We start from the raw sequence: 60,948 nt of genomic DNA, 5'->3' as shown, positions 1-60,948 counted from the left end.
CATATACTTTTTCTCACTAACGAAACTCCATCACTATCATACTCACTACAAATCCCTCAAATCACAGCAACCTAAATAACTTTAAAATAATGAATCAATAAAAGCATACGAAGATTGACTATATAAAACCTATCAAATGTGAAAACGAGAATTTAGGCGTAAACTTGAGCGAATATCAAAGTGTATGTGTTTAAAATATAAATAACACAAACATAGTAGGTGTACTCATCAATTTCTATAACTCTTAGATTGATCTTTTGTACTTATTAGAGAAATACATTAACTAGTTGCAATTGAAAATAATTGCCATTGATGCTGTGAGTCTTAACATGATGTTTGAAGACACATCCAACAAGTGGAAAGTGAGGTAAAATTTAGCATGTTACAATGTGCAAAGCATGAGAAATAACAAATGCATTGTCGTGGTAACTGCAATTCTTATTGAAAAAAGAAATTAAACAAGTTCAAAAGGAAACCAGATTGAACTTACCACTTTCTAAGTTCCTCCACCCCCACCCAATCAATATTGAAGTCATAAAAATTTTATAAACTTTTTATTTAGATGATAAACTGCACAAATTAACAAGGCATCATGAATTGAAAGATTTTATTAAAAAAAAAAAAAAATAAAGATAAGAAAAGACGTACTGACGGTTAAGGCAAGAGATGAACGATCAGGGAACGCATGGCTGCAGTGTTCAGGGGCTTGTTTGAGAGATGGGCACGTGTCTCTGCTATTGGGGTAGACCAAGTTGAAGAATGCTTCGACATGATGTTGTCTGAGTCAATGGCTAACTTGCACAAAACCATCGTACTTTTCCGACAATAGCGACTGGACTGAATACTACATTTAAATGAATTATTAAGAACGAAAAATAATACCAAAACTGATATAATATTATAGTTGTGCAGTTTACTTTCTGCATATTTTCTGCTCTCTTGACTTCCTTTGTTGGAAGGGTGACGAGAAAGAAGGTTTATTTATTATCCATAGTTAAAAATAAATATTCTTACGTGTGCGGGGTACCTCCCCTTGGAGTTTGGCTTCTTAAGCTCCTTATCGATTCCAATTTCTGCATGTGCGGAGGATTACCTCCCCTCGGATATTGGCTCCTTTAAGTTTTGGTTATGTTTATTTCTCTGTTTAATAAGTTATGTTTGTTTATGTTTAATATTGGGTCCTGCGCTATCCTTTCATTTGAGGTGATATTACACATCCAAGAGGTTGAACTTACGCATATGGAATCCTCTCAGCTTTATCTACGTTTACTGCTCCCATAAATACTAGCTTATCTAGATTTCTTCTAAGGTAGACAGTTTGTATGAAATATCTTATATCCTAGAAAATCAAAAAATCCAAGCATTATCTCCCATTGTAATCCTTAACAGCCTTTTCCAAGTCTTCGTCTTTTGTCTAAAACCTTTAAAACTCTTGTCAGACCTTCCAGAAAGCAGTCAAAGAGTATGTCCAGACTAGTACTTTTGATAAGTGTCAAATTCCAACCACAACCCAAGAACTATGTCACTTTGGAAATCCCTCAGAATCCATACTCAATGGATCCGTGACGGATACTCTCATGTAACTTTGGCGCTATCCGGCTTGCCCTATCTTATCATGGCAAAAAAGGACTCCCAGTCTCTGTTCGAATTGCTTTATTGAACACTAGATTTGTCAAATCAACATGCTTGTATAAGGACAGCACAGACAACTTTGAAGTTGGGACAGTCATTATGACATTGTTTCCTAATTTTAACATGTCCCTCTGATGTTCATTACCAAAGGCTCTTAAAGTTCAATTACAGATCGTGGTGCAAATTTAAATCAAGGTGTATTGCAGCTACTTTGCATTACCAAATGGTTTGGCGAATCCAAGACATGCTCTTGATCTCGCTATCCCTACAACTAATGAGCACTGCTCTTACTATTGACTCTCAGAATACTCCTCACTGCATCAATATTCACAGGCAAATTTCCAGAGATGATTTGATTAAATTGTTACCCGACTCTTGGGTGAAGAGTTACGAGTCTCTTATAAAAAAGAACTCCGGTGATTTTACAGAATCTACCATGCATGATACAGTGACAGAACAACAACTATCAGATTTAAGTCTCCAGCAACTCCAGGTCCACCTTTGAGTTTCGACAACTCAATTCATGATTACTCCGGTTATACCCACTGCAGCAATACGGGAACCTGGACTTCCATTCATCATTTCAACAATCTGTGTGCTCCTGTTTATCATCAATATGATCCATCACTAGTCATACTCCATTTGATCTTGACTGCCAATGCTCGGAATGCATGATGATCCTATTTGGGAAATAGTGAAACTTCCAAGATGAAACTATTTCAAACAGAAAAAACAGACAGCTCGCTGCAGTTAAACAGATCTTCATTCCCGATTTGAAGACCATGATCTGAAGTTGGTCTTCTGGTTAACCGTCTAGTAAATTTGACTATTATGTCAAATATTCTCTACCAGCAAGAAAGATTCACCATCCATTAATCCCTCATGGGACATCCCTCAGAACCTAAACCCAAATGCCTTACAAACTATCCAACCTGCTAAATCACCTTACTTCAAACAACCTTTATCAGTGTTATCAACAGTCTCTCAAATGGTGCCAAAGAAAATAAACCAATCCATTCACCCCTTGCTCATACCACCTGTTCAGTCCGTTATGATGATCCAATTCCCGAGCCCACAAAGACATGACAACATTTCCATTATGACACAGATTCTTCCTTTCAAGAAACTGCTACTCAATAACAAAAGTGGTTCCTTCCAAAGGTATATAGTCTGATGGATCTACACCCAAACTCTCTCAAGCTGGAGCAGTTCTCAATTAGCTGATGAAAATGCTTTAGCCTAAAACAAAACCATTACAATGTCAGCACCTCTCATGGTACTCAACTCAGTTTCTCCAGAAGAAAGCAGAAATGAAGTCATTAAAAACCAAATGGCCTCGCTTCAGTAGAATATCTTAAGCAAAACTCAGACAACCAAGCTTTCCCTGAAATGTCATTGGTACCAAACCTTTTGACTCCACAACAGCATGGGCACAACCCTCTTTTTCCCTTTCCCAAAAATTAGCCAACCTTTGGCTCTCCTCATATATTTTAGTGTTGTTCAGCTTTGGCAACACTGAACAGTTATATGCCAAGCTCTGTAAAGAATGTGAGAAAAGCTCAAGCTGGAATGGGAACAAAAGAAGCGAGAAAAGTATTCTGCTAGACCGCAGACCCCATCCCTGATATTCCTGACTCTTTCTCTTCTAGTCACTCAGATCCTCCATCTCCTAAACCGCATCGTCCTTATCTAAGGATAAGGCTCCAATGCACATAATGATGATGGAAGAACGCCAACCTTCTACTAATCTAACTCTTCAGAAAATCCCGTCTCTTCCAATTTTATGAGCTCTTTTTTTAGAGACATGGCAAAAAGGCAACGTCTTGCCGTTTCGGGTATTTACAAGTTTCTATCTACCTTCCAATAGAATCAGAAGCAGAAGCTGATATACCTTCGACTGATGAATCATTTGAAAATGGCTTTGACTCTAACAGTAATACTTCTGATCAACATCCTAATGTTTATCCCCAACTGAAGACCCATAACCTAAATCGTCAAGACCACCTGTTGTTTCTGAGGTCGATGATGAGATACCTGAAGGGGAGATTTCATTCCGACTCTCCGCCTCTGTATCGACAACCTCGTCATACTACGGCTGAACGTGACTCTTATACAACTTCGGCAAAGCTCCACACTTTTACCGTTGATGATCTTCCTCCCACAAAATGGAGAACTTGGATGTATGAATTTCAGGCTTTGTTACAAGTTGAGATGCTGAAACCTAATGCCTAAGTCTCCACTGTACTTATGTAGTTTACAGCTAGATTTGGTGGCATTCTCCATGATTGGTGGATAAGTCTTCAGGAGTATAGACAAAATTTGTTATCCAAATGCCATATTAACCAAGCTCTGTATCTTGTATGATGAATTCTGTGGATTACCTCACCTTATAAGAACCAAGCCAGGAGAAATATTTAAGATGCGATACTGTTCTTCTAAAAGAAAGATCTTGACAGACATTACAAAGAGATGGTAAAACGGATTCATATACTTAGGGGTTGATAAGTTGCATAAATTTAGTATTTTTAGGTTTGTTTTTAAGCCTTCTAGTTAATTTCTCATTGTTTTATGTGTTTTATGTTAGTTTTTGTTAAGTTGAAATATGAATGGTTAGCTATTGTTTGGAGAATTTTATAATTTTCAGGCATCAATTGAGTAGATTGGAGCATTGGAATGAAATTGGAACTCAAAGCTTGAAGAAATTGAGATTTGCTGACAAGTTTGAAAGCATGGCCTGCTTTGGTGGTTTACCACGGCCGTGGTGGTGGAATGAAGATAAATAACGAGGACAGGAAACACCACGGCCTAGGCTGTGTTGACGTACAATTAGACATGGCTGGCTGCTGTGTCGAGCACTTTAGGGTTTTTATTAGTTTTTCTTTCCTTTTGTTTTAGAACTCTTTTGGGTATTTAAGGATGATTAAGATTACTCCTTAGGGGGCCGAATTTTACATTCTTGAAGGGAGATTATTGATAACAAAAGAGAAAGGAGAATCAAGAACAAACATCAAAGAGTTTAATTTTACTTTTTCAATATGATTTATTTCTTGGATTCTACTCTTGTTTCTTTTATTATGAACTAATTTTCCCAGGCTAAGACTAGGGTTAGTCTATTTATGGATCTGTGATCAATCTTTTACTTTTTGGTCAGTGAAATTTTTCTAATGATGGTTATATTATGTGTTAGCTATTAGGAACTTGATCAATTTCTGATAGAATTGTTTTGTGTGATTGAGACCGAGGGGAGATCTCAATGAGTGCTCTAGTAATATAGGCCATGGATTAATTAGATATAGAGATATATGAATTGATACGTGTAATAGTCATAGGCAGTATTAACTTTGCTGAAAGCTAGAGGATTTCACAAAGCTAAATGCTCGCTATTTCATTAAATATATAAGAGATATCTAGGTTGTGAATAGAAGTAGATTAATATTGCTTGAGAGAGAATATTGGTTAACCTAGGAAATCCCGTTGTCACATTAATTAAATAAATTCATTGACCATAGTAAATTGAGCGGTGTAGAGAAGTATAGATGAGCCTGAAGTCTTAGCGTTTTCTCTCATTGAATTCTTAATTTAGTTTTACTTGCAATTTGTTTTTAATATTTTCAGTTTTAAAGATCACCATTTAAGTTTTGATTATCTGGATAAAGTTAAGACTAAATAATATTTCAGTACTTGTTTACGCAACCCTTGGGTATGATAACCTGTATTTTATTATACTATATTACTTGAGACTAGTGCACATTGCTAGTAGTTGTTGCAAACGAACAACAGGGGTATGGATGATCCTAACATGAAGAAGCCTTTTTGGCACCAATTCGAATCCCTAAGTCATGAAGCAACCAAGCTTATGCAGTCCCAGAACAACAACTTGGATCCTTCTCTTGCGAAATTTATCAGTTGTTATTCTTGCTCTGGAAAAGCTGTTCTCAAAAACAATTTTTTTATGAGTATCGAAGCGTTCTAAACAGCTGACAAAGGTTTGTCAAGACCAGACTTGCAGATCAAATGCAATCAGATCGCTTATGTTATTGTCTACCAAGAAGAAGTTTCATTTAGACGCATCAGGTTTTCTCCACCTAATGCTTCGGCTTGCATAAATTTCGCACTTCAAGCATCGCAAGTTCTTCGGAAAAGGAACGCAGAGGCAAACGGTGTAATCGGTGTTATTGTGCAAACACCCCGGTCATTTTGCCAAAACTTGTCCAAACAAGCCCAAGCAGTCAATCAAAACATGCAACAACTTTCTCAGCTCACAGATATAAACTTTTCTAATGATGATGTTGAAAGTTGGTTCATGGATGAAGAACCCACTTCAGACACTATTTTCTAGTTTGCAGCCACTGATACTGAGTTCTCTGATTCAGATGATTGTCACTATTCTTACCATATCCAACAAGCACCACATCCCTTCCATCATTAGCCTTCTCATGTCACATACCTACAGCAAAAGTCCAGATCTTCCCCAAAAGTACTCAAATCCTGTTTTAGTCATAGCATTTTTTGATACTGGTGTTACTCGTACTATTATCAACCTAAGATCCTTCTAGCCTCTCAGTGGAAACCTATCAGGAAATTTCTACACTACTAATAGTGAGACTTCACTACTCATCTGATCAGCAAACCAAAAATCCAAATTTTCCCAGGATGTTCACTTTATAAAGTTCTTGGTTCCGATCTACCCGCAAAGATATGGTTCTAGGTTTTGATGTTTACTCTAAACTCAATAAATTAGAATCCTCCCTGATGGTGTTCGGTACAAGATGTTTTTCCAATCCTGGACCACTCACCTAATTTATTCCAGATTGAAAGCAATCCTATTGAGCAGATCAAGACCCAGCTTATTTCTCGCTCTTGCGCAGATTCTCATGCTGATTTTCTCACTAAATGTGCTCATCCATTATGGAAGAATTCGGATTTTTTTTGTCTTCCATTCATCAAGAGCGAATATATCAATCCCACTAAAGCTAGTCATTCGGCAAATCACCAGAACATCTCAATCTAGCTCAACAAGAATGTACTCAACTTTTACCAAGGATTGATTGAACCCACAGACTCTCAATGGGCATGTGAAGCTTTATGTCAATGAATGGGCAGAACAGGCCAGAGGAAAACTTAGACTTGTTATTAATTATCAGCCATTGAATTATTTCTCCGTGATGATAAATTTCCTCTGCCTTCCAGACAAGTTCTTTTTGCAACTCTCCATAATGCAAAGATGTTTTCCAAATTTGATCTCAAAGCTGGCTTTTGGCAACTTGGAATTCATCCTGATGATCGTCATAAGACTGTTCTGCATCCTATCAACACTACCAGTGGACAGTATGCCTTTTAGACTTAAAGTCGTCCTTCCTGGTTCAGAAAGCCATGACGAAGATTTTGCTCCCCTTCTGCATAATGTCTCATTTATATCGATGATATCCTTCTCTTTTCAAAAGATGAGGAATCTCATAGACGTCTTCTTCGTGGACTTTGCTGATATCATCCACACTTATGGTATCATGCTCTCTGAGAAAAATGTAGTTAGGATAAACAACGATTGATTTTCTTGGTATGGTGATTGTTGAGGCAAGTAGATCTTCAGCCTCATATTGCTAATGAATTGCAAAAATTCAGATGTTCTCAAAACCAAGAAAGAAATTCAACAATTCTTGGGAATTGCCAATTACATGCACAGTTTCATTCCAACACATTCTCGTTTCACTACTCCACTTTCCCAGATGCTTAAGAAGAATCCTCAAGAGTGGTCTGAAAAGCAGACAAATGCAGTCAAGAGTCTCAAGCGCGCATCCTCACTACACAGCGGTTGAAGATTCCTTCTTCAGGGAAACGCATTCTCAGACGGATGCTAGTGACACTCATTGGGGTTGCAGTGCTTTTTGAACAAGATGAGGACAAGGTACGACATTTGTGCAGATACCAGAGTGGACCATTCAAACCACACCAGTAGCATTATCATTTCATTTCAAGGAAGTATTAGCAGTAAAAAGTGCCATTGAAAGGTTTGAATCTTCTTGTTGGACATCATTTCTTTGTTGAAACGAATATAAAGTCTTTTGATCAAATGCTACGTTCCACAAGAAAAAGGTTCCGCATCAGCAGTTACTTCGCTGGGCAGAATGGTTAAGTAAATATTCCTTCACCATCCAGCATATCAAAGGTCGCACCAACACCCTTGCAGATTATTTATCCAGACCTAAATCGAAGCAAGTTGGTTTCATGAACCTAGATCAAACCTCTCCATGTTTCATGTTCCAACCATTAATCAGTCTAGTTCCGTTCATCATCCTTTACTAAACCATACTCCAGACGTCCCTGAATTCGATGACCTTGTTCGAACTCGTACCATTGATGAAAATGCTACCACCCTCATGTTTTTTACCAACTTTAATGCATTGAAAAATGTAGTCAACCATGTATGATATGTTAGGGGTCCATCCAGATTCTCCCTTTTCAAAAATCTTTTGTTTACCTCCAGGTCTTGATATCATATTTCCAGAAGAATTATTATGGTTCTTTTGGTATATGTTACACCAATACCACATTGCCATTCAATTCCGATCCATCATATGTTGAAAATAATTTCGCAATACCAGTCAACTAACCCTGAATTACGCTCTTTGATGACTTTTCTCTCGATGGTTCCAAACCCTAGACAAATGGAAATCTGTGTTTGCTCACCAACTACCTGGTACAAAGGTCCTATGTACTACAAAATGGCGGTAGGTCATATGTTTTTTTCACAGACATCACTCCATTAGATCTGATGGGTAATTTTTCACAGCATCAAGTCACATCAGATCTGATGGAGTGATGTCTGTGAAAAGGTGGAAGTGAATTTGTGCAATTGAGTCCTTGGTGATGTAGGAAAATTATGGTTAAATTATGATTCCCGTTGTTTCCTTTCTTAGTTATTTAGGGTTTCTTTTAGGAATTTAAGTAGTTTCTTCATTCGTTTGGAGTTTTGTTTATATAGGAAGTTTCAATTTAGTTAAACCTTACTTTCTTATATATAATTCCTTGTTCTAATGATACATAATATAAGGATTTTCTTATTTCTTGTTCTAGTAACATTAGGATTAGTTTAGCATAAATGGGCTTGTTATTCTACAAACAATGTGAATGATTTTTTTAAATAAAATTTCTTGATGATTCCTTTGTGAATTGTTTGTCGTGAATTCGAACATCTTCTCGTGATTCGTTATTCATGTTCGTGGATTCGAGCCACTAGCTAGAGGTATCCATGCCTATCCAATTTCTATTATGCAAGTGCTTTTAAAGCAGTTTTATGTTTGATTCAAATCCATTTTAGTGATAATCTTTGTTTCTTTGGCATCTGATAAAATACTAAATACTCTGAGAGATATGTGTACATATGAGTCAATGAATGTCAAGCATTTCCTGGTTTATGCATGTTGGTTGAACCTTTATCAAGTTAACATAACTATAACCTTTGCTTTGGTGCTTCTTATTGGTAGAGTGGAGAACAAAAACTGGACGCATTCTTCAAGTACTGTATAGTATATAAATTATTTAGCCTATTTTCCCAATTATGATGAGTAGAATCAATAACATGGAATTTATGTTCTCACTGTATCACTTTGTTCATCAGCCATACTTTGCTAGCATAGATTTTTTTTTCCTTTCAAAAAAAATAAATAACAATGAAGTTTTTCAATTAAACAAAAAAGTGTTCTTCCTTATGAGGGGGCCTAGCTCTTCCAAAGTATGCTATAATAGTATAAACAGTTAATCTTCAAGGTTTAGGTAGAGTACAAGTAGTTTGATATTTAAAAATACAGGACAAAAGATGAAGAATCCAGTAGGACAGTTTGGTATCTTTGTAGTCTATTGGAAAATCCAGTAGGACAATTTGGTAGGGCATAGTTGAAGGAATTTGAGTGGAATTAGCCACTGTTAGGTTATTAGAGCACTGTTAGCCTTATTGGAACCGTGTTTGGTTTCATCTTGACATTGAAAGAGGTTTTGTCATCTGGGTAATTATATTGTGGTCGTCTTCGTTCTCTATTTTTCTGTTGCTTTGATAGATATTGATAATGTTTGAAATGAGTTCTAGGTAGTTTGCAAAGGAAATCATATTACCAAGATCGAGTCTGAGGAGACTTGTGTGTTTTTGGCAGTTTCGGCCGGTGAAGAAAGACTAAAAAGTAGTTGGAATTTCAGTTGATTTCACGACAATATTGGTGTGTCACAAGAAAAGTGTTGGGGCAAGTTCAGATTTCTCAACTGCTTGAGTGATTGCAAAGCCCTCTTTTTATATTTCAAGCTACAAATTTAGGCCAAAACATTTCCTCTTTTGGCATGACTATATATGAGTGCTGCTGCAGAAAGTTCTCTCTTTTTAGATGCTTTCCAATTTTGCAGGTTGATCGGGTTTATCTTAGTTCTAATGATGTGATTGCAACTTTGATCATGAAAGAAAACGGAACATTATATACGCAAAGAAGGACTCCCAGATGCCGATAAGCTTTCTGATAGTTTGCATGCAAACGAAAGAGAAAAAAAAAAAGAAAACGAAAGAGAAACTCAAGACTGCAATAAATGCTCTGTTTTTTATTCAAAAAACAAGGGTAAAATATATACACGCCAACGTTACGGTTCAACTAAAACAATTCAAAATTCAAATTTTAAACTAACTCCACCTACTATACACATACAAGCAAGTGAGAAACTACACTTAACCAAACTTAATACACCTAAACAAGTCACACAAAATCAAACACAGTGACCAAAAAAAACTGCTTCTGCATGAATTACGGGAGATCAACAGGCGTTAAACTTCGTTCAAAAAATCTGCCACCTTCTGCATTTCCAGCATGATATCACTTTTCAACATCCTCCTTGATGTCATTGCTGGAACACCCAGTTTGAACTGAAGATATTCAACTTGGTTTTGGACAACGGCTTAGTCAGAATATCAGCGACCTGTTTCTCCCCGCAGTGTATCAACTCCCTCATGATCTTGCACAGCTTCCTACTGATGGTATTTTATCTTAATATGTTTGGTAGGACCATGATTAATGGATTTTTGCCATAGAAATTATAGACAAATTGTCACAGAAAATTACAAAGGCTGTCTCTGAGTTTGGTTAAGATCATTCAAAATCTTTCTGAGCCAAATGGCTTGGTTCACGACAGCAGCAGCAGAGATGTATTCTGCTTCTGCTATTGACTGAGCTACCGTTGCTTGCCTTTGGATAGCCAACACAAAGCACCAGTATTTTAAGAAAAATACATAGCGGGATGTACTCTTCATGTCATCTATTGATCCAGCCCAGTACTGTCCGAATATCCCACAATTGAAAAATTTCAGATTTCCTGAACCACCACACAAGTCCAGGATTACCTTTAATATTATGAGCACTCTTAGCGTGCCTAAAATGATTTACACTTGGATTAGTCATAAACCTGGAGAGGAGACTTGTAGCATACATAAGTCAGGCCTGGTTGCTGTAGATACAGCAAACAACCTATAAGCTTATGTACAAACTCTCATCCACCTGACAGCCCCGTCCTCTTTGCTCAATTTCTGGTAGCAACCAGAGGTGTATTGACTGGCTTGCATTTATCCATGCCAAACCGTTTAAGAACCTCCACAGCATACCTCCTCTGATTGACAAATATCCCACTTGAAGTTTGATTAATTTCCATACCCAGAAAATAAGACATTATCTGAGATCTGTCATTTCAAACTCACAATTCATTGCTTCCTTAAATTCATCCACCTACTTGGACTACTGCCGATGATGAGAAGGTCATCAACATACACTGAAACAATGATCAATTCACCTCTACATTTCTTACATATAGTGTATGTTCATTGGGACTTCTCAAGTAACCCAAGCCACTCAAGTATTCATTGATCCTGCTGTACCAGGCTCTAGGAGCCGTTTTAAGCCATACAAGGCCTTCATCAAAGATACACTTTATTCTCCTGACCTTGAACTTGGTACCCATCCGGTTGCTCAACATAGATCTCTTCATTGAGCCATCCATTTAAAAATGCAAACTTGACATCAGTTGGAATATTTTCCAGCCGAATTGAGCCGCAAGGCAAGTAACAACCTGATTGTGTCAAGCCTTGCTACCAATGCGAATGTATCATGAAAGTCAATCCATATCGTTGAGCAAACCCCTTGACAACCAACTTGCTTTATGCTTATGTACTGAACCATCAGGACTATATTTCTTCTTGAAGATCCACTTGACTTGAATCACATTTCTATCCCTTGGTCTGTCCACAAGCTTCCAGGTCTGATTTTTTTTCATTGCAATTCTCCTGCATAGCAACTCTCCAAACTTCAGATTTTGCTGCTTCAGTGAAGGTAGTTGGTTCAAGTGTGGCCAAATTACAACCTCATAACCTCAGCCAATGAACGGTACCTCTAACCGGGAGTTTCTTCAGTTTCCTTGCATCTTCTTCAGCAGCTTATCACCAACCACATCAATCTGGCGTGGACTTCTTCTTTATTAACTTTGTTCTCTTCCCAATTCCAAACACACTTTCATCAACCCTTATATCTCTAGCGACATGTATCTTTTTGGTTTCTGGATTATACACTCTACAAGCCTTGGAATTATTACTATATCCAATGAAGATGCCTATAGTTGCTTTCATCCAGCTTCTCCCTTAGTGTTGGAAACAATACATAACAGGTGTTGCCAAAGACCCTTAAATGATCCACAGCAAGGTTTGATCCCATACCAAGCTTCATAGGGAGTTTGGTTGATCAAGGCTTTGTGGGAAGCCTATTTAATAAATAAACTGCAGTGTTCACAGCTTCTACCCAAAAACTTTTAAGTAGTTTCTTCTCAGCCAACATGCATCTTCCTATCTCCACAAGGTTCTATTCCTCCTCTCACTTACTCCATTCTGCTGTGGAGTATAAGGACTGTTGAATGGTGCTTGATTCCTGCCTATGCAGATTGTTTCAAACTCTTTTGATGTGTATACTCCATTGTCACTCCTCACCATTTTGATACCAAACCAGTTTGGTTTTCAACCAACGCTTAAACCTTCCAAAAAAATCCAGCTACTTCATTTTTTGCTTCAAGAAATACACCAACACATTCTAGTTTTATGTCATGAACATACAAAATAACAACTCCCATTCAAGGAAGGCATTTGCATAGGGCCACATACGTCTGTGGAATGAGTTGGAGTTTTTCTGAAGCTCTCCTAGCTTGGTTCATGGGAAAGGATGGTCTGCTCAGCTTGCAAGATGACATGCATGACACATGGGGTTAACTTCTCAATTCAGGCAGGTTCAGAACCCATATGTTGGTCTTGAGCTTGCTTGAGACCGTGATAGTGATAATGGCCAAAACGTTTGTGCCATATTTCAGACTCATCTAGCTTAGCACTATGAGCTCTGAATTCTGAATTTTTCCAGTCAATGGGAAAGCTTTTTCCCATCATTCTAACTCTCATGAGTTCACTACCCTCACTATCTAATATATTACAAGATTGATCCTGAAAATGTAGGACATATTTTCTCTCTAACATTTGTCCTACACTAAGTAAACTTTGATTTAATTCAGGAACATAAAGCACATAAGAAATCAGCTTATTACCTGATTGAGTTTGCACAGCCACATCACCTCTCCCTTTAACATCCACAAATTCTCCATTCCTTATCTTGACTTTGGATTGAAATGCCATGTCCAAGCTGATGAAGCTTTGCAAATTTGGAGTCATATGACTTGTGCATCCACTGTCAATCAACCAGGTTTCATTGCATAATGAGTCAGACCCGCAGGATGCCACAAATAACTGCTCAGCTTCCTGCCCTTGCAGCAAATTTTCAACAATCTGTGCTTACTGCTGAGAGGATTCCCCTTTATTTTTACAAACTCTCTCTATATGGCCAAATTGTTTTCAAGCTCTACACTGAATTCCTGGTCTGAACCAACACCGTTTTTCTGAGTGTCCCTTCTTCTTACAGTGGGAACATGGTGGATACTCTTTTATCCCACCATGTTTATTCCACTGAGCATTAACTTTCTCTTTCCCTTTCTTATCTCTTGCATTTCTTTTATTTCCAGCATGCACAGACTTTCCTTTATGTGTTGCAACCATAGCACCTTCACTTGCGTCTTCCAACCTTAAAAGCCTCCTTTGTTCTTGAGCTTGTAAAGAATGGACCAGCTCAGTTAGAGTTATTTGAGTCAGGTCTTTAGAATCCTCAAGAGAGGAGATTTTAGCCTCAAACCTTTCAGGTAGGCGTACTAACACTTTCTCCACAATTCTTCTATCCGTCAATTCCACCCCAAGCCATCTGATTTTATTAACCACACTCATTAATCTATCAACATACTCCCTTACCTTCTCAGTTTCTTGCATTTTCAGCAACTCAAATTCTCTTCTCAGGTTCAACACCTGCATGCCCCTTGTTGTATCACTACCCGTATACTCTTCTCTCAACTTATCCCATGCTTCTTTTGGTGTTTCATACGCCATGATCCTTGTGAATACAAGGTCAGTTACTGCTGCATGAATGTGAGAGAGAGCTCTTGGTGCTTTGGCAGCCTCTTCTTCATGCATCCTGATTTGATTCAGGGTGGGATTTGGTCCCAAAGGAGGCAGTTGACGGTTCTCTTCCACGTACTGCCACAGACCCTGTCCACGAAGGAATGCTTTCATCTTGACTGCCTACATTTGGTATTGATCGCCATTAAAGACTGGAGGTGTGAGAGAGACTGGAGGTTGTGCCATTGAAACTGAATATTTTGAGTTTTAACAAAAAGAGTAACGAAAACTGGNTATCTGCAACACAAATATATATAAATCTTACAACACCAATTTGCCCAAGGTACAATTTCTGTAGGTTAAATAGCAGTATATAATCCAATTTAGAATCATCACATGCAGAACATAATTATCATTAGTTGTTGGGTTAAATAATAAAACTATGATTAAATTAAATTGAATTGATTCTTTCATTATTAACTTGGTAATAAAATCATAGCAAGATGTAAATTTTATGTCACAATCACAATTTGAACGAATCCCTTCCTTGACCACCCCAAAATTTGTCTTGGAAGTCAAACAATTACAAACCTCTACACCTAATTAACCAGGTTAGCTCTTGACTCTTGCGTGGTAGTCGGATAGCAAATCTTTTAGTCACTGAAATTAATTATACCTATAAGTCTTGTATTTAAGTCCGCAAAGAGACAATTACAAAGAAAATTATATTCCAAAAATACAACATAATAGATACAAAATTGACCAAATGTTGAAGATAATGAGGTCCATGTCAATGCTATATCAATATTCCCCATCTAAAATGGAAGAGACCATCAGTGATAGGGTTTTAAGAAAAACTACCAAAGGAAAGTATGTCTACAAAAACTGGACATGGGTTTTTTGACACTTGTCATAATATCAGCTAATGGCCTCCCTTCCATTAGCTACTACTTGTCCATATCTTTTCAATCTTCAACCAAACTTCTTAGACAGCAAGGTCCACTGCCTTTAAGTCAATTTTGTATAGAGCCATCAAAGTGAAAATGTTAGTTAAAAGTTGGTTGAGCATGATATGGACTTTGCATTATAGCTTTGAGGCTTAGAATTTATAAAATATTCATCGACCTTAAATTAAGTGATCAAATCTCCTTTAATTCGAGGATTGAATATTCTCATGAATATGACTAAAGATCATTATTTTCCCATTTTTCGAAAACCAGAAGTTTCAAAATAAAGTGGGGAACTTCTGGATTTTGAAGAGGTTTCAATTTTGAATTAGGGTTTGCAAAGTAGGGTGAGATGTGAGAAAGGTTTGGATGATAGAAAAGAAAAGAAAAACATAAGCTGTTACATATAATGTTTGTATTTGTATTGCAAAAGGTGACAACAGGAGAGGACAAAAGGTAGTTATGCTAGCATATCCAATCCAACGGCCTAACTCCCTTACTGAAATTTCAAACCCCAGAATCAACGGCCACAGATAGCCCATCACTGGTAGATTCCTAACCTGAGAAAACAAAACCAAGCCCCACCACTGTTTTGTAGGCAATTTAGGGGTGTTCAAAAGCGGTTAATCACTTTTCTGAATCGAACCGATTTTTTGATTCTAAGAAATTCTCGAACCAAAACCAAACCGGTTTAGAGGGAAAACTTAAAAAAAAGCGGTTAACCAGTTTTGAACCGGTTTTCCCTTTTTTTTATAAAACTTATTTTTTTTTAATTTTTTTCTAAATTAAATTGTAAATATAAACAATACATATCCAAATAAAAATTAAGCATTCATACATATCCATTGACCACTACTAACAATACATTAAAAATTGATACAAATAGAAATATGAAATAAAATTATTATTATTATATATTTGTAAAACCGGTTTCGGTTAATCCTTTTTAATTTTTTCTCGAACCGAAAATCCGGTTTTTTGAATTTTTCGAACCGTAATCGAGCCCTTTTTTCGTTTAACCAGTTTTTCAGTTCAGTTCGGTTTTTATATTTTTTTGAACACCTCTAATAGGCATCGTAAAGTAACAACCGAATAGAATGAAATCGATCCAAAAAAGCCCACGACCATAACTATAAACTATGAGCCCATGTTCAATTTTGCACGAGAAAAGCAAACAATCGTGAGAACGGTGATTAGTAAGGTGCAAAATTCATTTGGAGACATCAGAGTCTTGGATGAATATTAGGAACAAGAAGCAAAGTAATGTGGCATCTGATATACCCTAATAGTAATGTGGGTATCTCTTTCCACTTTGTCGCCAGTTTGAACTTTTACTACATACACCCCTGTTCAATATGTGTCTTATCGATGGAAACACAATCTTTAGTGGTCTATTTGGAATCTTACTATAACTGCCATATGACACGGTCAAGTCCAGTCTTTTTGCTCTCTCTCTCTGTCTCTCTCGTCTTAAATTTCTTCTAAATTTTTCCTCCAATTCGGGCCTGACTGAAATATAGGAAGACACAAGACCCACAAATGCAAAGCAGCTTTTTGGGCCTCAATTATAAGGGCCCAAACCCAAGCCTATCCTGAAACCCTTATAAATCCGAAATTCTTTCTTCGAAATCAAGCCAAATCTAGGGGTGAGCGGTTTCGGGTACCCTGCATTTTTCAATGGAACCGAAACCAGAATCATACAGTGCAGATTCCTAAAAAAAGGAACCGAAACCGGAACCGCACAATACAGTACAGGTTCTTAAATTCAAGGAACCGGAATCTAAAATGCAGGTTCCGGTTCCTTTCTCAGGTATCTTATAAAAAATCAATTACCCTCTATTAGTTTAAAAATGACAAAAAATCCTTAAAAGTTTACAAATACACCCCTAACAAATTTTGATTACTCATTCATTGTATCCAATGTGACTCATAAATCCTCTAATCTCTAGGCAACACTTGAATTCAATCAATTCATCACAATTCACATAAAATTCGTCAATCAAAACCAAAACACAAACAATTAATTAAACAATCATACTATAAATCTATAATTTAATATTATAATTAATTAAATTTCTAATCATTTAATTAAGTATTGTACTAATGTTTATAATGAAATATTATAATTAATTAAGTACTCATACTATAAATCTATAATGTAATATTATAACTAATTAATTTTTTAATCATTAATTAAGCAGTGTACTAATATAGTAAATTACTAATGTTTATAATATAATGTTATAAATTTATAATTAATTAAGTGATTATAATCTAATGTAATGTTATTATTAATTAAGTAATTATTTAATTATAATATAATGTTTTAATTAATTAAATTTCTAATAATTTAATTAAGTATTGTACTAATGTTTATAATAGAATGTTATAATTAATCAGGTAATCATTTAATTAAGTAATCATACTATAAATTTATAATGTAATGCTATAATTAATTAAATGTCTAATAATTTAATTAGGTATTGTACTAATGTAATAAATTACTAATGTTTATAATATAATATCATAATTAATTAAGTAATCATTTCATTATGTAATGTTATAATTAACTGTGTGATTATACTATAATGTAATATTATAATGAATTAAGTAATCATACTATAAATTTTTAATATAATATTATAATTAATTAAATTTCTAATTATTTAATTAAGTATTGTACTAATATTTATAATAGAATGTTATAATTAATTAAGTAATCATTTGTTTATAATGTAATGTTATGATTAATTAAATTTCTAATCATTTAATTAAATATTGTACTAATGTAGTAAATTACTAATGTTTATAATATAATGTTATAATTAGTTAAATAATCATTTCATTATGTAATGGTTATAATTAATTATGTGATCGTACTATAATGTAATGTTATAATGAATTAAGTAATCATACTATTGTGCGGTCAGTCTGGAGAGGATAATTCCCTATTAGGAGAGAAGACAATTAGATTAACTCAATTTGGAAGGAAGATATTCAGATTGACTTAGATTCCAACTAAGGTAGCTGAAGATCATGCAACTTCATAATCCTACGTATTTGAATCTTATCTCAACTCTATCATGTAAATGAGTGTTATATAAACCCATCATAACTTGTTTTCAAGAGGGGCTGGGCAATTGTTCTAAGCAAATTTTCTTATGAATTATACTATTCATTGTAAGCTCTCAAAAACAATAAGATAACAGTGGACGTAAGCTCAAGTTCTAACTTGCCGAACCACTTTAAAAATCTCTCTGTCATTTACTTTATTGCATTTATTATTTATCCACTGCTAGTTATCCGAATCACGCGCATATCCATTCCGGTTCCGACAGGGTCAATCGGAATTCTCTGGTTGGTACAGATTTTTGTATCAACATTTTGGCGCTAGAAGAAGGGCCTGATTCACAACAGCTCTCAATGTTTTTCCCTCAAGTCTCAACTTCTTTAACAGATCCCAACTTCTTAATCTAGAATCACGTCATCAAATGTGAAAATATGAGCAGGATAAAGTCTGAATCTGGATAAATGGTAAACATAAGAATTGTAGCCCTTCGAGTTAGCTTTCCGAAGGTCCAAGAATCATCCAAATATGAGGTATACAGCTCAAGTTATCATCAAAATACTGAAGCATATTCCAAATCAGAGTTCTCAGATCACGTGGCCAGATCGCTCAGATTGCGCGCTTAGATCACTCTGATCTTTAACTTCATATCACGTAGCCAAATCGCTCAGATCATGTGCTCAAATCTCTCATATTAGAAAGAGCTCACTAGTTCTCTAGCTCCCAAGCTCTCCAAGCTTTCTGATTGAGCATTACTCTCATACCAAGCTCTCCATGCTTTCTGATCGAGCTATGCTCTCAGATCAAGCTCTCCATGCTTTCTGATCAAGCTATGCTCTCAGATCAAGCTCTCCAAGCTTTCTGATCGAGAAATGCTCTCAGATCAAGCTCTCCATGCTTTCTGATCGAGCTATGCTCTCAGATCAAGCTCTCCATGCTTTCTGATCAAGCTATGCTCTCAGATCAAGCTCTCCAAGCTTTCTGATCGAGAAATGCTCTCAGATCAAGCTCTCCATGCTTTCTGATCGAGCAATGCTCCCAGATCAAGCTTTCCATGCTTTCTGATCGAGTCATGCTCTTAGATCAAGCTCTCCATGCTTTTTGATTGAGCAATGCTTTCAGATCAAACTCTGTATGCTTTTTGATCTAGTCGTAATCTCAGATCAAGCTCTCCATGCTTTTTGATCGAGCCATGCTCTCAGATCAAGCTCTTCATGCTTTCTGATCAAGCAATGCTCTCAGATCAAACACTTCATGCTTTCTGATCGAGTTATGCTCTCAGATCAAGTTCTCCATACTTTTTGATCGAGCTATGCTCTCAGAACAAGCTATGCTTTAGGATCGTGCTCTACCATTCTAAGGACATATATCAATACACACAATTATGATTTTAAAATGTCTTTTATTGATTAATAAACATTATTATAAAGAGTCAATTCTAACATTTTATTGATTAATAAATATTATTATAAAGAGTCAATTCTACAATAATTAATTGACTTTAGAGCACCTACTCTAACATTCTTATGTTTTTTACTTTTAGTTTTCTCAGCTTTATTTGATTTCTTTATTTTGTTCTCCTAAGGTGTTGTTTCTATAGCCATGGCTTATCTCCATAGCCTCTCGACCAGAGCAACGCTTGTTGCTCGAGTTAAGCATCCTTGTAACAACTTCTTTCTACTATCAAAATCATTAAATATATTAATGAAAAGACAAGTATACTTATCAAAATAGTAGGGCCCAAAAATTTTTCTTTACTTAATATATACATTCTTTACAAAGTACAATATCATTTGTACAAGAAGACTCTCAAAACAGTGGACAGTGCAGCCAAGTCTCTCCACTTGCCAACGTCCATCCGACCAAGTCCTCACCTATGACCTGTAAAAACATAGAAAATAACGGGGTGAGCACAAAAATGCTCAGTAAGTAAATCTTTTATTCCATAGTCCCCGTGTATTACTCTTCAATTCTTTTCTTATTCTACTTTTAGCTCTCACTATTCTTTTCTTTCTTTCTATTCTCATCACCCATGGAGAATCTCATACTAACATGCATGGATGGGATGCATATGCACTAATCATAACAATGCATTTCTCTCTTTTCTTTTCTTTCTATTCTTTTCTCATGGTTTCTTATTCTTCGCCGACCGGTCTTGGTTGATGCATGGATTCAGAACCCTTAGTCATGTGAGTGTACTCTCTCTCTTGTATAGCCCTCACCCACATGTATTTTCACGGCTATATGAATTCTTTTTCTCATTCTCATTCCGCTCTCTCATGGCGGATACCGCTCTCTCATGGCGGTTACATGTGGTTAATTTCTACACTGACGGGCTCCCCATCACACAACCTATTCTCTTTTCTCTTCTTTAGCACTTCTCTAGTGCTAACTCTTTCTTTCTCTTATTCTAAAAGAATTAGTTCTTTTCTTTATCTCTATTCTTAGAGTGTTTCTTTCTCATTTCTCATATTTCTTTCTTAGGTGACTATTCAAATAAACATATGCATATGGATGGCTCATGCCTAGAATCTTTCTTATATGCATTCATGAAATGCAAATATGATATATTGCATAAAGTAAGGTTCTCTACTTCTACTCATGCTTCTTTTAGGCATTTCATCAAACAATATTTGTGCATACATAAACTCTACTCTTACTATAATTCTACTTCTTTCTTAACCATCCAAAATTGGAGTTCAACTCCTTTAATTCATCACACATCCTGCAAAGGAAATACACTTCAAATATTCCTCTCAAAATTCTTTCAATTCTATCCATACTTCTACCAACTTTTATCAACACAATCTACTATTTTCATGGTGGAATTCTCTTCATAAACAACAATAAACTCATTCATAAATCCATCAATACATGACAAACATAAAAATTCAATCAATTAATCATATAGAAATCTCTACACATCATTCAATCATGCAAATCACACTTAGGTGGATTTACTTACCTTAAACTCAAGCAAAATCCACTTAAGCTCTCCACTCTTGATGGCTTGATACTTTCTCTTAAACCTTAAACACAAACTCAATAAGGATCCTACTCTTACACCAATAAAATTAACATCTAGAGTAAGGATTCTTACCTTTAAGTGCTTAGGATCAACTTGTATCAACTTCTAGCCAAAAACCCTCCAAAAATCCTTGAAAAGTTGAATGAAAATTTGAGAGAATTGAAGGATGAAAGAGGCAGTGGAAAGAAAGAAATGAGAAGGTTTTCTAAAACTAAACCCTTAATATCTCATATTTTCTCCCCTCTTTCCCATCTTACCCTTACTGTTTCTTAGGAATTCCATCTTTATCCTTTAATTCTTTGCAAATGCACCCCCAAATAAACTATTCTCCATGCAATTTCCTTATATTTCAATCCCTACTTTTCCTGCCAATAAGGGGTAGAATGGTCATTGTGCCCCAAAGGAAGAATTCTCTAAAAACTCAAGGAAATTTTCAGCCGAGTCTTCACCACGGCGAAGCTATTTCTTCGCCCCGACGAAAACTTACAGCAGCTACACCGTGGGTTGTAGCACCTCTTCGCCGTGGCGAAGCTTCTTTTTCGCCCCGGCGAAGACTATAACATCAAAAATTTTGCCAAGTCTTTACAATTTTCAGGGCAACCACTCAACCAAACCAAACAATTAACAACATACAAACTCAAATGAGGGTAAATCAATAAACATTCAAGCCATTCATCAAGTCTTAACTACGTATCTCAAGTGGGGCGTTACAATCCTTCAATCAGTTACATTCATTATCTTCACGATCGCAAACATAACTCTCCTAACGAAAATTTGTTTCAGCCAAGGTTCTTTGGAAGCAACTTGTATGGATCTGGTTGTTTGTTCACCGGTGCAAGAACTATGCACTCTGTTCTTGCGCCAAGTGCTGGTTCTGCTTACTGTCAGCACATGTCAAGTAATGTCGGAGATGGTTTGGGGAACGTTTTACAAGCGGTTGTTAACCAGACTCGGTTGCTCAATGAAACTGTTGTTGCTGCTACTGATTCTTTCTTTCCTATCGAAGTGATGCAGCATGCTATCAGTATGGTACATGACTTCACCCGCTTTAGCTAGTAAGGAACTATTTGCATTTGTTTAGTTGATATCCGAATGGAATGCATGTTAAGGCCTTAGTTAGTTTAGGGTTACTGTGGAATATGTTGGATTTTGCTCCTTTAATATAATAAATTTGTAACTAATGAATATGCTCTTTGAAAATGCAATATGTCATATTTTGTTTATTTAGCTTATAGTATTGGCAAGGTTTTCAGAGATGCCATGGATTTTTTTTTTTTTTCTTCTATTTCGGATGTGTATTGATTATTAAGTTTATCAAGTGGGTTTCCATATTTTTGACTACTATGTTGATACGGAGTGCAACACTTCCACTTTTGGTTTTACAACTAGCAGCCCCAACTAACATGAAAGTATATATGTATTCATTACTGCAAGGGTTTTCTCTTACTCATGTGTCGTTTTTGGTTCCACCACAACTATTTCTTTTTTGACATTACTTTGTTATATTATATATGGATGCTTATCTTTGCTATTCATGTTTGCTCTATAGTCAGTGGTTCAACAACAGAAGGATTTCTTGCAATGGTTGATACATCTGGTATCATGGTTGTTTCTTCTATCTTGTGTTATAAATTGCTGGATCCTTGAAATTGCTATCCGCACTCAATGCTTGACGTGTAAAGCCTGTGGTCATTCGTCATATTTGCAACATCTAGGTAGATTTTTAAACCAGGATGGTGGAATCTACGACAAAAATGTTGTGTTATTGTAGAAAGTTCTTATAGGAGATTTTGTTTCACACTAGACTTTCCCATGTGAATACAGTGAGGCTTGATGTAATGCAAAAAATATTCTTTGTGATACATGAACAATTTTTTTTTTGCTTTGCAGGTGAAGAGCGGTATGTCTCTAGGTAATGTTTACGTACAAGTGCTCGTGTTCGTGTATTTTACGAAGTAAGTAGTTTTTTAACAATTTTCTTTTTGTTTACATGTACTTTTGTGTCCATTCTCCACTTGTGAATTTTATTTTATCACACATTCTTGTTTATTAACTGAAACTCGAAATTGCAGAAATATTAGTCAATATTTGCCATCGGTATTAATGTTTCAACTTCGCTCACCCTTTACTCTGCGGTAAGATTTTGTTTTCTAATAATATCTATCAAATAATTGATTAAACTTAATCTTTTACTTTCATGTTTTTCTTGTCATCTGGTAACTTCCTCCTCCCCAACAGATTTCAATTATGGGAAAGAAAGTTCCAACTTTCCAAACTGTTGGACCACTATGGTTCCAAGATCTGTCTATTCCGGATAGTTTTTACATCTTCCCAATCTTGACTGGGATGGCTTGCTTGATTAGGGTAAAGGTATGCCTCTGTCTGCTTCAAACCTACAGTTCAGACATGTTTAGATTTTTTACTGTGTTCTAATTACTTATATTGGACTTTCTCAGTGCATCATACAAAAAGGAATGGAAGGAAATCCTGATTTTGAAAATGTTTCAAGGAAGGCAGCTGCATTTTTAGTTTTATTTACTAGAACCAACAATGCTACGGACACCGAAAAACTTGCACCGAAATTGTGTACCGGCCTACGTGTACCAGGCCTCTGATTTTTTTAACAATTTTTTTCTAGTGAATGGCCGTCCATCAAATTTGGACAGCCGTTCACTCACATGGACTCCCGTCCATATTATATGGACGGGGGTCCATATACAAAGGACGAGCGTCCCCATTTAAAGGACGCCCGTCCCTGAATAAAATACAATTAAACAAATTTGTTAAACATTAGGGATGGCCGTCCATTACATTTGGACGGACGCCCACAAATAATGGATGCCCGTCCTTGACCCAAATATGAAAAAAAAAAAAAAAAAAAACTTTGGGGACGCTCGTCCACCAATTGTGGACGGCCATCTCTTACTTATACTCATTCAGGTCGTGCTCATGCAGTTCGTTTAAGTAAAGCTTATGCAGTTCGTGCTCATGCAGTTCGTTTTAAGTAAAGCTCATGCAGCTCGTTTTAAGTAAAAACCATTGTGGACGGGCATCCATAAGTAATGGACGCCCGTCCATTCTTTATGGACAGCCATCCAACTTTTATGGACGCCCGTCCTTTCTTTTGCTTTAAAAAATAAAATAAAACAAAGGACGACCGTCCTTTTATTGTGGACGGGCGTCCATAATTAATGGACGCCCGTCCATTAGTTATGGACAGCCGTCCCTTATGTAAAGGACGGTCGTCCCACCCTTATGGATGCCCGTCCATAAAGAATGGACGGGCGTGCATTACTTAAGGACGCCCGTCCTTTAATGTAATTAAAATTTAAAAACAAAATTAAATGTTTTTTAAATAATTTTTTTTTGTTTACATTAGCTTCTCCAATACACTTCTCTAACAAGAAGCGCCAAAATTCTTCGAGCGAAAGAAAACCAGCGCCAAAATTCGTCCTCCCCTTCTGTTTCATCCTTGCCGTCTGTTCTTCGCCTTTGTGTTGCGTGTGCATTCCTCAGCCATTTCTTCCTGCAACAAACATTTTTTCCTCATTTTCCAGCTACCGTGTGAAGAACGAAAGTTATAAACTTTTCATCAAACCATTTTTTTTAGTGGAAAGGGAGATTAGAAAGATTTGTCCAGGTTATTCACCGATTTTTATAAAATTTATGCATTTATTTAGTTTTTTACAGTGGAAAGGGAGATTAGAAAGATTTGTACAAGTTAATAAACGATTTTTATATAATTTATGCATTTATTTAGTTTTTTACAGTGGAAATTTATATATAACTTATACATTTATTTAGTTTTGTATTATATTTTGGATTGAATATATGTTACAATAGAAAAAAACTGATAGAGAAAATTTGTTGGTGATTGTTATGAATCAGATTTCGTGAACGTGAACACTAGTATTGGATTTGCATTAAATTACAGAATATTGAAGATTCAGTTTGCCTCATTTCAATGATGTTGAGGTAAATTGTGCTTGAAACCTTAACTTTTTCATTAACATGATTTTAAATTTATTGTATCGTATTGTTTATTTTGATGTGTTGTATTAGTACATTCTAATTTTATGTATTATAAAACTATTAAATTAGGAAAATGAACGTGATGAATTGAAGATATGGGATATGCAGAGGAAGAAGTAGAGCCTCATATTGGAATGGTGTTTGATTCAGTTGATAGTCTGTGAAGTATTACAACGGTATGGAACAAAATGGGATTTGAAGCAATGATACGTAATCAAAGAAAGGCGAAGATGGAGAGATGAGATATTGTGACAGTGGTATGTTCTTGTTTTGGAAAGAGAGATGTAAGTCTAGAAATACCTTGAAAAAACAACATGTTGCCAAAACAGATTGTAAAGTCGGATTAGTGTGCTTTGAATGTGGAATGCAAATGGAAATTAAATCAGTTGTACTTGAACATAACCATGATCTTACAAGTCCGACAAAAAGAAGATATTTCAAGATTAACCGACGATACAACCTTATGTGAAAAGTGACTTGAAGTTAATGATGTGGCTGGGATTAGACCATGTAAAAATTTTCAGTCATGTTCAGTTGAGGCAGGAGGTGTAGAGAATTTGACGTTTCTAGAAAAAGTTATGTAGGAACTACATGGAAAAAGTGAGAAAGTTACAACTTGGAGTTGGAGATGCTTCCGCTGTACTTGAGTATTTTAGGAAAATGCAAAAGGAGAATTCAAATTTCTTGTACATGATTGATGTAATGAAGAGAGTCGATTACAGAATGTGTTATGGTTGATGCTAGATGTAAGGCTGCATATAAAGAATTCGGTGATGTTATCACCTTCGACACAACGTGTCTGACAAACAAGTATGACATGCCATTTGCTGCTTTTGGGGGTTGATCATCATGGACATTCAATGTTTTTAGGTTTTGGGTTAATTTCTCATAAGGACACTGAGACATTTGTATGGCTATTTCGTTCTTGGCTTGAATGCATAGATGTCGCTCCTAATGGAATAATCACTGATCAGATAAGGCCATGCAAAATGCAATTGAGATTATTTCCCTGGTACAAGACATAGTGGGTGTTGTGGCATATATGAAGAAACTGCCTGAAAAGTTAAGGGGGTATAAGAATATGAAACTATCAAGTTTTTTGTAAAATGTTTTGTATGATTCCTTTACGCATGAAGAGTTCGAAGACAGTGGAACCAATTTGTTGATGTGCACAACCTTCACGAGAATGCATGGTTATGTGGATTGTACAAAGAAAGAGTACGATGGGTGCCTACATTTCTTAAAGATACTTTCTGGGCAGGTATGTCTACTACCCACGTAGTGAAAGTATGCATGCATTTTTTGATGGGTATGTCAATTCCAAAACCACTTTGAAACAATTTGTGGAACAATATGATATGCATTGCGAGCTAAAGTGAAAAAGAAAGGGAGACTAATTTTAGATCTTTCAAATCTTGGATACCATGCATAACAATTACCCTATTGAAACAATTTCAAAGTGCATACACAACTGCAAAGTTTAAAGAGTTTCAAGATGAGATTGCGGGGAAGATTTATTGTGAGTTATCTTTTCTGAAAAATGTGATTCATGCGAGGAGTTTCAAGTTTGGGAAGATGTTTGGTTTGGAGATAATAGTTGTCGTGTTCCTCATGCACTATACTTTGAAGAAAGTTCGTGTGATATTCACTGTACTTGTCATTTGTTTGAGTTCAGGGGATTTTATGCAGACATGTCATTATGGTGTTGATTCATAAAAGGGTTTCACACTTTCCGAAAAAGTACATTTACGGCTTTGGAGGAAAAATGTGAATAGATGTCATACGAATTAAGTCAGTTATAATAGGTGGAGCACCAACATTGAAGGATAATGTTTTGATAAATTGTCTAATTTAATACTGACAGTAGCGGATCTGGCATCAAACAATGGGAAGATTATAATATGATGACGGAGTTTATGATTGACATGAGGAAACAGTTGGAGCAAAAGGAAAGTGGGGCTTGGTACAACAGTGAACATCTCTTCCAGAACCGGTTTGACTAGTCAAGATGGGACAGTCCTCCGAAAGAGGGGAATACCCTATTATTAGTCGACGTAGCTCGTAGCAAAGGTCGTCCTCCATGTAGAAGAAAGCAATCGAAGATTGAAGAAATTGTACGTAGGGTTAAAAAGAAAAAATTACAAAAACAATGATTGGTATGACTTATACATTATTTGAGTATTTTTTTAAACATTATTTACTTATTTGAAGTTTAGAATATTCGACTTGATTATTAATGTGTATGATACTTTTTAGGAAAAGGATCATCGGTACAGCGACAAAGGAACAGTTTCTTTCATATACTTCCGTGACCGATGCGGAAACTCAAGTGTTGTCGAACGATGTTGTTACTAACCAGGTATGTGTTATGCTTATGTATATCTGATAATTGTAATTGCCTTAAGTTTTCTATAACGTGTGCTAATTTGTGTTGTTAAACAATGACAATGTCCACTGGTCCGATTCCAAATCTTGCAAGACAAAGTACTTTCTATACTCGACAGAGTTTGTAAATGATGACATGTCTCGTTGGAGATGGTGTGATTTTTGGCCAGGTTGAAGCTATAGAATTGTATTTGGTAGAATTGCATTCTACCGAATGCAGTTGAGTTGTATGTTTATATAGTTGTTTTATTTTTTGTATTTTCACATGGTTATGTAGGGTAGTGAATTCATGATAATGACTTTAATGTAACTTATTATGAATGTTTTCAGTATATATTAGCGTCACATTGCGGACTCCGGTTGTACATGCCATTTAGGATATGCATTTCTTTTGAGATTTGAAATTTATTGTCTTTCGGTATGTCTAGTATTACATATACATATACATTGAAAAGAGTTGTTGACATATGTATAACAAAAGACAATCTATTTATACAAAAGACAAATTTATTTATAAATAAAAACAATCTTTATTAACACACATCGTTCAATCAATCTATTTATAAACAAAAGGGAAAAATTCTTCATCATGTGCAGGGGTGGAGGTTGACTGGAGGATGAGGACTGTTGAGAAGTTCTTCATAATGCTGAAAATCTTTGTCAAGCGGTCTCCAATGATGTCAACTATTTCTTCAATTCTTGATGCAAACGTGTTGAAATTACTTTGCAATTGATCATGTTGTTCTTGCATTTGCCTCTCATACGTGGAAAACGCTCCTCTTGAAACTTTTCCATCCGCTCAAATTTGCTTTCTATTTCCGTAAAGTTTGAGAAGCCATATCTTCTACATTCTCAGATGTCCAGGTTCAGTACTCGTTTTTCTTCTTTTGCGCACATAAACATGTCCTTCATTAACCCCTTCTGGAATCCTAACACCTTCCTGACCGTTGCATCTCCCCTATTTCATCCCTAATCAGAAACCATTGTCCTGCCACATTCTTTTTAATCAAACCCATTCTATTCAATGTCAACTCCCCAACACATTAGTTGTAGAAAACGTAATCTTATTTGTTGCATCATCAGGGGTGATCTCATATTCAACTTCTCCATATTAACGTACAAGCATTCCCCAATATATTTCTCCTTTTTCTGCGTGATCTCTCCCAACTTCTTAATCAATAACTTCGTTAATTAACTTGCCTCCCTTCTACGCTGCTTCCATGAACTAAATCCTTAACCGTCACATTTCCTTGTCTCTTTCCTACCATTAAATGTGAAAGTCAAGTATCTGTGAAATACTCTCATAGTGGATCCTGTAACTTTGTAGATTTACACCTATGTGGATGGTAAGTCCCTATCCCGGAAACATCAATCCAAGCTTGTTTGAATCCCAGTTTCTACTACGTTTTCCAAACCTTCACAATCAATCATATCCAGGTGCTAAATCTTGTGGTGTCACTACAAAGTTCTGATTCTTTAATCTAAAGAACATTGTATACGCCTGAAACTGATCACTATCGTCTCTGCAACTTTCAAACTACCAAAAAACCATATATCAAATGTCTATATCCATCATATCTCATACTGACCAAACGGTCCCATTTCAAATGATTAATCCAACCATTGATTTCATCACCTAAACCTAACTTGTTAGAAGTCCTAAATCCAACTTCTGCCAGGCAAATATCTCTTTTCGACACGTCCTCGTATTGTTTTTTATGTCGCAAGTCTCGAAATTGAATTGCAGATGAGGATGTGCCTTCCTGAGGAATGGTTGTATTTTTTGCCCTCACCATTTTCTGCTTTGTTCTAAAACCTGTATACATAAAAAAATCATCATCATAATCTGCCAAAGACACAGACCCAATTACTCTTAACATATACACTTTCAGCTCATCATCAATTTCTGCATGGCACTGATATATGAGTTTGTTACCATCATTTAATCTACTGTTAATGAACATGCTACAAAAGAGACAAAGGTCTTAGGAATAGACTATTAATCCAGAAACATCAAAGACAAACTCATCAATCTCCTCCTGGCAAAAGGTGAAAACTATGACACCCTAAAAAAGGAAATGCAGACTTTGATTTCATTACTTGGGCCTTTTCTAGAAGAGATTCACAGTATTCTGGTGAGCTTTTTTCTTTTGCTTACAACACAAGTCTGATGGTGTTACCCAATTTCACTTGTTCATCCTCTAGTGGTAAGCAAGTGACAATTTTGACAAATAGTTGTATGCTGTAATATGTATGTGATATTAGTTCTTATTTGTTAGGTTTTGTAGTTGTAATTACAGTACAGATACTTATAATTTCTTTTGCCCCTTTGGTTCATTCTCTATATTCATGCTAGAATACTTGATCTTTAGTGAAAAGCATACATTGGACAGCTCCTGCTTCAGACTAATTATATTCTTAATGCTTAATTATTCTTACAGGATGGAAGACTATGATTCTTGATATCAATCAAATTACCTGCTGCTGCACCTAAAATATGCCTAAAATCAATTTTCCATTCACGGTAGTTCACACAAACCAGCACGTAAAATAAACTACATTTCTCTTTATCAATGGCAGAACACTTCTATTCATAATCACACAAACCAGTCCCACCAAATTGACTGGATTTCATTTCATCAACTCAACTCTATTCAACACATTCATCCAACCAAAAAAACAAAATTGAAAATAAAAATTGAAAAAGGAAAGTGTTTAATTACCAAGACGAAGAACAAGCGCATAACAGGAATCCAGAACAAGAGCGCAAAGATGAAGAAGACGCAGTAACGCAGATGGAAGACGAAGAAGATGGTAATGGCTGGCTGGTGTTTTAATTTTTGAAACTTCCCCAAAATTTTTAACCTAAAACGCGACTTTTTTTTATTTTATTTTGATTACAGTAAAGGACGGGCGTCCATAAGGGTGGGACGACTGTCCTTTACATAAGGGACGGTCGTCCAACCCTTACGGACGGTCGTCCATAACTAATGGAGGGCGTCCATTAATTATGGACGCCCATCCACAATAAAGGGACGGTCGTCCACCATTTATGGACGGCCGTCCTTTGTTTTATTTTTTTTTTAAAGCAAAAGAAAGGACGGGCATCCATAAAAGTTGGACGACCGTCCATAAAGAATGGACGGGCGTCCATTACTTATGGACGCCCGTCCACAATGATTTTTACTTAAAACGAGCTGCATGAGCTTTACTTAAAACGAACTGCATGAGCACGAACTGCATGAGCTTTACTTAAACGAACTGCATGAGCACGAACTGCATGAGCACGACCTGCATGAGCTGAATGAGTACAAGTAAGGGACGGTCGTCCACAATTAGTGGACGAGCATCCCCAAAGATTTTTTTTTTTTTTTTCATATTTGGGTCAAGGACGGGCGTCCATTATTTGTGGACGACCGTCCCTAATGTTTAACAAATTTGTTTAATTGTATTTTATTCAGGGACGGGCGTCCCCATTTATATATGGACTCCCGCCCATAGGCCGTCCAAATTTGATGGACAGCTGTTCACTAGAAAAAAATTGTTAAAAAAATCAGAGACCTGATACACGTAAATCGGTACACAATTTCGGTACAAGTTTTTCAGTGTCCGTAGCATTGTTGTTACTAGAACTATGGGTTTCCCCCAGGTAGTTCCAAAGCAACCTAGGCTTTTGCCTACATATTTTTCTTGGCAGTCTAATGAATTGTTGTATTCGACTCTGCAGGCAATTTATTGGCACTGGATTCCATCACAGTTGTTAACTCTTATGATTGGACAAGGTAAGATTTTCCAATTTCTAACTTATTTAATTGATACTCAATTGTTTTGATTTTCCCACTTATGCTCTATTATATTTATTTCTCTGTTAAAACCTTCAGCGTTTAACACTATGAGGTTCCAGATGTTCTTGCTAGAGGCAAAAGCTGGAATGGAGGCTTCATTTCCTGCTTTAATTCCAACAAAACAAGGGAAGCGAAAGAAGAAAAACAAGGAAAACAAAAAGAGGTGAAGATGAAACACTAGCTAATCCCAAAGTACAAACTAAGCCAACTTTTATTGGGCCTTCAAAGTTTGGTATTTTAAATAAGTACTTATCTTATAATCAAACATTTTAACCCGTTATACTTTGCCTAGCATAGACTTTTTTTTTCCTTTCAAAAAAAATAAATAACAATGAAGTTTTTCAATTAAACAAAAAGTATCACTTTGCGCATTTTTTTCACTGTGTGTTCCTCGACTTCTCTTTGCTGGAATGGACGGCGAGAAACAAGGCTTTATTTATCTATTTATAGTTAAAAATAAATAAATCACATCCTCGTTATTTTTAGCTTTTATTTATTTAACTTAATTGTATTATCTTGCCTTTTGAGGCAAACTTAACTTACTATTGCGTGAACAAATCAGAGCCGCGTTTGAATAATAAGGCTGTAACGAATGATGCACTTGACGAAACAAGCTCTTCCTCTCTTCGAAAACATTCAACGCTCAACTCACTCAAATCATCTCTATCACAGACACAGCAAACGCATGCTCACATTCTCAAAACTGGACTCTCTAATGACACAGATCTCGCAACAAAGCTTCTGTCTCAATATGCAAATCACCAAGACTTCGATGGCACAAACCTTTTTACTCAATCACTCCGTGTATTCGCGCAAATGCTCTCTCACGGTGTGGCACCTAATACTTACTTGTTGCCTAATATCCTTAAGGCTTGCACTGGATTGTTGTCATTGGAAACTGGAAAACAAGTTCATGCAATGGTGTCTGTATACGGGTTTAATTTAGATTCGTTTGTTCATACTTCTTTGGTTCATATGTACGTTAAATGTCAGAGGATTGGGGACGCTCACAAAGTGTTTGATAGATTAGCCCAACCGGATGTGAAAACTTTTAGTGCTCTGCTTGCGGGTTACGCGTGACAAGGGTGCGTGGATGCAGCGAAAAAACTCTTTAACGAGATGGGTCGTTTAAGAGTGGAGCCCGATGTGTTTACTTGGAATGGTATGATTGCAGGGTTTAATGATAGTGGACATCATGAAGAGGCGGTTCTTTTGTTTCAAAGGATGCATTTTGAAGGATTTACGCCGGAGGAGCATAGTGTTTCTAGTGTTCTTTCCGCTGTGGGCGACTTGGAGAATCCCAAACTTGGGATTCAGATTCATGGTTTTGTGATTAAGGACGGGTTATCGGATAACAAGTGCGTCAGTACTTCACTTATTGATATGTACGGAAAGTGTGCGTGTACATGGAATATGTCGAAAGTGTTTCATGAGATGGAAAATTTGGATGCAGTTGTTTGCAGTGCTTTTCTTACTGGTCTCTGTAGGAATGGTCTTGTTGACCATGCATTGGAGGTCTTTAGGCAGTTCCAGAGCCAAGGAGTGGAATTAGATGTTGTGTCTTGGACGTCAATGATTGCTGGTTTCTCACAAAATGGGAAAGGTATTGAGGCATTGGAACTTTTTAGAGAGATGCTGACGGCGGGGATGCTGCCAAACAGTGTTACAATACCTTGCTTGCTATCAGCCTGTGGAAGTATTGCAGCATTGATGCTCGGGAAGGCGGCTCATTGTTTTTCTATCAGAAGAGGAATATCTGATGCTATTTCCGTGTCTAGGGCACTAATTGATATGTATGCAAAGTGTGGAAGGATTCAAGAATCTTCTTTGATTGCCATGTTGTTATAAAATTTATATCCAGTTTTGAGAGAAGAGACATATCTGTTAGAGACACTAATAGGTTCCATCATTTTAAAGGTGGAGTTTGTTCTTGTGGGGATTATTGTTGGAAAAATGTTATAGCTGACTCACAAATTTAGCATCACTCATTCACTCTTGAAAAGGAGGAAGTGAATTTGTGCAATTGAGTCCTTTGGTGAGGTAGGAAAATTATGGTTAAATTATGATTCCCCGTTGTTTCCCTTTCTTATTTATTTAGGGTTTCATTTTAGGAATTTAAGTAGTTTATTCATTTCATTTGGAGTGTTGTTTATATAGGAAGTTTCAATTTAGTTAAACCTTACTTTCTTATTATATAATTCCTTGTTCTAGTGATACATAATATAAGGATTTTCTTATTTCTTGTTCCAGTAACATTAGGATTAGTTTAGCATAAATAGGCTTGTTATTCTACAAACAATGATGAATGATTTTTTTTAAATAAAATTTCTTGATGATTCCTTTGTGAATTGTTTCGTCGTGGATTTGACATCTTCTTGTGCATTCGCGATTCATTGTTCGTGCATTCGAGCCACTATGCTAGAGCATATCTCATGCCTATCCAATTTTTATTATGCAAGTGCTTTTAAGGCAGTTTTATATGTTTGATTCAAATCCATTTTAGTGATAATCTTTTGTTTCTTTGGCATCTGATAAAATACTAAATACTCTGAGAGATATGTGTACATAAGAGTCAATGAATGTCAAGCATTTCCCCGGTTCTGATGCATGTTGGTTGAACCTTTATCAAGTTCAACATAACTAAAATTCTTTGCTTTTGGTGCTTCTTTATTGGTGGAGTGGAGAACAGAAACTGGACGCATTCTTCAGGTACCGTATGGTATATAAATTATTTAGCCTGTTTTCCCAATTATGATGAGTAGTATCAGTTACATGGAATTTATGTTCTCACTGTAGCACTTTGTTCTTCAGCCTATACTTTGCCTAGCATAGACTTTTTTTTTTTTCCTTTCAAAAAAAATAAATAACAATGAAGTTTTTCAATTAAACAAAAAAGTGTTCTTCCTTATGAGGCAGACTCATTAATGTCTAGATCTTTCAAGAGGAACCAAATATGGCATAATCATTTAATGTCTAAGAAAATACTGGAGTATAAATAGTTTCTCTTTTTATTTTCCTTTTAAAATTGGGTTTTAATTAAATTAATTTAATTATTTTGATATGATGAAAAGATATGGTCTCGAATATATAAATTTAGAGGTGGGCAAGGCCAGGCAATCTCGGGCCTGAGCCCAAATCCTCAAAGATCGGTTCTGGGCCCATGAGTTTTTATACGCCCCGGGGGCCCGGACTAGTCATTGGCCCATGTAGATAAATTTTACCCATGGAGCTTTTTCTATGGCTGGAATTTTCTCTCCAATAAGATTTTTATCTCCTTTGAATATGAGGTACCAGTGAATATGAAAAGTACTCCTTGAAGAAAATTTCAAGTATAAATAAAGACTTTCTAAAAGCTCTTATTTCATTTGTTTCTCATCTTTCAAAAGGGTAGGTCAAAACTTGATTGAATATTTTATAAAAATACTTTTCTTTTACATCTTTAAAGGATGTTTATAAAATCCAATAATATATGTTAGATGAATTCATAGATATTGCCTTTGGAATACATGTTAGATGAATTCATATATATTGCCTTTTTGTGTGCCAAAGTTTCTGCCGTGGGGCAAACAATGAATGCTGAAGGGGGCATTTTTTCAACAACTAGATACATGCATGCATTGAAACGAGAAGTGAAATGGATTCTGAATAATCCCCATACCTTCGTACTGTGTTGACTAAAGAAAGGAATTCTTTTTTAAGTTTAATTTGTGGCAACAGAAGGCAGAAAATATCATCTGGGTCTGTAACCTGTGGTCCTTAATTTCGGCATCCTTAAAACTTTGCCTAAATAAAGGCAAGAATGATTAAACAAAACGATAGAGATGATGGCAATCTTTTCAACTTGCGTAAACTAAGAGATTGAGACAAGCTAATGGAACAAGTTTGAGGACTTGGCATTTGGGTTAGAAAATATGCACGCTACTATCAGAGAAAATTCAAACATCGCACACTGAACTATGATCATCATAGAAATATTATAGGCGCCGCCTGAGCAAATTGACGCATCCATCCTGATTTGATAAGATTTGGATTTATCAAAACTTTTTTACCAACAAATTATCAGTCAATCACCTTCTTAGATATACATGAGGATGATATTATAATGATCTCTTCAAAATCTGACCTTTCAATGTTTCTTTATTTTTGGGACAAAGGCGGACCAGATATTGGATGACACTTTATTCAGAAACATTTTCTTGACCTTTCATCTTTTAGTTATGAAGTTGTTGCCTTAGAATTCTTCTTCCCATTTGGTAGACATAATAACGGCTTTGGTCATAGTTGTCTTTGTTTGAAACCGGGCAGTTGAAGGAATTTGAGTGCGAATTAGCCACTGTTGGCCTTATTGGAACCGCTGTTTGGTTTCTAGCTTTGACATTAACACAGGTTTTGTCTATCTGGGTAATTAATGTTGGTCGTCTTCGTTCTCTATTCTTCTGTTGCTTTGATAGATATTGATAATGTTTGAAAGTGAGTTCTGGGTAGTTTGCAAAGGAAATCATATTACCAAGATCAAGTCTTTGAGAAGACTTGTGTGTTTTTGGCAGTTTTGGCGGTGAAGAAAGACTAAAAAGTAGTTGGAATTTCAGTTTCATTTCACGACAATATTGGTGTGTCACAAGAAAAGTGTTGGGGCAAGTTCAGATTTCTAAACTGCTTGAGTGATTGCAAAGCCCTCTTTTTAATATTTCAAGCTCACAAATTTAGGCCAAAACATTTCCCACCTGATGTGAACCGGATTCGATCACAAAAACTCTTGTACTACTCAGTAGATCCAACCAATCCCCAGGTCATTTCTTTTTGGAGTTCCAAAGTTTGCTTCAATCATTGTGTTTTGGATTGAGAAGGAGGGCGAGAGAGTTCTGTCTTGTTTGTTTCCTCTTATATTGTCCTTATTGTATTTTCACTATGAATCATTCTGGGGCAGCCAATGATCAGAGACCAGCAGTTGAAGTTACCAAGGATAGAAATGGAATCGGTCAGGTTGTGCTTCGGAACCCTCGAGGGGCTTCTGCAACGGTCAGAATCTTTTTCCTCTTTAGTTTTTACTCATTTTAATCTTGTAATCTTTCCAACTCATTCGGTTATAAAATTCTGACTGCCAATTGCTGCTTTGGCTAGCTTAGAAAAATACATCTTCTGATTCATAAGTTGATGCTGTGACATCTTTCCAGATTAGCTTACATGGAGGACAGGTGCTCTCATGGAGAACCGACAGGGGAGAAGAGTTGTTATTCACAAGTACTAAGGTAAACTTCTGAATTTTCTATTTTCCATTTCATTGTAACTTAATTTGTAGTATAGGTATTCCAGGTGGGTGATATTTTACTATTGTGTCAAAGCATGATATATCTTATAAATCCTATAAACATTAACTGATTTTCCAATTTCTTGTCTCTTCTGTCTATGAATTCTATTAAATCCAGGCAATCTTCAAGCCGCCACATGCAGTGCGAGGAGGAATACCCATATGCTTTCCACAGGTATTTTGATGCTCAAATGTATTAGTTTTGTCATAGTCTTGACATGCCTAATTTGTGAGTTTGCTCTCCAATATGTGTTAGTTTGGGAACCGAGGATCACTAGAGCAACATGGGTTTGCCAGGAACAAGATTTGGGTCATTGATGACAATCCACCACCTTTGCATCCCAGTGATTCCCTTGGAAAGACGTATGTTGATCTGCTGCTTAAGTCATCTGAAGAAGATTTGAAGACCTGGCCACACAGGTAGATCTAACTATATAGCTACAAACCATTATGCGCCTGCAAATTAATTGAGTACATCTCAAAGATGCTAACCTGCATAATGTTGAACAGTAGAGCCTGGACCAATTGCTCACCAAAATTATTTGACTAATTATTCTGTCAAGTTGTACTTAATTGTAATGACTGGATTTGTCCTTCACAGTTTAGAGTTTCGTCTTAGGGTGTCATTGGCAGCCGATGGGTATCTTACAATGATTTCACGCATCAGGAATATCAATTGCAAGCCATTTAGTTTCTCAATTGCCTACCATACATATTTCTCCATCTCTGATATCAGGTATATATGAATATTCATAGTGGTAATATGATTGATTCTACTTTTAAGCATCTATTTTGAAAGCTATTGTTAGGGATGGAAATGCTGCTAAAGCTTCAGTAAACCTTGTATAATGATGATCAGCACTAATAAAGCATATTATTTGTTCTAACAGTGAAGTGCGGATAGAAGGGCTGGAGACTCTTGACTATCTTGATAACTTATGTCAAAAGGAACGTTTCACCGAACAGGGAGATGCCTTAACATTTGAATCTGAGGTAATATTTAAAAGCTTATTAGAAAGGAACCTTCCGGTGATAAAATAGGAAAAGGAACTTCTATATGCAACCACATTATATAGATCTCATAGATGTGCATGACTATACTTCATCAGTGCTGCTGCAGAAAGTTCTCTCTTTTTAGATGCTTTCCAATTTTGCAGGTTGATCGGGTTTATCTTAATTCGAAAGATGTGATTGCAATCTTTGATCATGAAAGGAAACGGACATTTACTATACGCAAAGAAGGACTCCCAGATGTCGGTAAGCTTTTCTCTACTCAAGTTGAAGCCAAACTATATTGGTAGTCTTTAATAGCTTATAGTACCCAGCCAAGAGAAGCATATGACATTCTATCAATTTAGGTAATACTTAACCTCACTTCTTATCCCACCCCAACCCAAAATGAAAAAGATTCAAACAAGATACTAGTTTCCAAGTTTTTATGATAATTGAGGATAAGCAGCATGACAAACATTGACTTCATTCTTTGGATTTTACTCAATGGTATGGAATCCAGGGGAGAAGAAATCAAAATCCATGGTGGATTTTGGAGATGAAGAATACAAACAGATGCTTTGCGTTGATGGGGCAGCAATTGAAAAACCAATCACTTTGAAGCCAGGTGAAGAATAGACAGGGCGGTTGGAACTTTCTGTAGTCCCTTCAAGTTGATCAAGAGTCCTATTGCAAGTTCTTTGAAGATTAAACAGAAATGATACGAATAAGTTACTCGAAATCTTGCATTGATGTTGGTATAATTTTCAGTATTTGTGATGAAGAAACAGTATTTGTGATGAAGAAACAAATAAGAGACCGTTCTTAATCTGATAAATTACTGTCATGATGACAAAAATGATAGTTCCTGTAAGGGAAGTGGAAGTATATCTCTTTGTAGCAATAACTTCAAATGTATAAATGTATTGGATTGTTAGATTCTATTCATCAATGATAAAAGTGATTGCACATGTTGAAGCAGGACCTGTTTTTTTCTTCTTTTTTTTCAGTAAATCCTTTTAAATGATAGGTCTAACTCATTATATATAGAAGAGGAATCTCATATTCCCAGACACCGTCAACAAATCATGCAGAACTAAGAAAAAAAACAAAAATAATGGATGGCAGAAGCTACTCTTTTATCAGAGCCAGGTTTCGATCCGGGACCGTGGGTTATGGCCCACACGCTTCCGCTGCGCCACTCTGATTTGTTATTATTTGCATACAAATATTATATCTAACCAATTCCGAACCGATTTCTGTAAAGGTTTATGGTTAATTAGCAGTATTATCCAATTTATCATCACATGCAGAACATAATTATCATTAGTGTTGGGTTGAATAATGAAACTATATTAATTAATTAATTGATTCTTTCATTATTAACTGGTAATAAATATAGCAGAGTAAATTTTATGTCACAATCACAATTTGAAGAATCTCTTCCTTGACCACCCAAAATTTGTTCTTGGAAGCAAACAATTACAACTGACACCAAATTAACAGATTAGGTCTTGACTCTCCGTATGAATAACAATCATTAGCTAATGAGGTAGATTACCATAATCTGGTTTAATCTCATAAGGAATTACAAAGAAATTATATTCAAAACAACAATAAGAGTCAAAATTGACAAATGTTGAAGAATAGTCATGTCAATTCTAATCAATATTCCCATCTAAAATGGAAGAGACCAAATTGATAATTCAAATGACAATAAAGGGTTGAACTAATGATAATAAATCCTAGAACAAACAAATTCATCAGTCACCCTACATTCAAGTACTTGCAACACTTTGATAGGTTTTAAGAAAAACCACAAAGGAAATAGTGTACAAAAACTGGACAGGTTTTTTTGACACTTGTCATAATATCAGCTAATGGCCCTTCCATTAGTACTATTGTCCATATCTTTTCAATCTTCACCAACTTCTTAGACAGCAAGGTCCACTGCCTTTAAGTCAATTTTGTATAGAGCCATCAAAGTGAAAAGGTAGTTTAAAGTTGGTTGAGCATGATTGGACTTTGCATATAGCTTTGAGGCTTAGAATTTATAAAATTCATCGACCTTAATCAAGTATCAAACCTCCTTTAATTCAGAGATCAATAATACTAAAGATCACTATTTCTTTTTGAAAATTAAGTTTCAAATAAAGTGGGGAACTTCTGGTTTAAGAGGTTTCAATTTTGAATTAGGGTTTGCAAAGTAGAGTGAGAAAGGTTTGGATGATAAAAAGAAAAGAAAAACATAAGTTTTACATATAAGTTGTATGTATTGCAAAAGGTGACAACGGAGAGGACAAAAGGTTGTTGCTAGCATATCCAATCCAACGGCCTAACTTCTCTACTGAAATTTCAAACCCCAGAAACGGCCACAGATTGCCCATCCATAGGTAGATTCCTGAGAAAACAAAACCACCCCACCACTGTTTTATAGGCAATTTAGAGGTGTTCAGAAGCAGTTAACCGATTTTTTTCGGTTTTGAAAAAATTTTTGAACCAAAATCAAACCAGTTTAAGGAAAAAAACCGATTTTTCGGTTAACCAAAAAACTGTTAAACTTTAAAAAAGCGGTTAATTAGTTTGAACCGGTTTTCCTTTTTTTTTATAAACTTATTCTTTTATTTTTTCCTAAATAAGTTAATATAAACATACATAGCTAAATAAAATTAAATATTCATACAATCCATTGACCACTACTAACAAAAATTAAAAATTGATACAAATAAAAGTCGAAATGAAATATTTTTTATTTAATATAACTATATATATATATATAACCGGTTCAAAAAACCGGTTTCGGTTAAACGTTTTTTATTTTTTCACAATCGAAAATTCGGTTTTGAATTTTCGAACCGTAACGAATCATTTTTTCGGGTTAACGGTTTTCCAGTTCGGTTCGGTTTTGCATTTTTTTGAATACTCTAGTAGGCATCGTAAAGTAACAACCGAATAGAATGAAAGCGATCCAAAAAAGCCCACTTCCATACATATAAAACTATGAGCCCAGTTCAATTTTGCACGAGAAAAGCAACAAATTGGAGAACGGTGATTAGTAGGTGCAAAATTCATTGGAGACATCAGAGTCTTGGATGACTATTAGGAACAGAAGCAAAGTAATGTGCATATGATATACCCTAATAGTAATGTTGGTATCTCTTTCCACTTTCTCGCAGTGCACTTTTATCACATACCCCCTGTCATATGTGTTTTATCGATGGAAACCAATCTTAGTGGTCATTGGAATATACTATAACTGCCATATGACACGGTCAAGTCCAGTTTTTTGCTCTCTCTCTCTGTCTCTCTCGTCTTAAATTTCTTCTAAATTTTTCTTCCAATTGGGCCTGACTGAAATATAGGAAGACCCAGCCCCACAATGCAAAGCAGCTTTTGGGCCTCAATTATAAGGGCCAACCCAGCCTATCCTGAACCTTATAAATCCGAAATCTTTCTTCGAAATCAAGCCAAATCTAGGGGTGAGCGGTTTCGGGTACCCGCATTTTTCAATGGAACCGAAACCAGAATATACAGTGCAGATTCCTAAAAAAGGAACCGAAACCGGAACGCACAATACAGTACAGGTTTAAATTCAAGAACCGGAATCTAAATGCAGTTCCGGTCCTTTCTCAGGTTCTATAAAAAATCAATTACCCTCTATTAGTTAAAAATACCAAAAAATCCTTAAAAGTTTACAAAACACCACTACAAAGTTTGAATTACCCTCATTGTATCCAAGTGACTCAAAATCCTCTAATCTCTAGGCAACCTTGAATTCAATCACATTCATCACAATTCACATAAAATTCGTCATCAAAACCAAAACACAAAACAATAATTAAAAAATCATACTATAAATCTATAATTTAATATTTAATTAACTAAATTTCTAATCATTTAATTAAGTATTGTACTAATGTTTATAATGAAATATTATAATTAATTAAGTACTCATACTATAATCTTAATGTATATTATAACTAATTAATTTTTTAATCATTAATTAGCAGATGTACAATAGTAATACTAATGTTTATAATATGTTATAAATTTATAATAATTAAGTGATTATAATCTAATGTAATGTTATTATAATTAGTAATATTAATTATAATGTAATGTTTTTTAATAATAAATTTCTAATATTTAATAGTATGTACTAATGTTTATAATATAATTTTAGAATTAATCAAGTAATCATTTAATTAAATATCAACTATAATTTATAATGTAATGCTATAATAATAAATATCTAATAATTTAATTAGTTATGTTAATGTAGTAAATACTAATGTTTATATATAATGTCATAATTAATTAAGTAATCATTTTATTATGAATGTATAATTAATTGTGTGATCATACTATAAGTAATGTTATAATGATGTAATCATACTATACATCTTTATGTAATATTATAATTAATTAAATTTTCAATTATTAATAAGTATTACTAATATTTATAATGAATGTTATAATAATTAAGTAATCATTTGTTTATAATGTAATGTATAATTAATTAATTTAATCATTTAATTAAATACGTACTAATGTAGTAAATTATTAATGTTTATAATTAGTTAATAATATTCATTAGTATGGTATAATTAATTATTGATCATACTATAATGTAATTTATATGAATTATAATCATTGTTGTGCGGTCAATCTGGAGAGGATAATTCCCTATTAGGAGAGAGAAGACTATAGATAACTCAATTTGGAAGGAAGATATTCAGATTGACTTAGATTCAACTAAGGTAGCCGAAGATCATGCAATTTCATAATCCTACGTATTTGAATCTTATCTCAACTCATCATGAATGGGTGTTATAAAACCCATCATACCTTGTTTCAAGAAGGGCTGGGAATGTTCTAAGGAAATTTTCTTATGAATTATACTATCTTTGTAAACTCTCCAAAACAATAAGATAACAGTGGATGTAAGCTCAAGTTCTAACTTGCTGAACCACTTTAAAAATCTCTTGCCATTTACTTTATTGCATTATTATTTATCCACTGCTAGTTATCCAAATCACACGCACATCCATTCGGTTTCCGACAGGGTCAATCGGAATCTCTGGTTGTGCAGATTTTGTATCAACACTTGGCGCTAGAAGAAGGGCCTGATTCACAACAGCTCTCAATGTTTTTCCCTCAAGTTTAACTTCTTCAACAAATCCCAGCTTCTAATCTAGAATCATGTCATCAAATGTGAAAATCTGAGTAGGATAAAGTCTGATCTAGATAAGTGGTAAACATAAGAATTGTAGCCCTTTGAGTTAGCTTTTCAAGGTCCAAGAATCATCCAATATAAGGTCTACAGCTCAAGTATCATCAAAATACTAAAGCATGTTCCAAATCAGAGTTCTCAGATCACGTGGCCAGATCGCTCAAATTGATGCTTAGATCATCTGATATTCAGCTTCAGATCGCGTGCAAATCACTCAGATCACGTGCTTAAATCTCTCATATTATAAAGAGCACTAGCTCTTAGCTCCCAAGCTTTCTGATCGAGCAATGTCTCATTATCAAGCTTTCATGTTTTCTAATCGAGCTATGCTCTCAGATCAAGCTCTCCATGCTTTCTTATCGAGCTATGCTCTCAGATCAAGCTCCCCATGTTTCTGATCGAGCAATGCTCTCAGATCAAGCCTTCATGCTTTCGCTCTTGCTATGCTCTCAGATCGGTCTTCAGCTTTCTGATCGAGTCATACTCTCAGATCAAGCTCTCCATGCTTTCTGATCGAGTTATGCTCTCAGATAAAGCTCTCCATGCTTTCTGATCGAGAAATGCTCTCAGACCAAGTCTCCATGCTTTCTGATCGAGAATGCTTCAGACAAGCTCTCATACTTTCTGATTGAGCAATGCTCTCAGATCAACTATCTGCTTTTTTGATCGAGTCGTGTGCTCTAGATCAAGCTCTCCATGATTTTTGATCGAGTCATGTCTAGATCAAGCTTTCCATGCTTTCTAAGAGCTATGCTCTCGATCAAGCCCTCTATGCTTTCTGATCAAGCAATGCTCTCAGATCAAGCACTCCATGTTTTTTGATCGAGTTATGCTCTCATATCAAGTTCTCCAGCTTTCTGATCGAGCTATGCTCTCACATCAAGCTTTCCATACTTTCTGATCGAGCTATGCTTTCAATCGAACTCTACCATTCTAAGGACATATATATCAATACACACAATTATGATTACACGATATAAAATAAAATGTCTTTTATTGATTAATAAACATTATCATAAAGAGTCAATTCTGACTTTTATTGATTAATAAACATATTATAAAGAGTCAATTCTACAATAATTAATTGGTCTTATAGCACCCTCCTCTAACATTTTATTTTTTACTTTTAGTTTTCTCAACTTATTTGATTCTTTATTTTGTTCTTCTAAGGTGTGTTTCTATAGCCATGGCTTATCTCCGTAGCCTCTCGACCAGAGCAACGCTTATTGCTCGAGTTAGCATCCTTCAGTCAGTTACATTCATCATCTTCACGATCGCAAACAGAACTCTCCTAACGAAACTGTTCTCAGCCAAGGTTCTTGGAAGCAACTTGTATGGATCTAGTTGTTTGTTCCCGGTGCAAGAACTATGCACTCTGTTCTTGTGCCAAGTGCTGGTTCTGCTTACTGTCAGCACATGTCCGTAATGTCAGAGATAGTTTGGGGAACGTTTTTACAAGCGGTTGTTAACCAGACTCGGTTGCTCAATGAAAAATATGTGCTGCTCATGATCTTTCCTTCCTGTCGAAGTGATGCAGAATGCTACAGTATGGTACATGACCTTCACCGGCTTTAGCTAGTAAGGAACTATTGCATTTGTTTAGTTGATATCCGAATGGAATGCATGTTAAGGCCTTAGCTAGTTTAAGGTTATTGTGATAGTTGGATTTGCTCCTTTAATATAATAAATTTGTAACTAAAGAATGCTCTTTGAAAATGCAATAGTCATATTTTGTTATTTAGCTTTATAGTACTGGCAAGGTTTTCAGAGATGCCATGGATTTTTTTTTTTTCCCTATTTCGGATGTGTATGATTATTAAGTTTATCAAGTGGGTTCCATTGTTGACTACTATGTTGATACGGAGGCAACGTTCCACTTTTGGTTTTACAACTAGCAGCCCCAACTAACATGAAAGATATATGTATCATTACTGCACAGGGTTTTCTCTTACTCATGTGTCGTTTTTTGGTTCCACCACAACTATTTCTTTTTTGGAATTTGTATATATATATGATGCGCATCTTTGCTATTCATGTTTGCTCTGCAGTCAGTGGTTCAACAATAGAAGGATTTCCTGCAATGGTTGATACATCAGGTATCATGGTTGTTTCTTCTCTTGTGTTATAAATTGCTAATCCTTGAAATTGCTATCTGCACTCAATGCTTGGTGCAAAGATTGTGGTCATTCGTCATGTTTGCAACATCTAGGTAGATTTTTAAACTAGGATGGTGGAATCTATGACAAAAATGTTGTGCTATTGTAGAAAGTTCTTATAGGAGATTTTTGTTCACACTAGACTTTCATGTGAATACAGTGAGGCTGATGTAGTGCAAAAAATATCTTTGTGATACATAACAATTTTCTTTTTGCTTGCAGGGAAGAGCGGTAGTCTCTAGGATGTCTACGTACAAGTGCTCCCGTTCGTGTATTTTACAAAGTAAGTAGTTTTTTAACAATTTTCTTTTTGTTTACATGTACTTTTGTGTTCATTCTCCACTTGTGAATTTTATTTTTTCACCATTCTTGTTTATTAACTGAAACTAGATTGCAGAATATTAGTCAATATTGGCATCGATGATTATGTTTCAACTTCACTCCCTTTACTTTGCGGTAAGATTTGTTTTCTAATAATATCCATCAATAATTAATAAACTTAATCTTTACTTATGTGTTCTTGTCATCTAGTAACTTCCTCCTCCCCATAGATTTCAATTATGACAAAGAAAGTTCCAGCTTTCCAAACTGTTGGACCACTATGGTTCCAAGATCTGTCATATTCCTGATAGTTTTTACATCTTCCCAATCTTGACTGGGAGGCTTGCTTGATTAGGAAAGGTACGCCTCTATTGCTTCAAACCTACAGTTCAGACATTTTTAGATTTTTATTGTGTTCTAATTACTATATTGGACTTTCTCAGTACATCACACACAAAAGGAATGGAGGAAATCCTTATTTTGAAAATGTTTCAAGGAAGGCAACTAGGCTTTCCCCTAGGTAGTTCCAAAGCACCTAGGCTCTTGCCTTCATATTTTTCTTGGCAGTCTAATGAATTGTTGTATTCGACTCTGCAGGCGATTTATTGGCACTGGATTCCATCATAGTTGTTTACTTTTATGATGGACCAGGTAGAGATTTTCCAATTTCTAACTTATTTAATTGATATTCAATTGTTTTTGTTAAAGTGTGAACATATTTGGAGAGCTTGAAGTTGTCGTTGGCAGAAGTGGGAAGCTGTAGCAAAGTGACGAAGGAAAAAGAGATAACTAATCACTCCAGTGACAGAACTGGTCGTTGCAGCGAGCGTTGAAGAGCAGTGCTGAACGTGAAGAAGAACAATAGCTACGGCGATGGAGATGGTGGCCGCGGCGAGCGTCCTGGACCGCAAAGTTCCAGCTTTATTCTTTTTCTGTTTTCTAGTATTCATGTTTTAGAATAACTCTTATTCATAAGAGATTTGGTTGAGTTCAAATTAGGAAGTAGAACTTGTTAGGAAGATTAGTTCATAAGAGTTTTGCTTGTATCTAACTAGGAAAGTAGAATCTGTTTTGAAGTAGAAGTAGTATTTCTTTTGTTGTATAAAGTAGTAAAAATTAATGAAAAATAATGAGAGTTCATTGTTTCCTTCAGTAAAAGTGTGTAGAGTATATTGCTTCCAATTCAACATTGGTATCAGAGCGGAGTTTTCTTAAGAGGGAGAGCAAATACACTTAAGAGAGAGAGAATCTGAAAAGAAGATGGCTATCATATTCAATGCCACAAATTCCTATATTCACAGGTAATCTTACTATATTTGAAGGTGAAGATGTAGGGGTTTCTACGGCTGCTGATTTGTGGGAAGTCACAAGACAGGAGGAGACTTTCAAGAACTGCCAGAGGATCCAACGATCGCTCAGATGGAGTTACAAAAGGCAGAAGATAGGAAGGAGCAAGGGCTCTCATACCTACAATCGGCCGTGACTGAAGACATCTTTATGAAGATCATTGCCTGCACTATCGCAAAAGAGATTTGGGATAAGTTGCAGACAGAGTATCAAGGTTTTGAGAAGACAGGAACATGAAGATAGTCACGTTGAAGCGAAACTCGACAGTATGAGGATGTCAGAGACAGAGAGTGTATCACAATATTCTGATAGGCAATGAAGATTGTGAATGAAATAGAATCTTGGGCAAATCCTTCCAGATGAGGGTTAGTCGAAAAAGTTCTGGTGAGTGTGCCGAAAAAGTTCGAGTCCAAGATTTCATCCTTGAAGATTTCAGGGATATTAAATCAATGTCAATGGCTGACTGAAAGTGCTCTTGAGCCCAAGAACAAAGGAGGGAAGATGAGGAATGAGAGCGGGTTAGAAGTTGCTTTCCAAACAAAGGCTGTGATCAAACCAAATTTCAGAGAAACGGGAAAAACTTTGGTAAGGGCAAGGGAGATGTAAGAGAAGGCAAATCCTTTGTAATTATGCAAGCGAAATGGTCATGCAGAAGCTGTATTATTAAAAAGAAGAGAGATTCCTCAAAGACATGATGGTCCTACAGTAAACCTGGTCACTTGGAGAAAGATTGTGATCAAAAGAAGAAACAACTCAAGCATAATCAGTCAATCACAACAGCAACAAGTAAATCTTGCGGAAGATGAAGATGAAGAAGACTTGTTGTTTACCGCTTTGATGGCAGATGTTCAACAACAGAAAGCTCTTGTTTACAATAGTAGATGCACTCAGCATATGACTGGCAAGGAGAAATATTCACGCATTTGGAAGACATGAAGGGAGGTCAAACTTGGCAATGGAGATAGAGTTTCATCAAAGGAAAGGGCACCATAGTTGTACCAACAACAAAGATATAAATTTATCACTGGTGTCTTTTTAGTACCTGACTTAGATCAAATTTATTGAGGGTAGGGTCAATTAATGCAAAAGTGTTTTAGGCTTGAATTTGCTGATAATAAATGTGAGATAAAAGATCCTAGTGGGTAGATTTATGTTTGTGCCCATGAAAAACAGGAGTTTTAGTAAATTGGAGCTCTATGGATGTCAAAGCCTTTAGTAGTAGGGTGGAGAATGAGCCATTGTTATGGCATAACGAGGGGGCACTTCAATCTCAATTCAATAAAATCGCTGTAGTAAAATATGGTGAAAGATGTTCCTACTATCGGGGTTTGTAATGAGGTGTGTGAAAGTTGTCAACTAGGGAAGCAACCATAGAGTACATTTTCCAAGTTCAGCACTTGAAGAGCCAAGGAGAGGTTAGAATTGATTCACTCAGATTTATGTGGACCAATGAGACGCCATCCTAAATGAAGGTAGATATTTCTTTTGTTCAGATGATGCAACAAGGATGACGTGGATAACTTTTTGAAGTTAAATCTGATGGTTTGGTGTGTTTAGGAGTTTCAAAGCAATGTGGAAACCCAAAGTGGAACCTCTTTAAAATGTTTGAGGACTAACAATGGCAAAGAATTCTTCTACCGAATTTGACTCTTTTTGTGCAAAAATGCAGTTCAACGTCAATAACACCGTGAGCTATTCCTCACAGCAAAATGGAGTAGCCGAAAGGAAAATATGACTGTCATGGAAATGGCTCGTTGCTTGTTTGCTGAAAAAAAAATGCCTAAGGAGTTTGGACTGAAGCTGCGAATACTGCAATTATTTACTAAATAGATTGCCTACAAAAGTTAGAGAACAAAACACCTTGTGAAGCTGGAGTGGAGTAAAACATCGCTCAAACACATTGAGTGTTTGGTTGTGTTTGCTACATGGGGATTCCTGAAGTGAAGAGAAGCAGCTTGATGAGAAAGCAGAAAGGTACTGTTCAGGGATATAGTAGCCAAGCAAAAGGAACGGTGTATAAACCCAAATGAAGAAGATCTCAGTGAGTAGAGATATGGTGTTTGACGAAGAAGCATCATGGAGTTGGAAGCAAAAAAAGGAGGAGCAAGTTGAAGAGTCCTTAAAGGAAAACTTGAGAAAATGAAGAGGTGGATGATAGGGAGTGAGAGGTATTAGATCACCGATGATATCTATCAAAGATGTAATAGTGCCATGTTAAAACCAACATTGTTTGATGAAGCATAGCCTGAGCAAAGGGGATAATGCAATGGAAGTAGAGATGCTTGATGAAAAAAACAAGACGTGGGAGCTTGTTGATGCACCAAAAGGAAAAAAGTGATTGGTTGTGAAATGGGTGTATAGAACTAAGCTGTCCGGATGGACGATCAAAGGGAAGCTAGATTATTGTTGTGAAGGGTTATTCGCAAATGGCTGGAGTGGATTATTTTGATACGTTTGACACCGATTGCTAGACTAGACACCGTAAGGCTTTTGATTGATTAGCTGCCCAAGGAAGTTGGAGATACTTCATCTAGATGTCAAGTCGGCCTTTCTAATGGTTAGCTGAGGAGGAGATTTATATACAACAACATAAGGGGTTTGTCGTCCATGGAAAAGAGAAAAGGGCACAAGTTGCAAAAGGCTCTATATGGGTTGAAACAAGCGCCAAGCGGCAGGTATAGCCGAATTGATTCTTGGTTTGAGGGTCAGGAGTTAGGAGGAGTACGAAGATGCAACGTTGTACTGAAAGGCAAAGGTGGAGGAACCTGAATGTTCTCTCTTTGTATGGATGACTTGTTAGTAACGGGCAATGAAAAGAAGAAATTCAGACTTCAAACGAAGCTGATGAAGGAATTTGAGATGAGTAACTCGGGAAGAATGAACTACTCTTAGGTTTAGAGGTGAACCAAGTGGAAGATGGTTTTTCATATGTCAAAAGAAGTATGCTCAAGGAATTCTTAAGAAATTTAAAAGGAGTATAGCAAACCTACACAGCACTCCCTCTAGTACTGAACTTTAAAACTCAGAAGCGATGGAAGAAAAGGCTGATGGTTAGAAGCTATAGAAGCTTGGCTGGGAGCTTAATGTACTTGACGGCAACAAGAGGATATAGTATTTGCAACTAATCTTTATCTAGATTTAGTAGGAACCAAGTGAAGACACCTCACTGCTGGGAAGAGAGTTCTAAGGTACCTAAAGGGAACCAAGGACCATGAAGTATGGTTCAAAAGAATTGAGGAGGAGAGGCTAAAAGGATTTGTTGACAGCAATTGGGCTGGAAGTGTTAACGATATGAAAAGGCATGGATACTGCTTTACAGTTGGTTCTGGAGTATTGTGGAGTTCAAGAAACAAGAGATTGGGCGCAAAGCACAGTAGAAGCCGAAAATGTCGCTACACAACAACTACCACTAATCAAGCAATTGGATCGGAGTTAATGAAAGACTTGGAGAGGAGCAATGGATGCAACTGTGATTGCATGTGACAATAAAACCGCTATTTCTATTGCGGGAAAATCCGATCCAACATGGAAGAACCAAGCACATCAACTAAAGTACCATGTTGTTCGTGAAGCTGAAAAATCAAAGGAAATCAAGCTGGAGTATTATTGCTCTGAGTTCAGCAGCAAATATCTTCACTAAGATTTTGCCAAAATCAAGATTGAAATATTGAAGAACTTGCTTGGATGGGCACAAAAAGGTTCAAGGAGGAGGTTGTAAAGTGTGAACCTATTTTGGAGAGCTTGAAATTGTTGTTGGCAGAAGTGGGAAGCTGCAGCAAAGTGACGAAGGAAAAAGAGATGACCGAGCGCTCCAGTGACAGAACTGGTCGCTGAGAGCAACGCTGAACATGAAGAGGACGACAGCTACGACGATGGAGATGGTGGCCGCGGCGAGGTCCTGTACCGCAAAGTTCCAGCTTTATTCTTTTCCTGTTTTCTAGTATTCTAGTTTTAGAATAACTCTTATTCATAAGAGATTTGGTTGATCAAATTGGGAAGTAGAACTTGATTAGGAATATTAGTTCATAAGAGTTTTGCTTGTATCTAACTAGGAAAGTAGAACTGTTTTGAAGTAGAAGTAGTATTTCCTTTGTTGTATAAAAGTAGTAAAAATTAATGAAAAATAATGAGAGTTTATTGTTTCCTTCAGTAAAGTGTTAGAGTATATTGTTCCAATTCCAACAGTTTTGATTTTCCCACTTACGCTCTTATATATTTATTTCTCTATTAAAACTTTCAGGGTTTAACACTATGAGGTTCCAGATGTCTTGCTAGAGGCAAAGATGGATGGAGGCTTCGTGTCCTGCTTTAAGTCCAACAAAACAAAGGAAGCGAAAGAAGAAAAACAAGGAAAATAAAAGAGGTGAAGATGAAACACTAGAATCGCAAGTAGACAACTAGGCCAACTTTATGGGCATTCAAAGTTTGGTATTTTAAATAAGTACTTATCTTGAAATCAAACATTTTATCGTTTTGTTGAGCTGATTTAATGTGTAGATCTTTCAGAGGAACCAAATATGGCATAATCATTTAATGTCTAGAAATAACTGGAGTAGAATAGTTTCTCTTTTATTTTCTTTTAAAATTGGTTTTTAATCAAATTAATTAAATTATTTGATATGATAAAAAGATATGGTCTCGAATGTATAAATTTAGAGGTGGGAAAGGCAGGCAATCCCGAGCCTGAGTCCAATCCTCAAGACCAGTTTTAGGCCCATGAGTTTTTTATACGCCCCGGACTGGTCAGGGCCCATGTAGATAAATTTTACCTATGGAGCTTTTTGTGGCTGGAATTTTTCTCCAAAAGATTTTTACCTTGAATATGAGGTACCAGTGAATATGAAAAGTACTCCTTGAAGCAATTTCAAGTATAAATAAAGACTTTCTAAAAGCTCTTATTTCATTTGTTTCTCATCTTCAAAAGGTAGGTCAAAACTTGATTGAATATTTATAAAAATACATTTCTTTACATCTTTAAAGATGTTTATAAATCCATAATATATGTTAGATGAATGAATAATGTATGTATACTAACCAAAATCATACTAACCCAAGTACTAACTGACGTGGCAAACCTCTCTTATTGCCATGTCAGTTCCCCCCAAAAACTAAATTTTTTTTTTTTCCAAAATTTCAATTGTTAGTACTTGGATTAGTACAATTTGTTAGTGCACATAGCATTACTCTAATACGAAGGTATGGATGTACACACAAGGGGATGATTCAGAATCCATTTCACTCCTCGTTTCAATGCAGAACTTAGGGCCACATGCATGCGTGTATCTAGTTGTTGAAAAAAGCCCTCTTCAGCATTCATTGTTTGTCCCACGACAGAAACTTTGGCACACAAAAACGCAATATCTATGAATTCATCTAACATGTATTCCAAAGGCAATATCTATAAATCTCTAGAGTAATAAGAGAGGTTTGGAAACATGTTAGATGAATTCATAGATATTGCCTTGTTATGTGCCAAAGTTTCCGTGTGGGACAAACAATGAATGCTGAAGGGGGCATTTTTTTAACAACTAGATACATTCATGCATGTGGCAAGTCTGCATTGAAAACGAGGAGTGAAATGGATTCTGAATCATCCCCTTGTGTGTTACACCCATACCAGCATACGTGGGACTAAAGAAATGAATTCTTTTTTAAGTTTAATTTGTGGCAACAGAAGGCAGAAAATATATCTAGGTCTGTAACCTGTGGTCCTTAATTTCGGCATCCTTAAACTTTGTCTAAAAAAGGCAAGAATTATTAAACCAAACGATAGAGACGATGACAATCTTTTCAACTTGCGTAAACTAAGAGATTGAGACAAACTATGGAACAAGTTTAAGGACTTGGCATTTGGGTTAGAAAATATTGCACGGTACTATTAGGAAAATACAAACATTGCACACTGAACTATGATCATCATAGAAATATTATAGGCGCCGCCTGAGCAGATTGACGCATTAAGATTTGGATTTATCAAATTGAAATTGTCCATAATTTTAGGGATGTAGAAGCAAAGTAGAAGTTGTAGCCGCATTTGGAGTAGAGGTGAATGAATGTGATGGGTGTTATTAATAGAGGTACATCATTAATGGGGGGGGTGGTCATAAGATAGAAACATCAGCATCATTGTTAATGCTAGACTTTGCAAGCTGATTTATTTTGTTAAAGTTACAACACTTATGGGGATGCTTATTCACTGGCCTTGGCTGACTATGTGATTTAATTGCATTTGAAATGTGTCGGAGAAACGTCATCACTCAAATATCAGATATATTCTTTCGGTAACTGAGATCAACAAACTAAAGCTTTTGTGTGAGGTACCCAGTTTTTGCTAGACTATTCTCATAGTTATGTAGAATTGTAGCCCTTTATCAAACACAAGAAATCTATACTTTATATGATGCGACTATTGGAAGGGTTGTGTGATTGATGTATTTTAGATGGACGGTGCAGATTCATGTGGTTTGACTCCAAAAAGACTATAAAACCAAATGTTACATAGAAAATCCTCGATGACGTAGGTTATAGTTCATCAGTTCAGTTAAGAAAAACATTGTCATCTTTCACTCTAGAAATAATTGGATATATCTTTGTACTTATAGCATGGTTTAGCATCCCATAAAATCAACTAAGATTTGTTTTTAGTGATCAATCAAATAGTCAGGTCATTTAGATTGAAAGGTCCACTTGCACTCCACTCTGGTTGACATAATTATTGTCCTCAAAATAAACGGCCATAAATACTTGAAATCAATGGACGAAAACTGAGTGGGTTACATTCACCCGCTTGTAAAGATGGTTAAAAACCAAAATTAATATTCCAAGTGACGATCCACAGCTCCATCTAAGAACCTGTTAAGAGTTGTAATTGGTCATCATAAAGCTTAAATAACATCTAAGCTATGTCAAACTTTGTATCGATTCATATACTTTTTCTCACTAACGAAACACTCATCACTATCAACTCCTACAAATCCCTCAAATCACTAGCAACCTAAATAACTTTAAAATAATGAATCAATAAAAGCACTACGAAGATTGACTATATAAAACCTATCAAATGTGAAAACAGAGGAATTTAGGCGGAAACTGAGCGAATATCAAAGTGTATGATGTTTAAAATATAAATAACACAAACAGTAGGTGGTGACTCTCAATTTCTATAACTCTTTTTAGATGAATCTTTTGTTACTATTAGAGAAATACAATTAACTAGTTTGCAATTTGAAAAATATGCCATTGATGCTGTGAGTCTTAACAGATTGTTGAAGAACCACTCAACCAAGTGGAAAGTTGAGGTAAAATTTAGCATGTTTACAAGTGCAAGCATGAGAAATAACAAATGCATTGTCGTGGTAACTGCAATTCTTTATTGAAAAAAGAATTAAACAAGTTCAAAAGGAAACCGATTGAACTCCTACACTTCAGTTCCTACCCCACCCAAATCAATATTGAAGTCAAAAAATTTTATAAACTTTTATTTAGATGATAAACTGCACAAATTCAACAAGGCATCATGAAATTGAAGATTTATTAAAAAAAAAAAAAAATTAAAGAATAAGAAAAGAGTACTGACGGTTAAGGCAAGAGAGAACGATCGGGAAACGCATGGCTGCAGTGTTCAGGGGCTTGTTTGAGAGATGGGCACGTGTCTCTGATATGGGGTAGACCAAGTTGAAGAATGCTTCGACAATGATGTTGTCTGATCAATTGGCTAACCCTTGCACAAACCCATCGTACTTTTCCGACAATAGCGATGGACTTGAATACTACATTTAAGAATTATTAAGAACGAAAAATAATCCAAAACTGATTATAATATTATAGTTGTGCAGTTTACTTTCTGCATATTTCTGTCTCTTGACTTCTCTTTGTTGGAATGGTCGACGAGAAAGAAGGTTTTATTATTTCCCTAGTTAAAAATAAATATTCTCTAGTGTGCGGAGGATTACCTCCTTGGATGTGGCTTCTAAGCTCCTTATCGATTCCAATTTCTGCTGTGGGAGGATTACCTCCCCGGATATTGGCTCCTTAGTTTGGTTATGTTTTATTTCTTGTTTTAATAAGTTATGTTTTTTTATGTTAATATTTGGGTCCTGCGCTATCCTTATCATTGAGGTGATATTACACATCCAAGAGGTTGAACTTACGATATGGAATCCTCTTCAGCTTTAATACGTTTACTGCTCCATAAATACTAGCTTATCTGATCTTCTTCTAAGGTAGACAGTTTGTATGAAATATCTTATCTAGAAAATCAAAAAATCCAAGACATTATCCCTCCATTGTAAATCCTTATCAGCCTTTTCCAATCTTCGTCTTCTTGTCTAAAACCTTTAAAACTCTTGTCAGACCTTCAGAAAGCCCGTCAAAGAGTATGTCCAGACTAGACTTTTGATAAGTGTCAAATTCCAACCACAACCCAAGAACAATATGTCACTTTGGAAATCCCTCAAGAATCCATCTCAATGGATCCGTGACGGATACTCTCATGTACACTTGGCGCTATCCGGCTTGCCCTATCTTATCATGGCAAAAAAGGACTCCCAGTCTCTGTTCGAATTGCTTTATTGAACACTAGATTTGTCAATATCAATGCTTGTATAAGGACAGCACAGACAACTTTGAATGTTGGGACAGTCATTATGACATTGTTTCCTAATTTAACATGTCCCTCTCTGATGTTCATTACTCAAAGGCTCTTAAAGTTCAATACAGATCGTTGGTGCAAATTAAATCCAAGGTGTATTGCAGCTACTTTGCATTACCAAATGGTTGGCGAATCCAAGACCATGCTTCTGTGCTGCTATCCCTACAAACTAATGACACTGCTCCTTACTATTGACTCTCAGAAACTCCTCACTGCATCAATATTCACAGGCAAATTTCCAGAGATGATTTGATTAAATTGGTACCCGACTCTTGGGTGAAGAGTTACGAGTCTTTAATAAAAAAGAAAATCGCGTGATTTCTACAGAATCTACCATGCATGATAACAGTGACAGAACAACAACTATCAGATTAAGTCTCCAGCAAATCCCAGTGCTCCACCTTTGAGTTTTCGACAAAACTCAATTCATGATACTCGGTTATACCCACTGCAGCAATACGGGAACCTGGACTTTCCATTCATTCATTCACAAATCTGGTGCTCCTGTATCATCAATATGATCAGTCACTAGTATACTCCATTGATCTTGACTGCCAATGCTCGGAATGCCATGATGATCCTATTGGGAATAGTGAGCATTAACTTCCAAGATGAAACTATTTCAAACAGAAAAAAACAGACAGCTCGCTGCAGTTAAACAGATCTCATTCCCGATTTGAAGACCATGATCCTGAAGTTGGTTCTTCTGGTTAACCGTCTAGTAAATTTGACTATTATGTCAAATATTCTCTACCAGCCAGAAAGATTCACCATCCATTAATCCCTCATGGGACATCCCTCCGAAACCTAAACCCAAATGCCTTTACAACATCCAAACCTGCTAAATCACCTTACTCAAACAACCTTTATCATGTTATCAACAGTCTCTCAAATGGATTGCCAAAGAAAATAAACCAATCCATTCACCCTTGCTCATACTCCAGTTCAGTCCGTTATGATGATCAATTCCCTGAGCCCACAAAGACATGACAACATCCATTATGACACAGATTTCCTTCTCTTCAAGAAACTGCTACTCAATAACCAAAAGTGGGTCCTTCCAAAGGTATATAGTCTGATGGTCTACACCACAACTCTCTCAAGCTGGAGCAGTTCTCAATTAGGTGACTGAAAATGCTTTAGCCTAAAACAAACCATTACATTGTCAGCACCTTCATGGCTACTCAACTCAGTTTCTCCCGAAGAAAGCAGAAATGAAGTCATTAAAAACCCAAATGGCCTCGCTTCAGTAGAATATCTTAAGCAAAAACTCAGACCACCACAGACTTTCCCTGAAATGTCATGTACCAAACCCTTTTGATCCACAACAGCATGGCCACAACCTCTTTTTCCTTTCCCAAAAAAATAGCCAACCTTTGGTCTCTCCTCATTATTCTTCTAGTGGTTCAAGCTTTTGGCAACACTGAACAGTTATATGCCAAGCTCTAAGAATGTGATGAAAAGCTCAAGTGGAATGGGAACAAAAGAAGCGAGAAAGTATTCTGCTAGACCGCAGACCCCATCCGCTGATATTCCTGACTCTTTCTCTTTAGTCACTCAGATCCTCACTCTCCTAAACGCATCGTCCTTTATCTAAGGATAAGGCTCAATGCACAAATGATGATGGAAGAACGCACACCCTCTACTAATCCTACTCTCTAAAAATCCCGTCTCTTTCCAATTTATGAGCTTTTTTTAGAGACATGGCAAAAAGGCAACGTTGCCGTTTCGGGTATTTACCAAGATTCTCTATCTACCTTCCAATCGAATAGAAGCAGAAGCTGATATACCTTCGACTGATGAATATTTGAAAATGGCTTTGACTCTAACAGTAATACTTGATCAACATCCTAATGTTATCCAACTGATGACCCATCAACCTAAATCGTCAGAACACCTGTTGTTCTGAGGTCGATGATGAGATACCTGAAGGTGATGATTTCATTCCAGACCTCCGCCTCTGTACGAAAACTCGTCATACTACGGCTGAACGTGACTCTTATACAACTTCGGCAAAGCTCCACACTTTTACCGTTGATGATTCCTCCACACAAATGGAGAACTTGGATGTATGAATTTCAGGCTTTGTTACAGTTGAGATGCTGAAACAATGCCTAAGTCTCCACTTTACTTATGTAGTTTACAGCTAGATTTGGTGGCATTCTCCATGATTGGTGGATAAGTCTTCAGGAGTATAGACAAAATTTGTTCATCCAAATGCCATTTATACCAAGCTCTGTTCTTCTGTATGATGATTCTGTGGATTACCTCACCTTTATAAGAACCAGCAGAGAAGAATATTTTAAGATGCGATACTGTTCTCTAAAAAGAAAGATCTTGACAAGACATTACAAAGAGATGGTTAACGATATATATACTTAGGGGTTGATAGTTGCATAAATTTAGTTATTTTAGGTTTGTTTTATAAGCCTTCTAGTTAATTCTCATGTTTTATGGTGTTTATGTTAGTTTTTGTTAAGTTTGAAATATGAATGGTTAGCTATTGATTTGGAGAATTTTATAATTTTCAGGCATCAATTGAGTAGATTGGAGCATTGGAATGAAATTGGAACTCAAAGTTGAAGAAATTGAGATTTGCTGACAAGTTTGAAAGCCATGGCCTGTTGGTGGTTTACCACGGCCGTGGTGTGTGGAATGAAGATAAAATAACGAGGACAGGAAACACCAGCCTAGGCTGTGTTGACGTACATTTAGACATGGCTGTGCTGTGTCGAGCACTTTTAGGGTTTTTATTAGTTTTTCTTCCTTTTTCGTTTAGAACTTTGGGTATTTAAGGATGATTAAGATTACCCTTAGGGGGGCGAATTTTACCTTCTGAAGGGAGATTATTGTATAACAAAAGAGAAAGGAGAATCAAGAACAAAATTCATCAAAGAGTTTAATTTCTTTTTCAATATGATTTTTCTTGGATTTACTCTTGTTTCTTTTATTATGAACTAATTTTCCCAGGCTAGACTAGGGTTGCTATTTATGGATCTGTGATCAATCTTTTTTTGGTCAGTGAATTATTTTTCTAATGATGAGTCTATATTATGCTTAATGCTATAGGAACTTGATCAATTTCTGATAGAATTGTTTTGTGTGATTGAGACGAGGGGAGATCTCACATGAGTGCTTAGTAATAAGGCCGATTAATTAGATATAGAGATATATGAATTGATACGTGTAATAGTCATAGGCAGTATTAACTTTTGCTGAAAGCTAGAGGATTTCACAAAGCTCAAATGCTCGCTATTTCATTAAATCTATATAGAGATATCTAGGTTGTGAAATAGAAGTAGAATTAATATTGGTTGAGGAGATATTGGTTAACCTAGGAATCCCGTTGTCACATTAATTAAATAAATCATTGACCATAGTAATTGAGCGGTGTAGAGAAGTTATAGATGGCCTGAAGTCTTAGCCGTTTTCTCTCATTGAATTCAATTTTAGTTTTACTGCAATTTGTTTTTAATATTTTCAGTTTTAAAGATCACCATTCTAAGTTTTGATTATCTGGATAAAGTTAAGACTAAATAAATATCAGTACTTGTTTACGCAATCCCTTGGTATGTAACCTGTATTTTATTATACTATATTACTTGAGACTAGTGCACTTGCTAGTAGGTTGCAAACGACACAACAGGGGTATGGATGATCCTAACATGAAGCAAGCCTTTTTGGCACCAATTCCTGAATCCCATAGTCATGAAGCAACCAAGTATGCAGTCCAGAACAAACAATTGGATCCACTTCTCTTGGCGAAATTTATCAGTTTGTATTCTTGCTCTGGAAAAGCTCGTCTCAAAAACAATTTTTTTATGAGTATCTGAAGCGTTCTAAACAGCTGACAAAGGTTGTCAACGACCGACTTGCAGATCAAATGCAAATCAGATCGCTTATGTTATTGTCTACCAGAAGAAGTTCATTCTAGACGCATCAGGTTTTCTCCACCTAATGCTTCGGCTTGACATAAATTTCGAACTTCAAGCATGAAGTTTCTTCGGAAAAGGAAACGCAGAGGCAAACGGTGTAATCGGTGTTATTGTGGCAAAACACCGGTCATTTTGCCAAAACTTGTCCAACAAGCCCAAGCAGTCAATCAAATCATGCAACAAATTTCTCAGCTCACAGATATAAACTTTTTCTAATGATGATGTTGAAAGTTGGTTTTCCATGGATGAAGAACCCACTTCAGACACTATTTTTAGTTTGCAGCCACTGATACTGAGTTCTCTGATTCAGATGATTGTCACTATTTCTACCATATCCAACAAGCACCACAACCTTCCATCATTAGCCTTCTATGCACACCTACAGCAAAAGTCCAGATCTTCCCCCACAAGTACTCAAATCCTGTTTGTCATAGCATTTTTTGATACTGGTGTTACTCGTACTATTATCAACCATAGATCCTTCTAGCCTCTCAGTGGAAACCTCATCAGGAAATTCTACAATACTAATAGTGAGACTTTCACTACTCATCTGATCAGCAAACCCATTAAAATCCAAATTTTCCCAGGATGTTTCACTTTTCATAAAGTTCTTGGTTCCGATCTACCTGGCAAGATATGGTTCTAGGTTTGATGTTTACTCTAAACTCAATAACTTAGAATCCTCCCTGATGGTGTTCGGTACAAGATGTTTTTCCAATCCTGGAACATCAGCCTAAATTATTCCAGATTGAAAGCAATCCTATTGAGCAGATCAAGACCAGCTTATTTCTCGCTCTTGCGCAGATTTCATGCTGATTTTCTCACTAAATGTGCTCATCCATTATGGAAGAATTCGGATTTCTTTATTTGTCTTCATTCATCAAGAGCGTAATATCAATCCCACTAAAGCTAGTCATTCCGGCCAATCACCAGAACATCTCAATCTAGCTCAACAAGAATGTACTCAACTTTTATCTCAAGGATTGATTGAACCCACAGACTCTCAAGGGCATGTGAAGCTTTTATGTCAATGAATGGGCAGAACAGGCCAGAGGAAAACTTAGACTGTTTTAATTATCAGCCATTGAATTATTTCTCCGTGTATGATAAATTTCCTTGCCTTCCAGACAAGTTCTTTTTGCAACTCTCCATAATGCAAAGATGTTTTCCAAATTGATCTCAAAGCTGGCTTTTGGCAACTTGGAATTCATCCTGATGATCGTCATAAGACTGTTTTCTGCATTCCTAATCAACACTACCATGGACAGTCATGCCTTTTAGACTTAAAGTCGCTCCTTCCCTGGTTCAGAAAGCCATGACGAAGATTTTTGCTCCCCTTCTGCATACATGTCATTTAATCGATGATATCCTTCTCTTTTCAAAAGATGAGGAATCTCATAGACGTCTTCTCGTGACTTTGCGATATCATCCACACTTATGGTATCATGCTCTTGAGAAGAAAATGTAGTTAGGATAAACAACGATTGATTTTCTTGGTATGGTGATTGTTGATGGCAAGTATGATTCTCAGCCTCATATTGCTAATGAATTGCAAAAATTCCAGATGTTTCACAAC

The 60,948-nt window shown here is 36.1% G+C and overlaps 2 protein-coding genes across 2 annotated transcripts; both read left to right on the top strand.

Annotated features, from left to right (window-relative positions):
• Positions 1-22,013: 22,013 nt before the first annotated feature.
• On the top strand, positions 22,014-33,280 carry LOC116145404 (pentatricopeptide repeat-containing protein At1g20230-like). Its single transcript, XM_031430870.1, is given in 10 exon segments — positions 22,014-22,199; positions 23,061-23,125; positions 23,243-23,267; positions 23,409-23,540; positions 23,627-23,756; positions 26,073-26,214; positions 27,067-27,165; positions 27,459-27,561; positions 31,315-31,369; positions 31,995-33,280. Coding segments are annotated over 10 exon segments (2,223 nt in total).
• A 2,880-nt stretch (positions 33,281-36,160) lies between these two features.
• Positions 36,161-38,369, top strand: LOC116145403 (putative glucose-6-phosphate 1-epimerase; the record flags this gene model as incomplete). Its single annotated transcript, XM_031430868.1, has 9 exons — positions 36,161-36,221; positions 36,360-36,451; positions 36,607-36,681; positions 36,859-36,915; positions 36,997-37,160; positions 37,342-37,476; positions 37,631-37,733; positions 37,898-37,997; positions 38,254-38,369. Coding segments are annotated over 9 exons (903 nt in total), but the record flags the coding sequence as incomplete, so codon positions are not given.
• Positions 38,370-60,948: the final 22,579 nt, after the last annotated feature.

This window comes from Pistacia vera, unplaced genomic scaffold (genome assembly GCF_008641045.1).
Source record: "Pistacia vera cultivar Batoury unplaced genomic scaffold, PisVer_v2 Contig461, whole genome shotgun sequence".
In the NCBI taxonomy this organism is placed as follows: Eukaryota; Viridiplantae; Streptophyta; class Magnoliopsida; order Sapindales; family Anacardiaceae; genus Pistacia; species Pistacia vera.
The sequence above is the reverse complement of the archived record's forward strand: the minus strand, read 5'-3'. Positions and strand labels throughout refer to the sequence as shown.